This window comes from Macaca thibetana, chromosome 1, assembly GCF_024542745.1.
Source record: "Macaca thibetana thibetana isolate TM-01 chromosome 1, ASM2454274v1, whole genome shotgun sequence".
In the NCBI taxonomy this organism is placed as follows: Eukaryota; Metazoa; Chordata; class Mammalia; order Primates; family Cercopithecidae; genus Macaca; species Macaca thibetana.
In genome coordinates this window covers 19451133-19512080 of record NC_065578.1, presented here as the reverse complement: position 1 = coordinate 19512080, position 60948 = coordinate 19451133, and the positions used below count along the sequence as shown (strand labels likewise).

The window sequence follows — 60948 nt, the reverse complement described above, 5'->3', positions numbered from 1 at the left end:
CCTGGGCCGGGCACGGTGTCTCATGCCTGTAATCCCAGCACTTTGGGAGGTTGAGGCAGGGGGATCATGAGGTCAGGAGTTCGAGGTCAGCCTGGTCAACATGGTGAAACTTCTTCTCTACTAAAAATACAAAAATTAGCTGGGCTTGGTGGCACGTGCCTGTAATCTCAGCTACTCGGGAGGCTGAGGCCGGACAATCACTTGAACCTCCTGGGAGGTGGAGGTTGCGGTGAGCTGAGATTGAGATTGCGCCACTGACTCCAGCCTGGGCAATAGAGTGAGACTCCATCTCAAAAAAAAAAAAAAAAAAAAAAAAAAAGAAAAGAAAAAATGAAAGAAAAGAAAAGAAAGAACATTACCCTGACTTGTCACACCTGAGGCTTTTGAATCCTTATAGGGGCCCTACTTCTTCCCCAACCTCCGCAGAAGGAGCTCTCACCAGGAGCTGGGCCCACCCGCCTCTGCAGGCCTGATGTAGCAAAGACACTAATAGGCATGGAGGGAGCAGGCACCCCTGGACCAGCAGTCAGGACACCCAGGCTCCATTATTTCAAATCTTGACTAAGCACCTACTGCGTGCCAGGCACCGTCCTCCCAAGCCTGGATGTGTAACTCACAGGCCTTCTATTCCAATGGGGGAGTCTGCTGATGAACAAGGAAGCAAAGACATGATCAAGATCATTTCAGATGGTGACAGTGCGGTGAAGACAATAAGCACAGGAAGGGGACAGAAGGGGCCGGATGCGTCAGGACTGCTTCAAGTGGAAGCAGAGGCTGGAAACAAGGAGGGCCTCCCCGAGGAGTGACATTAGAGCTGAGATCCGTGCGTGGGAAAGAGGCAGCCATACAGAAGTTGAAGGCTGAGTAGTCCTGGTGGAGGAATGGCAAGTGCTAAGGCTCTGAGGCAGAAATAAGCTTGGAGTGTTGGGAGAAAAATGCTGGGTGAGGGCGGTGGGAGGAAGAACTTCAAGTGAGGCCTTATTCTTTTGCCGTTAACTCCCTTGAGGTTTGAGTACAACCCACTTCCTAACTTGGCCCCTAAGGTCTGGGCATCTGTGAGATTAAATAAACCTTTCTCTGGGAGGCTGAGGTGGGAGGATCACCTGAGCTTAGGAGGTCAAGGCCACAGCGAATTATGATCACACCATGATACTTGAGTCTGTGTGACAGAGTAAAACCCTGTCTCAAAACAAACAAACAAACAAACAAAAAACCTTTCTTTTTTTTTTTTTTTTTTTTTTTTTGAGACTGAGTCTGGCTCTGTCGCCCAGGCTGGAGTGCAGTGGCCGGATCTCAGCTCACTGCAAGCTCCGCCTCCTGGGTTTACGCCATTCTCCTGCCTCAGCCTCCGGAGTAGCTGGGACCACAGGCGCCCGCCACCTCACCCGGCTAGTTTTTTGTATTTTTTAGTAGAGACGGGGTTTCACCGTGTTAGCCAGGATGGTCTCGATCTCCTGACCTTGTGATCCGCCTGTCTCAGCCTCCCAAAGTGCTGGGATTACAGGCTTGAGCCACCGCGCCCGGCCACAAAAAACCTTTCTTGGATCAATTTCTACTTTTATTTTAACAGTTTTTGTAAAGGGAACAGGACATTCGTCAAGGAGTCAGCTAGCTTAAATTCTGGCCGCAGCTTTTTCAGTAGCGAGTTATATGACTTTGGACAAGTCCCTTTTCTTATCTGTAAACCAGGGGATTGGATCACAGGTTCTAAGGGCTCTTCTGGCTGAGACACGGGGCACCAGGAATTCATGTAAACTCTTCTTGATCCCATTTATTTTCAGCTTGATATGTTCTGCTCCTTCTTGCAGGAAGCGTGCATGCAATAGTCACATAGTAGACATTTTTGTGAACAGGAGGCAATCAAAACATACATTAACAGGGAATGGTCTAATACATTGTGCAGCTAGCTAGTCAAAGAAGAATGAGCTGGGCGCGGTGGCTCACGCCTGTACTCCCAGCACTTTGGGAGGCTGAGGTGGGTGGATCACCTGAGGTCAGGAATTTGAGACCACCCTGGCCAACATGGTGAAACCCCATCTCTACTAAAAATACAAAATAAATTAGGTGGGTGTGGTGGTGGGTGCCTGTAATCCCAGCTACTTGGGAGGCTGAGGCAGGAGAATCGCTTGAACCTGGGAGGCGGAGGTTGCAGTGAGCCGAGATCACACCATTGCACTCCAGCCTGGGCAACATATTCACGAATATGGGGAAAAGTGGAGGAGGATAAACTCCAGGCTGTAAGAGGAGTAACCTAGGAGTGTGTGTGCGCTACAGGTGTGGGGAATGAGGAATGGGGAGTGGAGAGGGGATAAGGGAAGGTTATTCATTTTTTATTTTTGAGATGGAGTCTCACTCTGTCGCTCAGGCTGGAGTGCAGGGGCATGATCTCAGCTCGCTACAACCTCTGCTTCCTGGGTTCAAGCGATTCTCCTGCCTCAGCCACCCGAGTAGCTGGGATTACAGGCACCCACCACCACATCTGGCTAATTTTTATATTTTTTAGTAGAGATGGGGTTTCACCATTTTGGCCAGGCTTGTCTTGAACTCCTGGCCTAAAGTGATCCACCCTCCTCGGCCTCCCAAAATGTTGACATTACAGGTGTGAGCCACTGTGCCTGGCCCATTTTGTCTTAATAGTTACTGTTTCACTGGTTTCAAATAAAAATGTATTGCTTTTTTTTTCTTTTTTCTTTTATCATCTTAGAAAGAGAACTTAATACATCTCTAAGGAGTCAAACTGCCGGGAAAACATCCTTGCAGACATCTACTGGCCACTGACAGCATGCACTGCTCCCTGGGCCACGCCTAACCCCATGGTTGTCATCCCCCACGTATGCTTCCCCAAGGAGATCAGGAGACATCCCAGGGCCCAGCCAGCCACCTGGGCCTGCGCGTATCAGTGGAATTTTGGCAGAGGGTTGATGTGATGCACGATCTCTAGGTCTTCCGTCCTTTGCAGATTGAGAGAAGTAGAGGAATGGGAGTGAGCAGGATCCAGTCTGATTTTACGAGGATGTCCCCCTCCCCTCGCTGCATCTCCACCCCCATCTCGAAGGCTGCAGAATGATCACATTCTGTATTCCTGTGGGATATGAGATCACGGGCGTGATTAGGGCATGAGACGCTCCAGCTGCAAGGGTCTTCTGGGACCTCCTAGCCATTCCTCTGACTGCAGATGGGGATGTACCCATCACCCCTGAGCCCATGATGGGGGTGGTGGGGGGTTGGGGAGTTTATTGTTGGAGCTCAGCAAGCCGTTTCCCCGTGATGTTCTCCCTCCAGGAAATCCCTGCAGATGCCCATTTTAAACCTCCCTCCCACAGTCTTGCTTGCTTCCTTGGCAGGGGTCTTCATTCTGCAGGCAAGAGCCTTTAAGGAAGGCCAGTAAGTAAGTTACTGCCTCGCTCCAGCTTTCTTGTCTTAGAGCCAGTAAGGAATCATCCTGCCCCTGCCTCTTCATAGCACTTGATGCTTTTCAAAGTCCTCTTGCATTTCCTCTCCTTTGAGTGGCCCCTCAGAAGAATCCTTGAGGCAGGAACAGCGGGGATTATTACCTCCATATTGCAGAGAAAATGGAGACTGAAGCAGTGAAGGGAGTTGCCCATGTCCCAGAATGAGTAGCAGGCAGTCCCAGGTTTGGGCTCCAAGATCAGCCTGTTCAGCTCATCCTGCATCCTCAGCAGTGCCCCTCCCCGTCGTAGGTCCCCTAAGAGATTGGTTAAGTAAGCCCAATTTATAGCCAATGAACTCACTTCCCAGTTGCAGCTGAGTAGATCAGGGTGGACCCCTGATCTGAGGACCACACAGAGGCTGGGCTGTGACCACCAATCAGCTTCATGCCTTTGTACTTGAACAGAGGTCACAGGCTTTGGTTGGACTGAACTGAAGAGGTGTGTGAAGTCAGCATCAGAGCCACGTGCTGATGGAAGGCACAAGGGGATGGGTGCTCTGAACAGGGAAGGAGGAAGGAAGCCAGTCCATAATGCAGAGACTGGGAAAGTGTGCGAGGGGCAGCCAGGTGACCCCAGACAGAGAAAGGGCCTGGGGCTTTCAGATCTCATGTGCTGGCTGGTTGTCTTATAATCAGGCAATGTGATGGGTCCCCTGAAGCCTTTCAGTGACTTTACTTTTTCAGAACAGGGACCGGATGAGAACAGCAATTGTGGGGCTAGGGTTCTCCCAGACACAGGGACAGAATGCCCAACTCACACTGGCCTAAGCAAAAAGTGCAACTTTTATTTTTTTTAAACAGAGTCTCGCTTTGTCGCCCAGGCTGGAGTGCAGTGGTGCGATCTCGGCTCACTGCAACCTCCTCCGCCTGCTGAGCTCAGGCAATTCTCCTGCCTCAGCCTCCCGCGTAGCTGGGACTACAGGTGCATGCCACACACCTGGCTAATTTTTTGTATTTTTAGTAGAGACGGGGTTTCACCATGTTAGCCAGATTGGTCTCAAACTCCTTAGCTTGTGATCCATCTGTCTTGGCCTCCCAAAGTGGTGGGATTACAGGCGTGAGCCACCGCGCCCAGCCAAAAAGTGCAACTTATTGGCTCAAGGAGCTGAAAACTCCAAGGGCAGATCTGGGCAGGCTCAGTGGGATCCAGGGGCTCAAGCAGTGCCATGGACATGGTCTCTGCTTTCCACTGTGCTGGCCTCCTTCTCAGATGCCCTCCCCTCATATCGGCAAGAAGGCTGCCAGCAGCACCAGCACACCTCCCACCTTCTCAGCAACTCCAGCAGAAAGTGAGCATCTCTCTTCCCAACAGTTTCAACAAAAATCCCAGAACGAAGTCCCACCAGCTCTGACGGTGTCATACGGCCTATCCTGAATCAACCTCCGTGGCTAAGGAGATGGGCTATCCTGACGGGCCAGGACTGAATCAGACATCGCATGGGTCACATGTCCTGCCCCGGAGCCCATGTGGAGTCCCCTCCATTGGACCTCCAGGGACTGGGAGTAGGGAATGGGTGATTTCACCAGAAACATTAGGGTAGTGGGTTACAAGGAGAGAGTGTTAGTCAAGGTAAGCAACGTGCTTGCAATAAACAACCACAACATGTTAGTGACCGAACACAATACGATTTATTTCTGCTTCCAATGGTGGCAGGGGCAGGGCTCTATTTCATGTGGTCACTCAGAGACCCAGGCTGATAGAGGGGCTCTGTCATCTTTAATATGTAGCTTCCAAGAAAACCCTAGGGGATAACATCCAGAGGCAGGCAGGGAAATAAAGATCATGCTTTTTTTGTTGTTGTTGTTTGTTTGAGCCAAGGTCTTGCGCTGTCACCCAGGCTGGAGTGGAGTGGTGCGAACATAGCTCACTGAAGCCTGGAACTCCCAGGCTCAAGCCTCCCTAGTAGCTAGGACTACAGATGCATGCCACCATGCCTGGCTAATTTTTAAAAAATTTTTTGTAGAGATTGGGTCTCACTATGTTGTCCAGGCTGGGTAGGTCACGCTTTTTAGGATCCAGGCCTGAGAGTGGCATGCATCAATTCTATTGGTCAGAACTCAGTCACATGATCACATCTAAGTAGGAGGGACCAGAGAGGGAGTTTGGTTGTGTGCCTAGGAGGGAGAGGAGGCAGTCTCCAGTGTAAAGGAGGATTGCATGGACGCTGCCCAGGCAAACACAAGAGTCTTCCTGACCTTTCTAGTACAGTCCAGCTCCTTTGGATTTTTTGGTCAAGGGTTCCTGGCACGTAGGACTATTGGTCCCATCTTCCCAACTGAGGTCTCCTCTTTGGCAGCTTGGACTTCAGCTTCCCCTCCGATCCTTGCCCACGCAACCTCCTTCCGACTGTTAAGGGCTGATGCACATCAGTCACTCTGGATCAGCTGATAAAACCCATATGTGCTCTGAGGACAGGCAGGAGTGGAGCAAAGGGTGAGAGGGAACAGTTTTGGCCTGGAGACCTGCCAGATCTGCACGCCAGCCACCCGATGCTTTTCTGCTGTCCTTCCCCTCAGCCAAAAGCATCCTCTTCTTCACCTGAAATTCAGGGCAAACGGACCAGGAAGGGAAGCAAATACATTTGTCACAAAGAAGAGGCATCCCAGCCATTGGAAGACCTTGGCAGGGAAGGTTGTGTGCCCACATTGCTGTTGGCAGCAGTGAATCCTTCATGCAATCATTCATTTATTCACCTCTGAGTGTGTACTGTGTGCCTGGCATTGTGCTGGGTGCCAAGGCAAAAAGGATATACAAGAAGTATAATATATCGTATCTCTGACCTGGTGTACCAGGCTTATGTAGGTTGAACAATGAGAGAGAAATTGTTAATATGGCAATCTATTGGTTTAGAGATGAAAGGAACTTTAGGTGAATAACCATCCTGGGCATAAACAAACAACATATTTAGTGTCTCAGTGACCAGCCACCTGATCTCCTTCCTCATCCTAGAGCTGTCTGTTAGGAGAATTCCAGGTAAAATGATAACAATAAACAGAAGAGCAATAGCCATCACTTACTGTGTGCATCTGGCACTGTGCTAAATAAATTATCCAAATGTAATACCTTACATCATTTCCCCCAACAACCGTATACAATGAAGACTTGATTAAAAAATTGGCTGGCTTGGTGGTACACGCCTGTGGTCCCAGCTACTTGGGAGGCTGAGTGGGAGAACTGCTTTGGTCTGGGAGGTCAAGGCTGCAAAGGAACCATGATCATGCCACTGCACTCCAGCCTGAGACCTTCTCAGAAAAAAAAAGTATTTAATCGTGCTAAAAATTTTAAAAATTAACATTAAAAAAAAAAAAAAAAAGACTGGGCGCAGTGGCTCACGCCTGTAATCCTAATACTTTGGGAGGCCGAGGTGGGTGGATTGCTGAGTTCAGGAGCTCGAGACCAGTCTGGGCAGCAGGGTGAAACCCTGTCTCAAAAAATAAATAAAATAAATAAAAATAAACACCACACACACACACACAAACCATAAAAAATTAGCCACACACACACACACACACACACACACACACACACACACAAAACAAAACAAAACATTAGCCAGACATGGTGGATGGTGGCAACATGCACTCCAGCTACTCAGGAGGCTGAGGTGGGAGGATGGCTTGAGCCCAGGAAGCAGAGGTTGCAGTAAACTGAGATTGCACCACTGTACTCCAGCCTGGGCAACAGAGAGATCCTCTTTCAAAAATAAATAAATAATGGCTAAGCGCGGTGGCTCACGCCTGTAATCCCAGCACTTTGGGAGGCTGAGGCAGGCGGATCACAAGGTCAGGAGATTGAGATCATCCTGGCTAACACAGTGAAATTCCGTCTCTACTAAAAATACAAAAAAAAAAAAAAAAATTAGCCGCGCGTGGTGGCAGTTGCCTGTAGTGCCAGCTAGTCTGGAGGCTGAGGCAGGAGAATGGTGTGAACCCGGGAGGTGGAGCTTGCAGTGAGTCGAGATCGCGCCACTGCACTCCAGGTTGGGTGACATAGTGAGACTCCGTCTCAGAAAAATAAATAAATAAATAAATAAAATAAAAAAATAAATAACTCACCTGTCCCTATTTTCTTTCTTTTTCTTTCTTTCTTTCTTTTTTTTTCTTTCTTTCTTTCTTTCTTTCTTTCTTTCTTTCTTTCTTTCTTTCTTTCTTTCTTTCTTTCTTTCTTTCTTTCTTTCTGTCTTTCTTTCTTTTTTTTTTTTTGAGACAGAGTTTCGTTCTTGTCACCCAGGCTGGAGTGCAATGGCACCATCTTGACTCACCGCAACCTCCGCCTCTTGGGTTGAAGGGATTCTCCTGCCTCAGCTTCCTGAGTAGCTGGGATTACAGGAGCCCTGCACCATTCCCAGCTACTTTTTGTGTTTTTAGTAGAGACGGGGTTTCACTGTGTTGGCCGGGCTGGTCTCAAACTCCTGACCTCAGGTGATCTGCCCACGTTGGCTTCCCAAAGTGCTGGGATTACAGGCGTGAGTCACCGTGCCTGGCCCTCTATTTTCAAAGTTGGAAAACCAAGGCTCCAAAAGCCTTCAGGAACCTGCCCAAAGTTATACAGCCATCGGGTGGCAGTGCTGGGGTTGGCATTCAGGTCTCTCTGATGCCAAATCCCAGGTTTGACTGCCTGTGTGTCACATTATAAACCACACCTGTCACGACGGTGCTCTCAACACCCTTTCTAAGTCTGCAACTCCCAGCCAGTGTGTCTGGAGGGTGGTTGCCCACTGCCAAGAGCTGCTGTTACAATTTTGAGTGTCAGCTGTGTTTTGTGGGCTGGATACGCCAAGAGAGTCAGGGGGCCCAGTCCTGAGGCTATAGAACCTGGAGCAGACCCAAGGGACAGAGGCTTCAGTTTCCTCCTCTGGCCTCATCTCTTCGGCTGCTGATCTTCTCCCCCATGAATAGCCGTCCATCTGAACAGGGCGTGTGAGGACAGTTCTCCTTCAGTATCTCCAGGCAGAAGCTTGGCAGAGGAAATGCTTCTCCACCCACTTGGTTTCCTGTCCTATGATGGCTCTTCCATCTGGCTCATTCATTCATGTATTCATTCAACAAATCATTACTGAGCACTGACTCTCTGCCTTGCCGTGGACAAGGTACTGAAGGAGGTGGGGAAATGAAGATGGATCAATATGAAAGATTAGACACTCATACACAAAGAGTAGTCCAAGCCGGGTGCAGTGGCTCACACCTGTATTCCCAGCACTTTGGGAGGTCAAGGCGGGCGGATCACCTGAGGTCGGGAGATTGAGACCAGCTTGCCCAACATGGAGAAACCCCATCTCTACTAAAAATGCAAAATTAGCTGGGCGTGGTGCCATATGCCTGTAATCCCAGCTACTTAGGAGGTGGAGGCAGGAGATTCACTTGAACCCGGGAGGCGGAGGTTGTGGTGAGCCAAGATTGTGCCAGTGCACTCCAGCCTGGCAATAAGAGCAAAACTCCATCAAAAAAATAAATAAATAAAATAAATAAAAAAGAGTAGTCCAAGGTAAACATGAAGAGGACCATGAGAAAGCACAGCCCAAGACCTACCTGTATGAGGTTGAGAGGAGAGATCACAACCAGATTCGGCAGGAGTAGAGAAGGGGTACGTGTTAAGGCAAGTTTCAAAGAGGTGAAATTTGTGCTGTGCCTTGAAGAAAGGGTAGGATTTGAAAATGTGTAGCCAAAGGGAAGGGCATTCCAGGGAGGGAGAACAGCGTGAGCAAAGGCCTGAGGTGGGAACGTGTGGTGATGTCTAGGAAGCAGCGAGCTGTTCTGCATGGCAGGGTTGTAGGGTAGGAGTAGAGCAGTGGCAGCCAGGATGGCACTGGTGGCTTGGCCAACTGACTATTTTGTGAGTTATGTGCTGTCACATGTCACATCGCTCACAGTCCACCCCTGCTGGAGTAGGATCAGAAGAGACGGAGATAGGTCCCGGAGGTCCCAGGAAGAGTCTTGACCCCAAGTTGCTGGCTTCCCTGGGGGACACATTTCTGCATTGTCCTTGGCTGCCTGTCATTGTTGAAAAGCCCTGTGTTGCCACCACATTTGAGAATCTCTGACCTGCTCCAGTAATACTTCTCACACCTAGTCAGCCCAACAGGCCATAGAGCCTCAGGGCTGGAAGGGAAGGTTTAGAGAGCCTCTCGCTCAGTGATTTCAATTGTTTCAAATATCTGTAAATGCCATTATTCAAATGGAATCACAGAACCTCCAAACAGGTAATACCTACTGCTCTAGTTAAAGTGAGGCAGGGGTCTCCCTACTGCATCTCCCCATCACTCCCCACAGCAGCTCCTGGGGCACCCCTGAAAAGTCTAGGACAGGAGGAATGTGGTTTGAAAACCACTGATCCACTCCACTCCCATTTTCATTTCACAGGTGGGGAATCTGACATTGGGAGAGACACAGGGGTTGACCCACCTGACCACTGATTCAGGGTTCATTTTGCTATCTTGTGCCTAAGATCAGGGAGAATGTCGAGTAAATGCAAAGACAAAGGCATGTGTGGGTGCCCAGGAGATGCCCCCTCTCCCCTGGATAGCAATGCCACCAGGGGCCTTGTGGCTGGAGCAGTCCCATACACCCAACTCTGCAGCCCAGCAGCGGGAGCTATACAGGTTCACCAGTGGCTCACCTGTCCCTCAGTCCATCATACACACTGATAACGGAGATGTGGTCAGCAAAACTTACAGCCACTTTCACCAGGGAGACAGGCGTTGGAGTGGTTGTTCTTCACGTGTACTGGGCATTTTCTTATTTACAGAAGGGTTTCACAGACATGATTCTATTTAATACTTACACCAGCAGGTGAGGTCGTAAGAGGAGATACTATCCCTATTTCACCTTTGTTTAATAGGAGGCTCAGAGAGGACTCCTCTCACCCAAGCCTTCTAATTCCAGGTCTAAAGAACATAGCATGAGTGAGGGAAGGCGAGAGGCTGTGTGTGTGTGTGTGTGTGTGTGTGTGTGTGTCCGTGTGTTGAGAGGCTGCTGGTGAACCATGGAAGAGCAGGGGCTGAGGCTGGGAGCTGGGAGCAGGCTTGTAAATCATTATTATTATTATTATTATTATTTTAGAGACAGGGTCTCACTCCATCGCCCAGGCTGGAGTGCAGTGGCGTGATGATAGCTCACTGCAGCCTCAAACTCCCGGGCTCAAGCAATCCTCCTGCCTCAACCTCCCAGAGTGCTGGAATTACAAGCATGAGACACTGTGCCTGACCTGTGAATTATTATACAGTAACAGCTCCTTTAATTATATGTATCTCATTGCAAATGTAAGAACAAGAGGGCTTCCTGGACCTCCCAGTGCCTAGCAGTTCGAAACTATCTGCTGCATGAATTTGATTGAAGAGGGCAGGCCGTGATCTTGTTCCTAGACAGGTCTGAGGTTGTCAGCCACATCAGAGGCTGCCCTGCAGTCCATCGTCCTTTCCTAGGTCTCACATCTTCCCACTTCCTTTTTTTCTACAAATGGGGAGAAACACCAACAAAAGTCCTGGCAATGTGTAAGAGGGAGGCAGAGAACATGCAGGGAGACCTTGCCCAGTGGGTTCTTGTTACTCCTGACACACGGAGTCAACCCCAGCTTTTCCCTCCAAAGCCCCTGACACTGTCTAGGTTCTGCAGGGCGAGATGGCAGTGCTGTCATATTTCCTGGCAGTTGCAGGAAACAGAACCATTCTGATTACCGGCAATGGCAGAGGCCACTCTTTTGGGTTCTGGATAACTCTGGGATCAGTGCCCAGCTCAGCACAGGAATAAAGAAGATACCCAGCTGAAGTCTCACGCTGCCACAGGGTCTGGACAGGTTTCTCCAGAGCCTCTGAAAGAAAATTGGGCTGCCCACCCCATTCTCTTACAACCTGCTCTGCACTCATCCCTGAAGGCGCACACACAGTCTATACTATATGCTCCGACATACACATGAACCTTCTCAGAGATATGAATACCCGCTTATGAGAAAAGCCCTCAACCAGTGCTCCCTCCCTGACAAATGTTCCAGACACCCGCATCTGAGTGCCCAGCATACAGACATTCTGGGAGGCTGAGACAGACAGCCGACGTCCCTCCAGGGAGCCTGGCGCATGTGATTTTCAGACAAGGCAGAAGTTACTGCCTCCTCCTCCAATATTAAGGAACAGCTTCTTGGCAGCAGTCCCCAGCCCCCGTCCTAATCCTGAGGTTGGCTCGAGCTGCTCAGAAGAGCTACTTTCAGGGTTCTGATGGTAACCAGGGGGAGCTATACAGGCTCACCTGTGGCTTACCTGACCCTCAATCCATTTTTTCACCCTCAGCAGGCCTGGCATTAAACACAACACAGGAGTAGTGACAGGGCTGAAAAAGCAGGTCCACTTTATTTACAATGATCAGTGACACATAGATCTTTGGGCTTTTTGTGGTCTCGCGAAGACACCTGGGCGGGGCGGGGGGCCCACTCCCTTGGTTGGGTTAACACACCCTCGTTCCTCATCCTGCTGGGAGAATCCGCTGCTGTCAGGACCCACCTGCTGTGACTAGTCTCGACTTGGGAGTATCTCTGCTGTGTCTACTTTCTAGGTAGTCAGTGTCCCCAAGCACCTGCCAAAGGTTCTCCTTACCTCCTTTGGAAGCCCCATCTTGGTCCTGGTTGCGGGGCACCTAGGAGGGGACCACATACATCCGTCTGCAGAGATGGGACGGGCAAGGAATCCCGCGGGGGTGCCTGGGCAGAGGTGTGGGCAGTGGCCTGGTGCAGGGCTGTTACCTGGCCTAACCTGTTGTTTGAACGTCGGTGGGACTGTCTCAGTGTTCTCCAGAGGCAGAGCAGTGAAGTCCCAGGAGTCCTCCAGGGCGTAGAGAGGCGGGGCTTGGGCCTGCGAATTCCTCCGTGTGTATGGCAGTGGACTCTGCCCACCACTGGTCCAGCCCCAATTCTCCCAGACTGCTAGATTCTTCCCCTACACGAATGCCTCTCCAGGGTCATTTATTTTTTTTTCCATAGGGAAGAAAGCTAGAGGGACCAAGGGCAGGGTCACTGCCTCCACCCTGCCCAGGGTCCAAACCCACCCTCCTGATTTCTGGAAACTTCCTCCCTTGAGAGGATGTTTTGGGAGGGAATGAGGAGGTCTGTGGGCAAAGAGACTGGGTGTAAAGCATAGGGGGCGGGTCCACAATGGCAGGCCCGGGCAACTCCGGGTGTGGGGAGAGATGAACACCCCCCAATAACGAAGGGCGTATCAGGCATCACCCTGAGCCAAAATGAGGCGGCGGGGAGGACAACACGGAGACCACGGGGAGACACGGGCCGGGGGCCGGGGCAGCCGAAGCGGGCAGGGCCGGGGTTGGAGGCTGTGAGTCTGGCGGGCCGGGCCTGGGGCCGCGAGTCCTGTCCTTTGGCTCTCAGCGCGCCTGGCCCGCCCGCTCCCTGGGGCCGGCCTTCCAGCGGCGGGGCTGAGCCGGCGGTGGGGGCGCCGGGACACCCCGCAGACTGCACGTCCTCAGCTCCCGGGCCAGGCTGAGCACCTCCGGCCGCTCGTGCTGGGGGGCTCCTCCCTCTCGCTCCTCCGCGTCGTCCTCCTCCTCCTCTTCGTCCTCCTCCTGGATGCTGCTGAGGCGCGGCGCCCCGCGGCTGCGCTCGCTCGGCGGCGGCCGGTAGGCGCACTTGGCATTGAGCAGGCGGCGCAGCGGGGCGCGGGGCACCGAGGCGGCGGCGCCCCCCGCGCGGAGATGCTGCTGGCGCACGTGGCGCGCATCGCTCTGGCGCTGCAGGCGCTTGAAGTCGCTGAAGGCCGCCAGCGCGGTCTGGCGGAGCAGGCGGGCCAGGGCGCGCGCCTTGTGCGCCCGCGCCAGCAGCACAGCGTGGCAGCGCAGCACCACGGCCTTGTGGCGCGCCTGGTGGCGGTAGACCCAGGCGAAGACGCGCGGGTGGCGCCCGTCCGCCGTGCAGTAGGTGATGCGCGGCAGCAGATAGGCGTGCGCCGGCCTGCGGCCCCCCGAACCCCCGGCGGTGCCGCGCTCGCACGGCTGCATGCGGATGCCGTGCGGCCCCAGCGTCAGCTTCATCTTGGTGCCCCCGCCCGGCCCGCAGCGAGCCCAGATCTTGCCCACGGCGTCGTCGGTGCAGCCGTCGCCCTTGGCGTGCAGGGTGACGGCGTTGCCCAGGTACCACACGGTGTAGGTCGGGTCCTCCTTGTTGAGCTCCACTTTCTGGCGCCGGCTGCGGAACACGCGGCCCAGGCGCTCCAGCGGCCAGTCGGGCAGCAGGTCCGGGCAGGAGCGCAGGAAGCTGGAGAGCAGCGACGTGTAGGCGAGCCCCGGACTCAGGCTCTTCGCCTTGCACTTGGCCTCGTCCTCCACCAGCACGAATTTGTTACGTCTCCAGGGCAGCATCGCGGCGGCGGCCAAACGGGCTGGGGGCGCGGGGAGCTCACCGGCGTCCTGTCAGGAGGCCGGGGGAGGGAAGGCGCGCAGAAGTCCACCGCTCTGGAGTCGCGAGAAGCCGGGCAGCGCCGGAGACAGTCGGTGCCCGGAGATGCCCAGTGCCAGGCAGGGCAAGCTTCGCAGATGTCCGGTGCCCAGCCGGGCCGGCAGCCGAGGTGCCGGACGGCGGCCGAGTGGCTGGGAACAGCTTTTCCCGGGAGTGGCTCCAGCCGTCCGGGAAGCGAGGAGGGGCCGGGGTTGGGGGTGGGCTGGGCTGGACGCCCCCCAGGCCCAAACAGTGGGATTTCCGCCGTCCCTGCTGCCGCAATTTGGGTCGCCGGAGCCTCTGGCGGCTGCTCGGTGGGGCAGACCGAGAGCGCGGCTGCGGTGGGAACTCCTTCAGGCGTCGCGGCTCCACCTCCCCCGGCTGCCTACATCACCGGGCGGGACCGCTAGCTCTCTTGTCCCCTCCCCTTGCCCTCTTCTCCCCTCCCCCGCGCAGGCTCGCGCTGCCTGGGACCCTGCACAGGCGCGGTGGAACGGGTTTAATCATTATTAGTGGAGGGGTGGGGGTAGAGAGGGCTGTTAAGTACTAGGAATCCCCTGAAATATACAGGAGGGCTTTGTCTATGCTAATTTATTTGGCCTCGCTACTGGCCTCCAAGCTCCCTCTGGCGCATTCGGGAACCCCCGCACCCCAAGATTCCTGCTGTCCCTCACCCACAGCATGTCATTACCCCCATCCCTGGGAGTGGGAGTTAGGGTGGGTTCCTGAAGGGGCCGGCCTGGCGCACTTTGCCTGGTCTGCACAACACAAAGCCAGCCGAGGTGGCTGAGCAGTGCAGTGGAAAAGTACTGTCGCTTGGTGAAGCTTTCTCCCAGGTTCCTCCAAGGTCGTGGGCTAGACCGCTGGGCCTGAGCTGAGAGACCTGGCCACTGCTCCAGTGGCTGGCAGTGCCCCTCGCCTGGCCTGAAGCAGGGAGGGCACTCTTTGAGGGTGGGGGAAACTTTCAGAACAGGGTCTGTGGTAATTGCAGTTGAAAAGCTCCTTCTGGCTAACGGGCAGCCTCTGGGCTCTGTGAAGATGAAATCAGCTCCTGTTTGTGAACTCCTGTGAGTTCCCAGGGGTTTAGCATTCATGATCTCATTTAATTCGTGGAACAAGCCCAGGCTCAGTTAAATGACTGGCCCAAGGTCTCCAGGCTGGTAGGAGGTAAAACTAGGGCTTCACTCAGGCCTGGGTGACCCAGGGGCTGCCCCTAACCGTCCATCCTCCCCCGGGACCTCCTAATGAGAAGTGATGAGCACCTACTAGGGAGGAAGTTCTGGTATTCTGAGAGACAGTTGTTCATGGGTGTGGGGACACAGCTCCCTCTTTCAAGATTGGTTAAGCCACAAGCTCCCTAGAACTCCGAGACTGCGCTCATATGGGCCCAGGAGTCTTGTTGGCTCGGGCTCTCACAGAGCCAACACTCAAGCTCTTTCCTTGGCTTCTGAACAGGTCATCTGGGGTGGTGTCCAGTCAGGAGTGAACCCAGGTCTGGGCTGGAGCTGAATTGAGAGCTTGGGCTGGGCCAAGCCAAACCACATGACCTCCAAGAGTGGGAGCAGTGGGAAGATTTGGGAAGATGGTGTGCGCTATCTCGGCTAGCAACATCATGCCAGTAGGTAGGAGTGGTGAGTGGCTGGGGTCAGAATCCCCGGGGGAATATAAGTAAAATAACAAACCATCACAAGAAAATAATATGCAAATAAAGAATAGGAAATTACTCCGAATTGCAGTATCTTTGGAGGGTGACTCCCAGATGATCTGGTCGACGGTAGCCTCCGTTGGTTTTTCATATGGAAATATCTTTATCACCTTTTGCTGATTATAAAAGGAATATGTGCATGTGGTAAAAATTCACAGAAGGACATTAAAGTAAGTCTCCTACTATTCCCCACCCCGCAGATGTGGCCTCATTTTCCAGGGGGAGAGAACAGGTTCTGAGAAGCCAGTGATCATTGCAGTGCTTTTCATGGCGCCACATTTGTCTCCTGGGCCAATGGAGACATTAACTCAACCAAATTCCTTTATAGGAAGGTTTTCATGTGGTTTTGACCTGAAAGTCAGTTCACTGTAAAATTCTGCCATGTCCTGCCTTGAGTCTCCTAGGGCCGTTCTCTGGACCTTGCCACTGGGGGTTCCCTCTCCCCACTGGCAGTGGGCTGGTGGGAGTGCTCAGAAGCAGTCTCAGCTTGCAAGCCTGAGAAAACTGCAAGCTTTTTTTTTTTTTTTTTTTTTTTTTTTTTTTTTGAGGCAGGGTCTTGCTGTCTCCCAGGCTGGAGTGCAGAGATCACCGCTCACTGCAGCTCGACCTCCCGGACCCAAGCTGTCTTCCCATGTCAGCCTCTTGAGTAGCTGGGACCGCAGGCATGCACCACCATGGCTGGCTAGTTTTTAAAATTTTTCTGTAGAGGCCAGGCATGATGGTTTACACCTTTAATCCCAGCACTCTGGGAGGCCAAGGCGGACGGATCACCGGAGGTCGGGAGTTCGAGACCAGACTGATCAACATGGAGAAACCCCATCTCTACTAAAAATACAAAATTAGCTGCGCATGGTGGCACATACCTGTAATCCCAGCTACTTGGGAGGCTGAGGCAGGACAATTTCTTGAACCCGGGAGGCAGAGGTTGCGGTGAGCTGAGATCGAGGCATTGCACTCCAGCCTAGACAGCAAGAACGAAGCAATGTCTCAAAAAAAAAAAAAAAAAAATTCTGTAGAAACAGGTTCTATGTTGCCCAGGCTGATCTCAAACTCCTGGACTCAAGCAAACCTCCCGCCTCACCCTTTTGTATGGCTAGGATTATAGGTATGGCTACCAGGCCTGGCTGAACTCCAGCTGTTGATGGAAGGAAGGTGCAACCAGCCCCTTAGGCTTGCTAGAATTAACATATAAAGACACAGGAAATGTAATTAACAGGAAATGTAATTAAATGTGTTTCAGAGACAACCATTTTTTTTTTTTTTTTGAGACAGCGTCTTACTTTGTCACCCAGGCTGGACTGCAGTGGTGCTATCTCGGCTCACTGGAACCTCTGTTTCCCGGGCTCAAGCCATTCTCATGGCTCAGCCACCCAAGTAGCTTGGATTATAGGCATGTGCCACCACACCCAGCTAACTTTTGTATTTTTAGTAGAGACTGGGTTTCACCATGTTGGCCAGGCTGGTCTTGAACTCCTGGCCTCAAGTGATCCACCTGTCTCAGCCTCCCAAAGTGCTGGGATGACAGGTGTGGGCCACCACACCTGGCCAAAAACAGCACTGTAAAGTCTAAGTATGTCCAAGTATTGCATGTATCTGGCAACCCTAAGCCTCCTGCCTACCAGCGGGCAAGAGATCAAGTGGCCACAGGTACATGTGTGCTGCACGCTGAGGGTCTCTACTCGCTCCCGAGCCTGCCCCACTTTCCTTAATTCTGGTGGTGTGACTTCTATTCCCATTGTTCCTTGGAAAAATTCTCAGGGGATGGAGAGGGTGTCACCTGGGACTGTGAGACCACAGGAAACCCAGTAGTCTGTTTTTATGTTACAATCCCTTGACCTCAAAGCAAGCTTGGTCTTGGGCATTCTGTTCTTCCTCTAGCCTTTTTCCTGTAAGAGCAGCGGTCCCCAGCATTTTTGGTACCAGGGACCGGTTTCATGCAAGACAATTTTTCCATGGAGGGGAGGGCGATGGTTTCAGGATGAAACTGTTCTACCTCAGATCATCAGGCATTAGTTCAATCCTTTTTTCTTTTGTTTGTTTTTGAGATGGAGTCTTGCTCTGTCACCCAGACTGGAGTGCAGTGGCACGATCTTGGCTCACTGCAAACTCTGCCTCCTGGGTTCAAGTGATTCTCGTATCTCAGCCTCCCGTGTAGCTGGGATTACAGGCACAAATCATCACACCCGGCTAATTTTGTATTTTTAGTAGAAACAGGGTTTCACCATGTTAGCCAGGCTGGTCTCAAACTCCTGACCTCAGGTAATCCACCCGCCTCGGCCTCCCAAAGTGCTGGGATTACAGGTGTGAGCCACCACACTCGATCATCAGGCCTTAGATTCTCATAAGGAACATGCAACCTAGGTCTCTTGCATGTGCAGTTCACAGTAGGGTTCACGCTCCTATGAGAATCTGATGCTGTTGCTGATCTGACTGGAGGTGGAGCTCAGGCAGTAATGTTCATTTGCCTGTCACTCGCCTCCTGCTGTGCATCCCAGTTCCTAACTGGTTATGAACTGGTACCAGTCGGCAGCCCAGGGGTTGGAGACCCCTGGTATAGAGGGCTCAGCTGCCCTCTGGGCTTCCACCATCCTTTCTATTTAGACGTCGCGAAACGCTGGCCTGGTCCCAGGCGTGGAGGCCAAACTCATCATGAATGGGACCAGGGCTGCCTTCTTTGTTAAGCTTTCTCTTCACTCCTTTCCTTGGTAAGAGCGCCCAGCCTGGCACCAGGTTGTCACTACTTCAGACTGGCATGCAGTTGGATCTTTTCTCTTTTTTCAAACATCGATACCATATTTATGCTAATATTAATTTAAAAAGCCAAATACCTGGCTTATAGTAGGCTTATAATTTAAAACAAATCAATCCCTTACCCCATTCTTTTTTAGTCCCAATTCCCACTTCCAAAGACAACCACTCTTCTACACGTTTTATTTTTTTGAGACAGAGTCTGGCTCTGTCACCCAGGCTGAAGTGCAGTGGTGTGATCTCAGCTCACTGCAACCTCTGCCTCCCGGGTTCAAGCAATTCTCCTGCTTCAGCCTCCCAAGTAGCTGGGACTACAGGCGCTTGCCACCATGCCCAGCTAATTTTTGTATTTTTAGTAGAAATGGGGTTTCACTATGTTGGCTAGGCTGGTCTCAAACTCCTGACCTCAAGTGATCTGCCCGCCTCGGCCTCCCAAACTGCTGGGATTACAGGCGTGAGCCACTGCACCCGGCTCTTCTATACATTTTAGATGGCATTTCTGTCATATGCCTCCATCTCTCTGACCCTTCTAATTCAGACATTTCAGTTTTTAAATTCTTATATATTGTCTCCCTGTTACAGAAGATGAGGAATATTGTCCTTTTATCCACCCCCATCACACATAGTTTTCCTCCTCCCTCCCTCCCAGTTGAGTTAGAACATTTTGTTGTTTCTGTTGCACCAGTATTCAGGGTTTAATTGTTATAACTATGTAAATATTGTTCAGAGCTGAGCCTTAAAGTGTGCCATGATTCCACTTACTTCCCTTGTTGGACAACTTTTTTGTTTTTTTCAGAAGTTAGGAATTGCCTCATTTTTTAAGAAAAAATCTTTCTTGCTGGGCACGGTGGCTCATGCCTGTAATCTCAGCACTCTGAGAGGCTGAGATGGGTGGATCATGAGGTCAGGAGATCAAGACCATCCTGGCTAACACGGTGAAACCCCACCTCTACTAAAAATACAAGAAAAAGTTAGCCGGGCATGGTGGTGGGTGCCTGTAGTCACAGCTACTCTGGAGGCTGAGGCAGGAGAATGGCATGAACCCGGGAGGTGCAGCTTGCAGTGAGCCGAGATTGCACCACTGCACTCCAGCCTGGGTGACAGAGTGAGACTCTATCTCAAAAACAAAAGACAAAAAACAAAAAACAAACAAACAAAAACTTCCTTGTGTACCTATCGCTAATTTATCCTCTACTTCTCCAATGGAACAGTAAAACTCCTCTTGACTTGGTTGAACATACCAGGTGATTTTTCCAGTTCTTTGTGTTTCTTAGGGACATCCCTCTTAGAGGCATCCTCTTTGGGCTCCCACCTGGAATGCAGAGACCTGTGGAGCTACTGTCCCGGGACCTTACACTACTACTATCCTGGGAGTTTCCTTTGCTTCTTTCCTATGTTGGATCCTGCTTTCTGGATCCCTTGGTTTTTGTTGTTATTTTCTTGTTTTGACAGAGCATATATTCTACTAACTTTGATTGATGGTGTGCCTTGGTGTCTGTGTTAGTTCATTCACTCATTGCTATTAAAAAATACCCGAGACTAGGTAACTTATAAAAGGTTTAATTGACTTGGTTCTGCAGGCTGTACAGGATGCACAGTGGCTTCTACTTCTGGGGAGGCCTCAGGAAACTTACAATCACGGCAGAAGGCGAAAGGAGAGCCGGGTGTCACGTGGAGCAGGAGGAAGAGAGAGGGAGGTGCTATACACTTTTAAGCAATCAGATCTCACAAGAATTCACTATTGTAACACAGTACTAAAGGGAAAGCTGCCCCCATGATCCAATCACCTCCCACCAAGCCCCACCTCCAACACTAGGGATTACAGTTCTACATGAGATTCGGGCAGGGACATAGATCCAAACCATATCAGTGTCGAATTCGACAGTAGAGATAAATTTCCCTGAGAATTTTGAAGACATGATCCATAGTTGCTGTTGAAAAGTCAAATGACGGCCGGGCGCGGTGGCTCAAGCCTGTAATCCCAGCACTTTGGGAGGCCGAGGCGGGCGGATCACAAGGTCAGGAGATCGAGACCACAGTGAAACCCCGTCTCTACTAAAAATACAAAAAAATTAGCCGGGCGCGGTGGCGGGCGCCTGTAGTCCCAGCTACTCAGGAGGCTGAGGCAGGAGAATGGCGGGAACCCGGGAGGCGGAGCTTGCAGTGAGCCGAGATCGCGCCACTGCACTCCAGCCTGGGCAACAGCGTGAGACTCCGTCTCAAAAAAAAAAAAAAAAAAAAGAAAAGTCAAATGACAATCTGATACCCTATCCTGTGCGTATGGCTTGATTTTTCCCTCTGGAAGTTTTCAGGATCTTCCAGAGGCCTAAAGTTTCACAATGATGTGTGTTTTCTCTGGGCACTTGGTGGGCCTTTTATTCTGGAAATCAATCTCTTTTAATTTGGAAATCAATTTTGGGGAAATTTCTGTGGGTGCTAGTTTCCTCTTTCCATTTTCTCTTTTTTGTTTTTTTGTTTTCTTTCCAGATCTGTTTTAGTTCAATCTCTAATTTTCCAAAGTGTTCTTTGCAATGTTCCATTTTAAAAAATGTTTTTTCTATTTCCTGGGACATTACTTCAACTTTATCATCCAACTTTTCTATCAGATTTTTAAAAATCCCTCTCCTCGGCCGGGCGCGGTGGCTCAAGCCTGTAATCCCAGCACTTTGGGAGGCCGAGACGGGCGGATCACGAGGCCAGGAGATCGAGAGACGATCCCGGCTAACACGGTGAAACCCCGTCTCTACTAAAAAAATACAAAAAAAACTAGCCCGGCGAGGTGGCGGGCGCCTGTAGTCCCAGCTACTCGGGAGGCTGAGGCAGGAGAACGGCGTAAACCGGGAGGCGGAGCTTGCAGTGAGCCGAGATCCGGCCACTGCACTCCAGCCTGGGTGACAGAGCAAGACTCCGTCTCAAAAAAAAAAAAAAAAAAAAAAAAAAATCCCTCTCCTCACAAATCTTTGCTTCTAAGAGCAATTTCTTGGTTTTTTTTTTTTTTTTTTTTTTCTATAGCATCTTATTCTTGCTTCATGGACATAATATTATCTCTGGTGTCTCTAAGAATGTTAATTGTAGTTGCTTTTTGAAATTTTTTATCTTTCAATTGTGGTAACATATACATAACATAAAACTGACCATCTTAACCATTTTTAAGTGTACAGTACAGTATTGTTAAGCCTATTCATATTATTGTACAACCAACCTCTAAAACTTTTTCATTTTGCAAAACTGAAACTTTATACCCATTGAACAACAACTCCTCATTTCCAGCTCTCCATAGCCCCTGGCAACCACCATTCTACTTTCCATTTCTTTGGATTTGGCTACTCTAGATACTTCATGTAAAGGGATCATGGAGTTTTGGTCTTTTTGTGACTGGCTTATTTCACTTAGCATGTCTTCATATGTATCAGAATTTCCTTTCTTTTTATGGCAGAATAATATTACATTGTCTATGTACATCACATTTTGTATATCCATTTATCTGTTGATGGACACTTGGGTTGCTTCAATCTTTTGGCTATTGTGAATAATGCTGCTATGAACACGTGTATGTAAATATCTTTTTGAGTGTGGGCGTGATGGCTCACGCCTGTAATCCCAGCACTTTGGGAGGCCGAGGCAGATCACCTGAGGTCTGGAGTTCGAGACCAGCCTGGCCAACATGGTGAAACCCCGTCTCTACTAAATATACAAAAAATTAGCTGGGCGTGGTGGCGAATGCCTGTAATCCCAGCTACTCTGGAGGCTGAGGCAGGAGAATCACTTGAACCCGGTGGGGTGGAGGTTTCAGTGAGCTGAAATTGTGCCATTGCACTCTAGCCTGGGCAACAAGAGCAAAACTCTGTCTCAAAAAAAAAAAAAAAAAAATCTTTTGGAGACCCTGCCTTTTTTTTTTTTTTTTTTTTTTTTTGAGACAGAGTCTGGCTCTGCCGCCCAGGCTGGAGTGCAGTGGCCGGATCTCAGCTCACTGCAAGCTCCGCCTCCCGGGTTCACGCCATTCTCCTGCCTCAGCCTCCCGAGTAGTTGGGACTACAGGCGCCCGCCACCGCGCCCGGCTAGTTTTTTGTATTTTTTAGCAGAGACGGGGTTTCACCGTGTTAGCCAGGATGGTCTCGATCTCCTGACCTCGTGATCCGCCCGTCTCGGCCTCCCAAAGTGCTGGGATTACAGGCTTGAGCCACCGCGCCCGGCCGAGACCCTGCTTTCAATTGTTTTGGATATCTATCCAGAAGTAGAACTGCCAGATCATATAATTCTATTTTTAATGTTTTGAGGAACCACTACTGTTTTCCATAGCAGGTACACCATTTTACATTTCCACCAACAGTGTATAAGGGATCAAATTTCTCCATATCTCTATATGCTTTAAGAAGTTGTCTGATGGGTGTGAGGTGATATCTCATTGTGGTTTTTGATTTTGTACTTCCCTAATGACTAGTGATGTTGAGCATCTTTCACATTCTTGTTAGCTATTGTGTGTCTATCTTATTTGGAGAAATGTCTATTCAAGTCATTTGCCCACTTTGAAATTGGGTTGTTTGTGTTGAGTTCTTTATATATTCTGGATATTAATCCCTTATGAGAGGTATAATTTATAAATATTTTCCTTTTTTTCTTTTTGAGATGGGGTTTTGCTCTATTGCCCAGGCTGGAGTGCAGTGGTGTGATCTTGGCTCACTGCAATCTCCGCCTCCCAGGTTCAAGCGATTCTTCTGCCTCAGCCTCCTGAGTAGCTGTGATTACAGCTGCCTGCCACCATGCCTGGATAATTTTGTATTCTTAGTAGAGACGGGGTTTTGCCATGTTGGCCAGGCTGGTCTCGAACTCCTGACCTCAGGTGATCTGCCTGCCTTGGCCTCCCAAAGTGCTGGGATTCCAGGTGTGAGCCACCGTGCCCGGCCTCTTTCAGCAATGTTTTGTTTTCCGGTGTACAAGTCTTTCACCTCATCGGTGAAATTTATTCCTAAGTATTTTATTCCTTTGGATGTTATTGTAAATGGAATTGTTTTCTTAATTTCCTTTTCAGATTGTTCATTGTTAATGCATGGAAGTCCAACTGATGCTGGATGCTGAATTAATGTATTACTACTGTAAGTCTTTTTGGTGGAATATTTAGGGTTTTCTAGGGATAGTTGTTTTGGTTTTTGAGACAGGGTCTCGCTTTGTTGCTTAGGCTGGAGTGCAGTGGCAGGATCATAGCTCATTGCAGCCTTGATCTCTCAGGTTCAAGTGATCCTCCTGTCTCAGCCTCCTGGGTAGCTGGGACTACAGGTGCCTGCCATCTGCCCAGCAAATTTGGTTGAATTTTTGGGAGAGATGAGCTCTCAAGCTCTTGCTGTGTTGCCCTCCCACTCCCAAGCTCAAGTGATCCTCCTGTCTTGGCCTCCCAAAGTGCTGGAATTACAGACATGAGCCACTGCACCCAGCCTACAGTTGTTTTTAAAAGTCTTCTTCAGTTTCCTGCATTGATTTGCTACCTGAGTTCCTTTCTCCTGTTTTTAAAAAAGTTAGGCCAGGTGTGGTGGCTCATGCTCTGTAATCCCAGCACTTTGGGAGGCCAAGGCGGGTGGATCACCTGGGTCAGGAATTTGAGACCAGCTGGGCCAACATGGCAAAACCCCCGTCTCTACTAAAAAATACAAAAATTAGCCTGGCATGGTGGCATGTGCCTATAATCCCAGTTACTTGGGAGGCTGAGGCAGGAGAATCACTTGAACCAGGGAGGTGGAGGTTGCAGTGAGCCGAGATTGTGCCACTGCACTCCTGCCTAGGCAATAGAGTGAGACTGTCTCAAAAAAAAAAAAAAAATTAGTTTAAAAATGTAAATGTCTGAATCTTATGTTTACAGCTTTCCTCTAATGTTTGGTATTAGTGTTATCCAGTCCTAAGCTGACAGGCACAAAAGCTGATTGGAAGCTCCTTATGTATGAGGGCCAGGGAGCGGAGGGAAGGACAGGGCTTAACATACGTGAGTGTCATTTTCTGTTGACAACTCAGCCATTTGTAAGGACACCGAGAGTTGCGGTCACTGTTCCCAGAGAACACTCCTCGAGTCTCCTGCCCTCATGGAGTGGGTGTGTCAGTCTGGCTGTCCCCATACTGGGAGTGTACTGAAGATGGGCCCAGGGGGTCTCATTGATCAGTCAATGCTGTGTTCAGGATCACGGCTCCCTCAACCTTGGCTGTGCCTGGGGACTTCAGTCTAGCACTCACTGATTCAGTCCCTCAGAGGGTAAAGCTCTGGTGCAGCTTCTGATGTGAAGGGCAAAGTGGCCATCTCCATGCTGCTCCAGATCCTGGAGGGTAGCTGGGGCTCTCACTGCGGGCTTTCGACGGGTCCTCCCTTCTCACCACCCGCGCCCTCATCACCAGAAATGTCTGCTGCTTGGAATTCCTGGGTGTCCAGGCTCCTCCGCACGATGCGGCTGGGCTGGTTCTCGTTGGGTTGCAGTCTTCTCCCCTCTGCTGAGCTTCTGCCCCTTGTCTTTCATCCTCCAAAGTGTCGCCACCACCTCTCTGCTGCTGCCACCTCTCATTTGTTTTTTGTCACTAAGGTCACTGTCATTCCTTCCTGTTTTAGTGAGGCTTGGGGAAGAGATGGGGAATTCATCTCAATTTTCCACGTCTAATGTGAAGGTTCTCCTTGGTAGTTTTCTGGTGGTTCATATTGTGCTCAGGATTCATGTATCCTACTTGTAAATACTTGATTGCATTATCACTTGCTTCTGGAAACGTAAAAGTACCTCCATGTTGTAGTGTTAGGATAGATGCAGGTTTTCCCTCAGGTCCTCATGGTTCCTGGCTCATGATGCTATAACCCTTGTTACAGTCTTTTGTCATAATGTTGGGTGCTTTAGGCCTCAGGGGCAGGGCTCAGGAAACAGAACCTCAAAGACCTTCTTCCACCCTCCTTTCACCTGCTCCAAGGCAGGACGCTGCTTTTCCCACCCACTTTTCTAAAGACTCTCATTCCAGAGAGGGTCCCACCCCACACCCTGGAGGCCAATCACATTTTGACAACGTTGTCATAAAAACCCAAGAGGCAGATCACTTGAGGTCAGGAGTTCAAGACCAGCCTGACCAACATGGTAAAACTCCATCTCTACTAAAAATACAAAAATTAACCAGGCATGGTGGCGGGCTCCTGTAACCTGGGAGGTTGAAGAAGGAGAATCGCTTGAACCCAGGAGGCAGAGGTTGCAGTGAGCTGACTAGCCCCTCTCTTTAAAGGACAAGGGCTTGGCCGGGTGTGGTGGCTCGCGCCTGTAATCCCAGCACTTTGGGAGGCTGAACCTCCCGCTTGAGGTTGGGAATTTGAGACTAGTCTGACCAACATGGTAAAACCCTGTCTCTACTGAAAATACAAAAATTAGCTGGGCATGGTGGCGCACGCCTGTAGTTCCAGCTAGTTGGGAGGCTGAGGCAGGAGAATTGCTTGAACCCAGGAGGCAGAGGTTGCAGTGGGCTGAGATTGCACCACTGCACTTCAGCCTGGGTGACAGAGAAAGTCTCTATCTCAAAAAACAACAAAAATAAAAAAACCCCAAGAGGCCCAGGTTCAGGAGCTTCCGGATGGCTGAACACATGGAGGTTCCTGGAGGGTGGTGCGTCCAGGAAAGGCATGGAAGCTTCGTGCCCCTTCCCTATGCATCCATGCCCCTCACCCTATGCGTCTCTTCATCTGTCTCCTTTGTAACATCTTTTATAGGAAGTCAGTACATGTTAAGTGCTTCCCTGAATTCTGTGAGCTGTGCCAGCAAATTAATTGAACCTAAAGTGGGGGTTGTGGGAATCCTGGTCAGAAGTTCTGGAGACCCAGAATTGCAGCTGGGATCTGCAGTGGGGAGGGGGAGGCCTGTCTTGTGGACTGAGCCCTCAACCTGTGGGATCTGATTCTATCTACCTGTGGAATCCGGTAGTGTCAGAATTTAATTGAACACTCAGTTTGTGTCCACTGCTTGGTGTATGGTGGAAAATCTGCCCACGTTTGGTCAGAGAAGTCTTCTGTGTTGATGACTGCTGTTGTAGTGGGGTGACAGCAGAGGAAAAACACGCAAAGACGCTTTGTGTTCTTCCCAAACAATGCCTATCAGTTGATAAATTTGTTCATATTTGTGTATTCACTCAGTTTTTTTTTCTGACAAATGAAAGGGGAAATTGAACTAATTGCCATAGTCCCTTGTGATTTGTAAATTCGACCTACCATCTTAAGAATCTCTTTTTTTTTTTTTTTTTGGAAACAGGGTCTCACTCTGTCATCCAGGCTGGAGTGCAATGGCTCGATCATGGCTCAACTCAGCCTTGAGGTCCCTGGGCTCATGATTTCCTTCCACTTCAGTCTCCTGAGTTCCTGGGATTATAGGTGTATACCATCACACCTGGCTAATTTTTTGTGTGTATTTTTTGGAGACAGGGTCTTGCCATGTTGTCCAGGCTGGTCTCAAACTCCTGGGCTCAAGCAGTCCTCCCAACTCAGCCTCCCAAAGTGCTGGGATTACAGGCATGAGCCACCAAACTTGACCAGGAATCATTTTAAGTGGGTGCTGAGTTCAACACTAGACACTGGGCTGGGGGGCACATAAGAGATATGGAAGACATTGCTGTTGTGGTCAGACTACAAGATGGCGCCCAGTGATCCTCACTTCCTGGTGTTCGTGCCTCTGTGTATTCTCCTCCCACAATGAATGGGGCTAAGTAATGCATAAGACACTGTGGAAGTGTCACTGTGTGATTTCTGAAGGATGCTGTAGCTTCTGCTTTGTTTGCTCTTGGATTACTTGCTATGGCAGAAACCAGTGGCCATGTCATGAGGATACTCAAGCCATCCTATGGAGACGTCCACATGGCAAGGAATTGAGGCCTCCTGCCAACAGCCAGCACCGAGTCAGCATCCCTGTGAGTGAGCATCTTGGAAGCAGACCCTCTAGCCCCAGTTCAACCTTCAGATGACCACAGCCCCAGCTCATGTGTAGACTGCAGCCTCCTGAGAGACACTGAGCCAGGGCCTGCAGCTAAGTTGCTTCTGACTTCCTAACCTATAGGAACTGTGAGATGATACATGAGTGTCATTAAGTTGCTAAGCTTTGGGGACAGTTTATCTCTCAGCAGAAGATAAATACCATCCTAATCTGTCACACTGGCCCCCAAAACTCTGCAAGGTTGCCGTCTCCCTAGTTTCCTTGTGAGCTCCTTTCCAACAACCTCTCTCTGCCCAAGCCACACTATACTGGCTTCCTTCCAGTTTCTCTAACCCCTGAGTACCTTGTTGTCTTGGGTACTTTCCAGATGCTGTTTCCCCTTGTCCCCATCCTTCCTTCTCCCCGTCTCTTCTTCTAGTCTATTCATCTTTCAAGCCAATGATTAAGTGTCACTGCTCTAGGGAAAGTTTGCTGACCCCTCCTGACTTCCATGGGTCCTGCGCCTCAACATAAACCCTGCAAAGCATCTATCAGAATTATAATCGGTTAACTATTTGTGTAATCATTTATTTGCTGCCTCTTTCTCTCTCTGCTCCCAAGACTCTAACACGTAGAGGGCAGGGAATGCATCTATCTTAAACACTGCCAACTCCACAGTGGCCCGGACGGCATCTGGAACACAGTAGATACTCAAAAGATGTTTGTGGAATAGCTGAATGTGACCTGCTTCTGCCAGCTGCCCTCTGTTGTCATCATCTCCACTGCAAGAAAACAGCTTAGAGCAAGCTTGTCCAAGCCACGGCCCGAGGCCGCATGTGGCCCAGGATGACTATGAATGCGGCCTAGCACAAATTCATACTTTCTTAAAACATGAATTTTTTTGGCCATTTTAAAATTTTTTTAGCTCTTCAGCTATCATTAGTGTTGGTATATTTTACTGGTGGCCCAAGACAGTTCTTCTTCCAGAATGGCCCAGGGAAGCCAAAAGATTGGACACCCCTGGCTTAGAGCAAACCCCTCATTGACGGCAGGTTAGTGTTATTCTTAAAGGACAGCACATACACTTTTATTACTTTTTAGAAATGTTCACTTCCAACAGTGACTCACTTTGTGACCTTGGGTTGCTTGATGGAGATTGGTACAGTGCCTCATTCGAAGGCTGGGAACTGTTTCATTTAGAGAGGTGCTGGCAGGGTTTTCAATGCTCTTGAAGTACAATTTTCTTAATATCTAGGTGGTTGTAAATGATTATATAAGTGATAAGTAGAAATGAACTGTGATTGACCATGTGAATATATCTCCATTGTAGGCAGGTGTGTGTGTGTGCATCTTTTGGTGCTAAATGTGCATGCATATTCTTCAGAAGAGTCTGTTTGCTCTAGAATGCTCATGGATATCCTAAATTCTGCTGCAGACCTGTTTAAAGATGTAATTGACTTTGAAGCTATATTCATTTCTAATATAACAAAACCAATATTTACTTAAAGCTTAGTAAATACTTAGGCATTATGCAAAACCAGTTTCCTTTATCATAGCCAATCTTCACAGTTACTTTTGCAGGATAGGAACTATTATAACCTCATATGACAGATGAGGGAACTGAGGCTCAGAGGTTCAATAACTTGCCCAAGGTCACACAGCTAATAAGTGGCAGAGCAATAACTAAAATCCGTATGGCATGCTCAAAATCTTTGGCAAAATTGTACATGTGTATTTGTGACTAAGAGAATAAGGAGAAAGAGGAATGTGACAAAAGTCCCCATTCTGAAGGATTTTAATCATAAAGGAGCCCTCAGAATAGCATTAGTCTATAATCAGATGCTCAGGTACTGAATGGGATGGATGCAAGAAGTGAGCAAAGCTGATGGATCCAAATGTTACCTGCAGTGCACCTGTACCCATGAGATAAGCTCTTGGCGCATCCATCAAATTACAGTCCAGTTCAAAGCAGAATCATGTTTGCATAACAAACAACAGAACAGTCCAAAAAAAGGCCAGTATTTGGATACAGCTGGATCTCAGCAATGCAGATGAGGAGACACCTGCAGCTCACCAGGCTCTGAGCCAGAACAGATGGATCGAAGACAGGGCCAGAGAAGGGGATTTTGAGGTTGGCTACATCTTTCTTTCTTTCTTTTTTTTTTTTTTTTTTTTTTGAGACAGGATCTTGCTCTCTTGCCCAGGTTGGAGTGCAGTGGCATGATCTCTGCTCACTGCAGCCTCGACCTCCTGGGCTTAAGTGATCCTCCCACCTCAGGTGTATGCCACTACACTTTGTCTATCTTTTGTACACATGGGGCCCTACTATGTTGCCCAGACTGGTTTTGAAATCCTGGACTCAAGTAATCCTCCTGCCTCAGCCTTCCAAAGTACTAGGATTATAGGCATGAGCCACCATGCCCTGACAAGGTTGGCTACATCTTGTACTGAAACTGGTATTAACACAAATCCTTCCACTTGAGCCCCAAATCTAACCACATACAGATGCTATTCATTCACCCCAGCAGTCATTCAACAAGTAATTTCTGAACACTTACTTGCCAGGCGTTGTGCAAGGCAGGTGGGTCGGCAGGAGAACAAGGGAAATGTTCCTGCCCTCCTGGAGCTTACAGTCTTGTTTGGGAGTGGAATCCATATCAGTGGAACATATACATTAAACAAATTATTATTTTTTATTTTTGTATTTTTGGAGACAGAGTCTCACTCTGTTGCCCAGGCTGGAGTGCAGTGGTATGATCGTGGCTCACTGCAACCTCTGCCTCCCAGTTCAAGCAATTATTGTGCCTCAGCCTCCCGAGTAGCTGGGATTACAGTTGCGTGCCACCACGCCTGGCTAATTTTTGCATTTTTACTAGAGATGGGGTTTCACCATGTTGGCCAGGCTGGTCCCGAACTCCTGACCTCAGGTGATCCGCCTGCCTCAGCCTCCCAAAGTGCTGGGATTACAGGCATGAGCCACCGCACCTGGCCCCATTGTCACACTCTTGACCCTGCCATTATCAACAACTGCAGCCCCTTCGCAACATCAGTTTACAGCATCCCCCAGTACAAGAATGTAATACCCCATATCTCCAGTTCTTTGACCCCCTTACCTGGGCCTCCAATTCACTGACCTTTCTACCTTTTCCTTCTCCTAGTTCATTTCCCTCCTTACTCAGCTTAAGTCTCAATGCTTCCTTGTGTATCCCTGTATTTGTTCTCTGTTGCTGCTGTAAGAAATTACTGCAAACCTAATGGCTTAAGACAACACAAATGTGTTATCTTACCGTTCTGGAGGTCAGAAGTCCAAAGTGGGTTTCCCTGGGCTAACATTAAGCTGTCGGCAGGGCTGGGTTCCCACTGGAAGCTCTAGGAAGAATAAATCTCCTTGCCTCTTCCACTTCCTAGAGGCCATCTGTGTTCCTGGACTCATTGCTGCTTCTTCCATCTTCAAAGTCCATAGCATTGGCTGTATCTTTCTCACCATGCCATCTTTCTGCTTCTCTCTTTTCTACCTTTTTTTCCTCTTCTGAGGACTCCTGTGATGATACCGGGCCCAATCTCCCCATCTCATGGTCAACTGATTAGCTACTTTAAAAAGAATATTTTAAGATCGGGGTCTCGTGATGTTGCCCAGGCTGGTCTCAAGCAATCCTCCTGCCTCAGCCTCCCAAGTAGCTGGTACTACAGGTATGCACTACTGCACCTGGCTTGATCAGCTACTTTAATCCATCTGCAACCTTAATTCTCATTTCCTTTTGCTATGTCGCCTGACATATTCAAATTCCAGGAATTAGAAGGTGGACATCTTTGAGGGGCCATTATTTTTCCCTTCTGTTTATTGTACTGGCCTCAGCGAAAGCCCAAATCTCGTTGAAAACAAGTGTCCACCTACTCCAAGCCTGCACCCAAGCAGCTAAGCACCCAACATGCTAAGCACCCAAGCAGCTAAGCACGGTGGAGAAAGAATCTTCCTCAATTGTCTCCAGTGAACTCCCAGGACTGCCAGGCAATTCTACTATATTTCCCTCATCCGTTTACACTCCCTCGCTTCTAGACGCTAATTTCACACCTCCTCCTCTCTCCAAGCCCCCACATTTCCTTCCCTGTTCTTATTCTCAGCTGAATCTTGATTCCTACTTCCTAGAGAAAATTGGAGCAATTGGAAGAGAACTTCCACAGACTCATCAGCACCCACCTGCATCTGTGCTCAGGCACAGCCTTCCCTCCGTCCTGTGGATAAACAGCTGAATGCCAGCCTGAAGGCAGCCCCTCCCCTGATGCCTGGGCCTATCCCTGCTCACTGCCTCCAGGGAGGCCAGTCCAGCGAGCCCTTGTGTTTTCCTGTGTTGTCAATTACCCCCTCGCCTCTCTTTTGGACTATTTTCCATCAGCATACAAATGTTCTATCATTTCTTCCATCATACAAAACAGACCTAAAAAAAAGAAAGTAAATAAGCCTCTCTGTTGTTCTTACATCTCCTCTCCAGCCACTGCCCTATTTCTCGGTCTTTCTTTACAGCACAACTTGAAAAAAATGCTGCCTGTTGGTCCAGTTCCTTCTCTCTTGGATCCACTCCTATCTGGCCTTGGCTTCCACAGTGCTTCTGAAGATCACGGACAATCGCCACACTGCTAAATCCAGCGGTCGATTCCCCTACTGAGCTCTCAGCAGCATTTGATACAGCTGATCACTGCTTCCTCCTGAATGTTTTATTTACCTCCTGTCTTGGTTTCCTTCTTATTTAGTGGCAGCTCCATCTCAAGCTCCTTTGCTGATTTCTTATCTCCTTGACCTTGAGATGCTGGAGTGCCTCATGCTCTCCTGGTGAGTGCATCAGGCTGTTGGCATAAAACACCATTTTATAAGCTAATGACCTCCAAGTTATATCTGTAGTCGGGACTCTCTCAGTTCCAGACTCTTTTCTGCCCTCCACTTGGAGGTAAATACACTCAAAGTGAAAGTGACATAAACCAGCCACGCGCAGTGGCTCATGCCTACAATCCCAGCACTTTGGGGGGCCGAAGCAGGAGGATTACTTGAACCCAGGAGTTTGAGGCTACAATGAGCTATGATCGTGCCACTGCACTCCAGCCTGGGCGACAGAGCAAGACCCTATCTCAATCAATAAATAAAATGACATAAACCAATGATGGTAATGTCAGCCATGGTTGCTCAGGTCAAGAACTTTGGCATCAATCTCAGCTTTTCTCTTTCCTTCATACCCTTTTTTTTTTTTTTTTTGAGATGGAGTCTGGCTCTGTCGCCGGGGCTGGAGTGCAGTGGCCGGATCTCAGCTCGCTGCAAGCTCCGCCCCCCGGGTTTACGCCATTCTCCTGCCTCAGCCTCCCGAGTAGCTGGGACTACAGGCGACCGCCGCCTCGCCCGGCTAGTTTTTTTTTTTTTTTTTTTTTTTTTTTTTTTTTTTTTTTTTGTATTTTTTAGTAGAGACGGGGTTTCACCGTGTTCGCCAGGATGGTCTCGATCTCCTGACCTCGTGATCCGCCCGTCTCGGCCTCCCAAAGTGCTGGGATTACAGGCTTGAGCCACCGCGCCCGGCCCCTTCATACCCTTTAACCAGTCCAGACGATTCATGTCAGCTCTATCTCCAACTACACCCAGGATCTGACTCGTTCTCACCATGTCTACTGCTCCTACCCCGGTCCAAGCTACCATCATCTATTACCTGGATCAGCGCAGTACCCTCCTCCCTACCCTGCTGGGTCTGTACTGCAGACCCTAGCTGACAGATAAAATGAGTACTCAGATACAGGCATGCGGCGTAAGAGCAGCTCAGGGACTGCCTGGCTCTCATGGCCAGAAAGCAGCCTCAAGAGGATGAAGCTGCTTGCTTTTATTCAGTGCGGGCACAATGCCGAAAACCTGGCGCGAACACAACCTGTAGGTAATTAAGATTTATTGTTCCCCTTTCAGGGAACCTCACGGCGTACTGATCATCAAAGGTCAGTTCCTGGTCAACATAAGTAAACAAGCCTGTTTAAGATAAATTCTCCCACACTCCCGTGTACCTACTCCTTGCCCTCTGCTTCAGGGTTATAGAACAGCTGCCTTCAGCTATGCTTCCCCAGGGCTCTGCAGAACCTTCTGATCTTTCAGAAGGTTTGCGTCCTTTCCCTGTAGTTTTCCCCACCACTCTGACCGATCCCCCACACTGCCCTCCATGTCTCTTCCCAGGATCTTGTACAATCTGTTCTCAGCAGAGGGGCCCTTTTAGGATTGTAAGACTCTATCTTGTATCCAAAGAGTGCTAATCAAACACTTTAAGCTAGATCCTTAGAGAGTGAGTCTCATTGGCCGGGCGCCGTGGCTCACACCTGTAATCCCAGCACTTCAGGAGGCCGAGGTGGGTGGATCACGAGGTCAGGAGATTGTAGACCAGTCTGGCTAACATGGTGAAACCCCGTCTCTACTAAAAATACAAAAAAATTAGCCGGGCGTGGTGGCGGGTGCCTGTAGTCCCAGCTACTTGGAGGCTGAGGCAGGAGAATGGCGTGAACCCGGGAGGCAGAGCTTGCAGTGAGCCGAGATTGCACCACTGCACTCCAGCCTGGGTGACAGAGCGAGACTCTGTCTCACCAAAAAAAAAAAAAAAAAAAAAAAAAAAAAAGTGAGTCTTATCATGTCCCTCCCCTACCCCAAATCCTTCATGGCTCCCCATGGCCAACTAGGCCTTGTCTCAGCCATCCCTGTGGCCTCTCTGACCTCATCCCCTAGTCCACCCCTCAGAGTGTTGCCCCACTTTGACTTCCTTGCTGTTAACCCCAACAGGCCAGGCGCTCTCACCTGGGAGTCTTCATATGGGCTGTTGCCTTGGCCAGGGATATTCTTCAGGCACCCAGAGGGCTCCCTCACCACTCCCTTCACATCTGGGCCCAAATGCCACCTTCTCTGAGCAGCATGCCGGTCACACCATTTCCAGCTCCCACCTCCCCACTCCTGCCCCAGCACACTCTGCTCGCATCTCTGCTGTAGTCTTTACTAGCACTTCTCACCATCTGTGTTAGTTTCCTATTGTTCCTGTAACAAATGCCACAGACGGTGGCTTAAAACAACACAGTTTATTATCTCACAGTTCTGGAATCAGACATCTAAAACAGGGCTACAAGGCTGTGTTCCTTTTTTTTTTTTTTTTTTTTTTTTTTTTTGAGACGGAGTCTCACGCTGTTGCCCAGGCTGGAGTGCAGTGGCGCGATCTCGGCTCACTGCAAGCTCCGCCTCCCGGGTTCCCGCCATTCTCCTGCCTCAGCCTCCTGAGCAGCTGGGACTACAGGCGCCCGCCACCGCGCCCGGCTAATTTTTTGTATTTTTAGTAGAGACGGGGTTTCACTGTGGTCTCGATCTCCTGACCTTGTGATCCGCCCGCCTCGGCCTCCCAAAGTGCTGGGATTACAGGCTTGAGCCACCGCGCCCGGCCCGGCTGTGTTCCTTTTATTTTATTTATTCATTTATTTATTTGAGATGGAGTCTCTGTCGCCCAGGCTGGAGTGCAGTGGCATGATCTCGGCCCACTGCAGCCTCTGCCTCCTGGGTTCAAGCAATTCTCCTGCCTCAGCCTCCAGAGTAGCTGGGATTACAGGCATGCACCATCATACCTGGCTAATTTTTGTATTTTTAGTAGAGATGGTGGTTTCATCATGTTGGCCAGGCTGGTCTCGAACTCCTGACTGCAGGTGGTCCACCCGCCTTGGCCTCCCAAAGTGCTGGGATTACAGGCGTGAGCCATGGCCTTCTAATTTATTCTTATTTTTTAGTGACAGGGTCTTGCTCTGTCACCCAGATTGGAATGCAGTGGCGTGATCTTAGCTCACTGCAGCCTCGGACCCCTGGGCTCAAGTGGTCCTCCTGCCTCAGCCTCCTGAGTAGCTGGAACTACAGGCATGTATCACCATGCTTGGCTAAGTTTTGTTTGTCTGTTTTTGTTTAAGAGATGGTATCTCACTACGTTGCCTGGGCTGGTCTCGAACTCCTGGCCTCAAACAACCCTCCTGCCTCGGCTTGCCAAAGTGTTGGGATTACAGGTGTGAGCCACTGTGCTCAGCCGGCTATGTTCCTTCTGGAGGCTCTAAGGGAGAATCTGTTTCTCCCCTAGCTGCCTTTTCCAGCTTCTAGAGGCCACCTGCATTCCTGGGCTCATGGTTTCTTCCTCTGTCTTCAGAACCAGCAGCTTAGCATCTTTTCTCTCTGATTTCCAGCCTCTCTTTTTAGAGATAGGGTCTCAAGCCACGGTGGCTCACACTGTAATCCCAGCGTTTTGGGAGGCTGAGGCAGGAGGATCACTGGAGCCCAGGAGTTGGAGGCTGCAGTGAGCTGTGATTGTGCCACTGCACTCCAGCCTGTGTGACAAAGTGAGACCCTGTCTTGAATAAATAGATGGATGGAGAGATAGAGGGATAGCAATGAAGTCTTGCTTTGTTACCCAGACTGAACTTGAACTCCTGGCCTCGAACGATCCAACTCCTGCCTCAACCTCCTGAGTAACTGGGATTACAGACATGCGCCACCACACCCAGCTTCTGCCTCCTCCTTATAAGGACTCTTGCAATTACCTTGGGCCCACTCGGAGAATCCAGGACAATCTGATGTCAAGATCCTTAACTTAATCATATCTGCACAATCCCTTTTGCTACATAAGGTAATGTATTGACATAATTAACAGGGATTGAGAAGTGAACATCTTTGGGGGTTCCACTACTCGGCCTGTAACACCTGCTGATAAACTACAGTATACTTGTTTATCATCTACCATCTTAAAAAAAAAAAAAAAAAGGGCTCTCACTGTGTTGCCCAGGCTTGTCTCAAAATCTTGGGCGCAACCAATCCTCCCACCTCAGCCTCCTAAAGTGCTGGAATTACAGGTATGAGCCACCGCTCCTGGCCCCATCTCTGTTCTCGAGGGCAGGTTGTAGACTCCTCAGGGATGATTTGTATCTGTATTCACCGTGCTTAGGACAATGCATAGCTAATAGCAAGTGCTCAATAAATATCTATTTTTGAATGAACATCTGGCTTTTTAGCTGTGGCTGTGTCTGCCCGCCCTTGGTATATGTGCCAACCAGCAACACTGCTGGTCTTTGAAAGCACTTGCTCCCTATGTGATGGGCAGTATCAACAATGCCTGGGGTGGTTTGGAGGAGGGTGCTAGGCAGCCCCTCAACCCGGGCAGGCTGAAATGGGAGCTCCACTCCTCTTCCATCAGACATTTTTCATAGGCTGCTTCAGTGCAATTCCATTGAATTCCTCCGTGTTTACTGAGCCCTGACGTGACAGGCGTGGTCCCACCCTGCCACTCCAGGAGATGTCTAGAAAGAGCGTCATCGCCCTCAGATTTGAACCAGAGATTTATCTTTAGTCTGGAAAATGGTATTTGTTACCATAGCAACCAGACTTCTAAAAAAATGGATGTCAAGTAACATGCGGATCCCAGTGCTCATGGCAACCGCCATTCTGCATATTTTGGGGAGAAAATGTGCCTCGCCTTTCTCCTGCCTGTGAGTTGGGCAGTGGGGAGGTGAGGTTAACAGCAGGTTTCCTTCTAGAATTGATGAGACACTGAGGTTTTTGGTTAGTGGAGTTAGAGGCTGGACACCTCTCCGACTCCCACTGTGAAAGCAGCTCTCTTCTAGTCACATGATCAGTGCCTTTCCCCAATTATTTGGAAGGAGGTCTCTCTTCTGCTCTTGCCTTCTTTGTTGCTGCTCAAATCCCTGGAGACATTCTTGGATTCTACAAGGAACACACATGATAACAGATACACACACACACACACACACACCCTGTGCACTGAGAATCTGACAGGTGCGGGCATCACCATTCATCCATTCCCCTATATATTTGCTCGTTGATTCATTCGTGCCTTCTCTTAGTAAATATTCATTAAGTGCCTACTACGTATCTAGCTCTGTGCTGGAGACTTGGAAGCAAACAGGGCATGATTAAGGATGTGATTCTCACTCTCCAGCCCCATATTACAGAATAGATAATAACACATTCATTACTCAACAGCTTCACTGAAAGAGGCGTGCACGGGAAGGAAGGGAGTGATTAACTGTAGCAGAGATGTGGGTGGTGGGTGGAAATCAAAGAATTTAGCCTTGTTTTAGGTTCTCTTACAGAAAAGATTGGTCAAACTGTATTCCTTCCAGGAAGATTTAAGAAAAGTCCTCTAACAAGTTTCTCGGAGGCATCTTTGATTACCCCATCGCTTCAATTGAAGATGCAGATTCTCTCCATTATAATGTTTCTGAAATCAGAATGTTTCTCGTGACTGATGTGTATATTTAATGAAGTGTTTCTTTTCCTATCCCCAATTAAATTGGTGGTGTGTCTTACAGTCAATGGTGTCCTAGAATCAAGGATATTTGAGATTTCCCGTTTTTACTCCCAATATTCATTAGTAACTAAGCCTGAGTCCTCAGAGAATCTTCTTGGCCTTGGACTTCTGCTCACATTTCCTCCCTGAAGAAGTGTAGCTTTCCCCATTAGAGACAGTGTATGGTTTCAGCTAGAAGGCTTTTGAGAGACTTCTGTGCATTTGTTGGCAGTTGAGTTAGTATTGAGGAGCATGCATTCTGCAGCCAGATTGCCTTGGTGAATTTCCAGGAGCCATCCCTTTCTAATTTGTGGCCCTCTCTGAGCCTCAGCATCCTCATCTATAAGATCGTAAGATTACTTACCTTTAGTGTTAATTATCCTTCAATTAATCAATTCAACACATATGTACTGAGTGTCTACTGTGTTCAAGAACTATGGAAAAGGTGGAAATGTGAAAGTGGACAAACTGCACAAAATTGCTGCCCTTGTGAGCTTACATTCTATTGGAGGAGACCAATGGTAAACGTGCAAATTACTCAAATGTAATACATTAGCTGGTAATAAGTGCTCTGGAGAAAAATGAAAGCAGGGAAGGGGGTAGGGACAGCCAGTGCAAGGGAGTTACGAATAGCAGTTAGGATTAGGTTTGGTTGGGAGTAACAAAAAAACCAAACAATAGTGGCTCAAAAAAGACAAAGGTTCACTTTGCTATAATAAATGTGAGAAGTCCAGGGTGGCTTTACAGCCACTGGGGACCCAAGTGTCTTTTATCTTCTTGCTTTGTCATCCTCAATACCTAGCTACTACCTCGTGGTCAAAGATGGATGCTGGAGCTCCAACTATCTTGACTACATTCCAGTCAACAGAGAGAAAGAAAGAATGTGCCTCTTTCCCTTTAAAAACATTCCCTAGAAGGCCGGGTGTGGTGGCTCACGCCTGTAATCCCAGTACTTTGGGAGGCTGAGGCAAGTGGATCACCTGAGTCAGGAGTTTGAGACCAGCCTGACCAACATGGAGAAACCCCATCTCTACTAAAAATACAAAACTAGCTGGGCGCGGTTGCGCATGGCTGCAATCCCAGCTACTTGGGAGGCTGAGGCAGGAGAATCATTTGAACCTGGGAGGTGGAGGTTGCAGTAAGCTGAGATTGTGCCATTGCACTGCAGCCTGGGTAACAAGAGCAAAACTCTGTCTCAGAAAACAAAACAAAACAAAAAACATTCCCTAGAAGTTTGATGTGACACTTTCCTTTCTTTTCCCTTGGCCAGAACTTAGTCACGCGGTTATACCTCTGCAAGGAGGGCTGAGAAATGCAGTTTTTAAGTGCCCGGTCAAAGAGTAGAGATTTTTTTTTTTTTTTTTAAACCAGGTAACAATGGATAGAACAAATATGGGGCAAAATTAGCTGTCTCTGCACAGGTTATCACAAAGATTTGATCAGATGATGCATGCAAAGGATTTAGCACAGAATAAGCATTCGATAAATATTAGTTGTCTTTTGACACAATGTTTTCTCAATGTACATGTTCTTGGTAAACAGTGAGCAGATGAGGAAAATGGAGGCTCAAGGGTCTTAGGGACCAACCTGTGGCCACTTGAAAGGTGGCAGATCCTGTCCTATGGGCATCGAGATCCCAGAAACCATCCCCCAGCGGGCACTGTGGCTGGTGGAGCATTGAGGCTGTGCTCCTCAAGTGCTGCCTGCTGATTTCTGGGCCTGGGACAACCTCTCCAGCAGGTGGGCTTGTTATCTCTCTTCCAGGATCACCCATGGTTTGTTGGCTTTTCAGAGAGCAGTTTCTCTTACTCTGACATGCCTCTGCCCGAAACAATCCTTGCTGCTTACAGAATAGAATCCAAACTTTACCATTCCTGGCACTGAATAGGCATTTAATGCAAATATATTAAAATCATGAACTCAAGGGCCTCTAGGAGCTGGCTCTAATTTCTCCTTTCTAATTTATCTCTTTCCCCATTGCCTCTTCCTGCCCCTGAGTGGAATCTATTCTGTAATTCAATAGCTGCATTTTTTTTTCTTTTCTTTTCTTTTTTTATTCGAGGCAGAGTCTCACTTTGTCGCCCAGGCTGGAGTGCAGTGGCGGGATTTTGGCTCACTGCAATCTCCGCCTCCCGGGTTCAAGTGATTCTCTTGTCTCAGCTTCCTAAGTAGCTGGGATTACAGGCACGTACCACCACGCCTGGCTAATTTTTGTATTTTTAGTAGAGACGTGGTTTCTCCATGTTGGTAAGGCTGGTCTTGAACTCCTGACGTCAGATGATCAGCCCACCTCAGCCTCCCAAAGTACTGGGATTACAGGCGTGAGCCACTGCGCCCGGCCGCTTTTTTTTCTTTTTTTCTTCTTATTTTTATTACTGGAACAAATATAGTTGCATTTTAAAAGAAACCTCAGATTATCAAACTGTGTGATTTAAAAATAATTGTTTCAATAGGAAGATAAAAATAAAGGCTAGAGTATTTCAGACTTGAAATACTAACAGTTGTCTTGGTCTGCCCATCAGACCCTCCTGTCTTCTGGTCTCAGCCTCCAGCCCCTAGACCACAGGGGTGAGTTCTGTCCAACACTGGGCAAATATATTATCACCACAGTGATTGGTCCAGGCATGCACATTGGCCCAAGATAGCCAATGGGAAGTCTTTCTCTTAGTCCTCTGCCTCCCCCTAGTTCTGCTTGCAAGATAAAGAGCTTAGCCTGGTGCTGTATATGACTATGAACTAATTGTAAGGAGAAAGACTAATGGTGGTAGGAGAGACTGAAGCAAACTGGCAGAGAAAAGCAGAGGAGAGAATGAGGAGGGAGACAGGAGGAGGCAGCGGGAGAGAAGAGTAAATAAATATGGGTGCATTTGAACCCTGGGTCCATGTGTACTCAGGGCCAGCTTCATCAATGTGCCTTTTCTTTTCTTCTTCTTCTTCTTTTTTTTTTTTTGAGACGGAGTCTCGCTCTGTGGCCCAGGCTGGAGTGCAGTGGCCGGATCTCAGCTCATTGCAAGCTCCGCCTCCCAGGTTCATGCCATTCTCCTACCTCAGCCTCCCGAGTAGCTGGGACTACAGGTGCCACCACTTCGCCCGGCTAGTTTTTTGTATTTTTTAGTAGAGATGGGGTTTCACCGTGTTAGCCAGGATGGTCTCAATCGCCTGACCTCGTGATCCGCCCGTCTCGGCCTCCCAAAGTGCTGGGATTACAGGCTTGAGCCACTGCGCCCGGCCCCACTGTGCCTTTTCTAGTTCAGCTATTGAGCCTGTAATTTTTCCTTTTTGGCTTAAGCTACTTTGAGTTGGATCAGAAGTGGGAACAGAGCAAGTCAAATGAGGCACTTGAGGAGCAAAATTGAAGGAGGCATCTTTACAAGCCTGACAGTGAGCACCTTCATGCATTTCTCACCCTGAGCTCCTCACTGGCCTCCTCGTAGTCTTGACTTTGAGTTGAGTTTTAGTAACTTGTAACCAGACAAATTCTTGGCTAATGTAAGCTCTACTTGTTATTTTCAATAAATCACGAATTCTTGGCTAATATAAGCTCTACTTGTTATTTTCAAATTGCAAGTTAAAAACATAATATTAGTTGATCCAGTTGGTCAAATACACCCCGATTTTTTTAGGCTGCATTATTTTAAATTGGGTACAAAGATATTATTAACATATCACCTAGACACCATTTCACCCACTGCTTTTTGTAGGCTGCCAGTCTCTTGTCTGCCTCTTCAGCAGTGGTGAGGTGGATACCCTTTCCTCGGGAAAGAGAAATCCATGCTTTGTTGCCCTTGCCAATAACAAAAATGCTGGAAAGCCAGGTGGCAAAGCTGTTGCTGTTGGCATCTTTCAGATGAACCACATCAAAAGATGCAGGGTGCCTCTCTCTGTTGGTGATCACACCAATTCTTCCCGGGTTCTCACCTCTAGTCACCATCCACAGGTTACCAGTGTCGAACTTGATGACATCAGTACTCTTGCCAGTCTCCAAATCAACTTGAATGGTGTCATTCACCTTGATGAGGGGACCAGGGTAGTGGATGGTGCCAGCATCATCAGTCACCAGATGAGGGATTCCTTTTGTACCCACAAGATTTTTTCTCACTTTACACAATTTGCACTTGGCCTCCCCTCAGCTGTAATATGGTGAATGGCAAAGTGATCCTGATGTTACAGATCAGATGGAAATTCTCTTTGGTCTTGTCGATGATGACATCTGTAAATCCAGCACGGTAGGTTCTATCAGTTTGGACCTTGTCGTCAATCTTAATGAGCTGCAGCATCCAAATCTTTAGTTTGTCTCCAGTCAGGGCATACTTAATTCTGTTTCTTAGGAAAAATGATGAGGGGGAGACACACTCTCAGCTTGTGGGGACTGGTGGATGGATGAGGAGCAAACACACCAGTCAGTGTCCCCAGCATCCATTGCTTTGAGCTGCTACCACTTCAGATGCTTCTTGGGACCATAAGCCATGGCTACCTTAGGCATGGAAAGAAGTTCACCTTCCTCCCCTAAAGATTCAATGAACAGGCTGGGCGTGGTACCTCACGCCTGTGATCCCAGCACTTTGGGAGGCTGAGGTGGGTGGATCACCTGAGGTCAGGAATTTGAGACTAGCCTGGCCAACATGGTGAAACCCCGTCTCTACTAAAAATACAAAAAATTAGCTGGGCGTGATGGCGAGTGCCTGTAATCGCAGCTACTCGGGAGGCTAAGGCTGGAGAATTGCTTGACCCTGGAAGGCAGAGGTTGCAGTGAGCTGAGATCGCACCACTCCACTCCAGCCTGGGCAACAAGAGTGAAATTCCATCTAAAAAAAAAAATTAAATGAACATATCCTGAAGAACACAGGCCCACAGACAACTGGGTCAAAGTCAGTGGGTTTCTACAGAGGCTAAGAAAGTAGATGTGGCCCATTTCACAATTGCCAGCAACTGACGTGGCTCCAGCACCAGCGATTCATTAGGGAACGTGGTGTGTGTTGGTTATAACTCAGTTGGATGTCCGTTGTCACTTTCTCAGAACTCCTGTCTTTCTGACTTGTCTTATGGTTGGTGGAATAGATACAGAATTCATTTCCCCTTCTTTGGGCAGCAGTACCTGGATAGTGCTTGTCACATAGAAGGCACTCAATACATAATGTGTTGAATTGAACTGATCTGGTCACGCCTCACCCTAGACACATCTAACAATGGGGCATCACTCGCTGTTGGCCAGTTGATGCTTTTCCTCCTCTGGCTTTGATGCTTAGCTCATGGGTGGACATGTGACCTGAAGCGGCCTATGAGACTTAAGTGCCAGGACTTGTGTTGAAACTATTGGGAAAGAACAGTCCTCTTCTTCTGGGGCTGCAAAGCTGTGAGACTCTGGGTCCAGTGGCCTTTTTATTTTTATTTTTTTATTTTTTTATTTCTTTATTTTTTTTGAGACGGAGTCTTGCTCTGTCGCCCAGGCTGGAGTGCAGTGGCGCAATCTCCACTCACTGCAAGCTCCGCTTCCCGGGTTCACACCATTCTCCTGCCTCAGCCTCCCGTGTAGCTGGGACTACAGGCGCCTGCCACCGTGCCTGGCTAATTTTTTTAAATGTATTTTTAGTAGAGACGAGGTTTCACCGTGTTAGCCAGGATGGTCTCGATCTCCTGACCTCGTGATCCGCCCGTCTCGGCCTCCCAAAGTGCTGGGATTACAGGCGTGAGCCACTGCGCCTGGCCAGTGGCCTTTTTAATGATCTGGGAGTGACAGCCTAAGAATGGAGCTGGTGGAGCAGAGACAGAAAGATAAGTCCTGATTTTCTGAATCCCTGGATGTAACCAACTCTGTACTTTTCAGTTATTTGAGCCAACAAATTCTGTTCTGTTTGTTTATTTTGCTGAAGTGAGCCAGAATTGGGCTTTTGCACTTGTCACTAAAGAGCCCACATTAATACAGTCCATTTTTAAAATCTACATATCTGTTAGGATGCTCGTGGTGGTGGTACTTGCCAATGGCCAATTCACTGGGATTACACAATAAGGTTTATGATCTCACTTATAGGAAATCAGGCATAGAACACCTTCAGGCACAGTTTGATCAAAGCTCCAGCTCCACTTCTCTGTGATTCTCTTAGTTATGCCCCTCTCCATGTATTGGTCTTGGTGGCAGCAACATGACTTAAGCAGTTGCAACACATTCAGATTCATAAACCTGAGGCAGAAATGGGGCTGTCTCTTCCAGCTTGTGCTGCTTAAGAGAAGCCCCTCAACAGACTTCCCTTCACATCTCATTGGACATAACTGAATCACATGCTCATTCCTAAGCCAGTCCCAGACAAGGAGGATGGGACCACCGTGTTCGGCTGGGACTGAGGCCAAGATCCACCTCCTTATAGCTTAGGTCCCATAGAGGGACATATATTTATGCATTCCTCTCCCACATCTTCATTCTGCTTGCTCTTCAGGTTCTATCCCCTACCACCCAGACAACTTCCTCCCATTTTGAGGAAAAGCTCTTCATATGACCTTGTGCCCTTTCCAGCCACCATAATATTTCTCTACTTCCTTCCATCAGAGTTAGGTGGACCCATGGTTGGCAGAACTCACAGGAAGTTTCTGAGGTGTGCAGAAAGACTCTATGTTCAGGAGAGGCAAAGGCTCCGGGTGGCAGAACCAAGACCAAGGAGGTGAAGTGTTACAGATTCAAGATGGCTGACAATAAACTCCTTGAGAGGTAGCGAGCTCTCCACCAAGGGAAGTGTTCAAGCAAAGTCTGGATGGCCCTCTCTGAATCATTATAGAAGGACTTCATCTATTGGGAGTGAGTTTGGACTGGATTTGTTCATTCATTCATGTATTCGGCAAATATTTATTGAGCACCAGGTACTATCCTGAACACTGAGAATATGCCTGCATTTTACAAGCCAAGAACATAAATAATAATGAAAAGGAGAATTCCTGACCTGCCTACAGCAATTTCCCACGCATTAGCTTATCTGGGCCTAGGGCAGTCCTGTGCAGAAGGCAGAGCTATTACTCCCTTTTTCTAGCTGTGGTGGAAACTAAGACTCTTAATGTTGAGATGGCCTGCCCAGTACAGAGAGAGGAGGATGCGTTCCTTTCTCTAGTTTTCAGGTCGTTTAAATAGAATCCCAGCTGAGGCCGGACATGGTGGCTCATGCCTGTAATCCCAGTGCTTTGAGAGGTGAGGCAGGCAGATTACCTGAGGTCAAGGAGTTTGCCTACATGGTGAAACCCCGTCTCTACTGAAAATACAAAAATTAGCCGGGCGTAGTGGTGGGCGCCTGTAGTCCCAGCTACTCAGGAGGCTGAGGCAGGAGAATCGCTTGAAGCCAGGAGGCGGAGGTTGCAGTGAGCTCAGATCGTGCCACTGCACTCCAGCCTGGACAACAGAGTGAGACTCTGTCTCAAAAAAAAAAAAAAAGGATCCCAGCTGAAAGACACCCCAGGAATCATCTATTTCCATCTCCCCATTTTGCAGATGAGAAAGAGACTCAGGGACCTCAGGGCACTTGCCAGAGATAACATGGCAGGTAAATGGCAGCGCGGATCCCAGACTCTGGTGCCTGACTCCCAAGCCTGTCCTAGTTCACCCTTTCCCAATCCACAGGGTACTGTCAGCTTTCAGGTGACCAGCGGGCTCCTTGATAAAGACGGTGTTCCTGTGGTTCTCAGGTGAGGCTGGAGGTGAAGGTAGCTACAGGTGACGGGCCCAGGGCCTGCTGGCAAATAGCAAGCCTGAGGCTGAACTGGGCGCCTGGATACGACCTGGCCACAGTTAGCCTGTTTCCCTTCAATCTCCAGACCTCCTCCACCCTTCCGCCTTCACTTCCCATTCGTAGGTTCCAGATCCTCCTTCAGGGCGCTTTGCTTCGCCTTCTCCATCCTGTGCTCCTGGTGCCTCCTTGTGGCTAAAAATGTCAACTGCATCAATGACTGACTATAAATTCCCGGAAAATCCCAGAGATCTTAGGATGCTGAGACTGAAGGACCCTCAGAGATGATTTTGGAAATAATTTGCATTTTTTCCCAGTGGCGATACTGATCTGAGCCCAGGTTAGAACCCAGGAACCCTGGTTTCCAGACAAGTTCTCCAAATGGGTGGTCACTGCCTAAGTATTTGAATAGGAGTGACGTGTAATTTAAGGAAGGAAATGACCTGATCAATAAATCAATCAATCTGTGGACTCAACTTCATCAATCAAGTTGATTTTAGGGACAATAACATGAATGAAATAAAAGCGAATTTAGTTTTGTCCTTAAGCATATAGCTCTGGAGAAAGAAGGAGTTGGTTAAACCCTGCAACTTCACCTCACAAAGCCTCAGTTTCCTCATCTGTAAAATGGGAGCAAAAATAATACCTGATATCTTTGATGAAATGATGTGAGAATGGCATAAAATGGTTCATGGAAAATAGTGCCTGCACACCGGATGGAAACATTCACTCCAAGATGAATCTTAGACCTAAATGTAAAACCTAAAACTATACAACTTTTGGAAGAAAACATAGGAAAAAAAAAAATCTTTGTGACCTTAGGTTAGGCAAAGATTTCTTAGATGCAACACCAAAAGAATGATCCATAAAAGAAAAAAATGGATAAATTGGACTATATGAAAATGAAGAACTTCTGCTCTTCAAATAGACAATTTAAGAGAATGAGAAGTTGACACTCATTTATCAAATTAGTCTTTTTTTTTTTTTTTTTTTTTTCCAGGAGACCAGAGTTTTAATCATTACACAAATCAGTCTCTCTGAGCATTCGGAAAGCAGAGTTTTAAAGGATAACTTGGTGGGTGGGGGGAAGCCAGTGAGCCAGGAGTGCTGATTGGTCAGAGATGAAATCATAGGGAGTCGGGGCTGTCTTCTTGTGCACAGTCAGTTCCTGGGCGGCCGCCACAAGATCAGATAGATTAGATGAGCCAGTTTATTGATCTGGGTGGGGCCAGCTGATCCATCAAGTGCAGGGTCTGCAAATATCTCAAGCACTGATCTTAGGAGCAGTTTAGCGAGGGTCAGAATCTTGCAGCATCCAGCTGTGTGACTCCTAAACCGTAATTTCTAATCTTGTGGCTAATGTTAGTCCTACAAAGGCAATCTAGTTCCCCGGCAAGAAGGAAGTCTGCTTTGGGAAAGGGCTGTTACCGTCTGTTTCAACTATAAACTAAGTTTCTCCCAAAGTTACTTCAGCCTACACCCAGGAATGAACAAGGGCAGCCTGGAGGTTGGAGGCAAGATGGAGGCAGTTAAGTTACATTGCTTTCACTGTCTCAGTCATAATTTTGCAAAGGCAGTTTCAGTCCCTCCCTTTGGGTTTCATAACACCTTAATCTTAAGGTGTAGGCTATGAAGATGGGAAAAGGCCGTCAATCTCTCTGGCTACTTCCTGCTGACAGGGTACGGACGGACATAGTGGGAATGGGAGTGAACCCCAAGGTGAGAAGAATGGAACTGCTTTGCAACTGAGCGACTCCTGCAGGCCTGAATGGGCTTTCAAGGCTTGCGTGGCAAAAACATTAGTATCTCATCTATAGTTTTACTACAGTGTAACGAGTCCTAGGATTAGGAGTACAATTCCCAGTTTTAAAAGCAAAGCTTTGAAAGCATTAGTTTGGGGACTTCTAACCCACAAAGAATGTAGAATTTAGTCTAAACTGCAGAAAAAAACTCAAGAACAGCTAACAACAGTGTACCATAGTTTTTCTTTTGAAGCATAATTTATCTCTCTCCAGTCCCCATTTTTATTAAAAACAAATCATGATGGAACTGATTTGTTTACAAAGTATTAGTTTTACTGTACTTCGCCTGATTATTTGCATAAAGTGCAGAAAGAATAATTATTTTTCACTTAGGCTTTTTAAATTGGCTTTGATAGAACTCTGTTCCCCAAGAAGGGCAGATCACCTGAGGTCGGGAGTTCGAGACCAGCCTGACCAACATGGAGAAACCCCATCTCTACTAAAAATACAAAATTAGCCAGGTGTGGTGGCACATGCCTGTAATCCCAACAACTTGGGAAGCTGAGGCAGGAGAATTGCTTGAATCCAGGAGGCAGAGGTTGTGGTGAGCCAAGATTACGCCATTGCACTCTAGCCTGGGCCATAAGAGTAGAACTCTGTCTCAGAAAACAAAACAAAACAAAACAAAACAAAACCAACCAACCAAACAAAAACCAAACCTCTGTTCCATGAAAAATCTCAGATAAGTCTTTTTAAAAGCCAAGCCCAGCCGTGGGTTTTTACACTCAAATACTTATGAGTTGGGCAAATTCCTCTCCTCTTGAGGTCCCAAGATAACTTGAGGTCTCCGGGCCTGTTAGAAAGTGAAAATCTTTACTTACCACAGGTCAGGAACCTTGTACAGGGATTCTGTGTGGACAAGATATGAGGCCAGATTCCCCAATAGGCTTTAATTGGCTTTATAAGTCAACTTTGATTCTTTAAAGGAAGCATGTCATTCCAGTCAAAGCCTTGGTGAAATAACCAATTTCTCCAATTGTGTCCTGTTACAAAAGAAAACAGATTCTTTTTTTTTTTCTTTTTTTTTTTCAGATGGAGTCTTGCTCTGTCACCTAGGCTGGAGTGCAGTGGTGCAATCTCGTCTCACTGCAAGCTCTGCCTCCCGGGTTCATGCCATTCTCCTGCCTCAGCCTCTCAAGTAGTTGGGACTACAAGCGCCCGCCACCATGCCTGGGTAATTTTTTTGTATTTTTAGTAGAGATGGGATTTCACCATGTTAGCCAGGATGGTCTCAATCTCCTGACTTCGTGATCTGCCTGCCGTGGCCTCCCAAAGTGCTGGGATTACAGGTGTGAGCCACCACACCCAGCCAGAAAATAGATTCTTATTGCACTTATGCAATTAACTATACTGCCATAAATTGAGAATATTCAAATAATTTCCAAATTCTGGAGAAATCAGGTAGAGAGGAACAAACATGCTACAAATTTTGTTCACAGGAGTATATTTTACTCACTTCTTAAAAGTTGCAAATAGCTCTAAAGAAATAAATTCTCTTGACTCCGAAAACAAAAGGTTTGACAATGTTTAACACATTAGTTCTCCATGAGCATCTTAGAAGTTTGGTTTTTTCCTCTATTCCAGTAGCACAATTTTTAAAGTTATCTGAGACCTGCACTTAGAGTCCTATATCTGATTAAAAACTGCCTTTTGAAAATGACCAAAGTGAGACAAAATGTAGATGACAAAAGTCTATAGTCATTATTAAAGCTACAATTGGGTAGGAATTTTGGTTACTTCTGTGGCATGCAGCAATTTTACATAACAATTATAATTATTAATAATGTACACTAAATTATATCAACATTACAGAAGTTTCCCATAATTTTGGAGCACATATTAATAACATGTTTACAGAAATACAGTCCAAAGTAAACCAAACACCATTCACTCTTCTATTTGAAAGATTTTCCTCTATTCTAATGTCACAATCTCCAGCGTTATTAATCAGAATCCTGCATTTAAGAGCACCTGTTAAATTTTATAGCCGATTATAAAACCATCTTTTAAAGAGGACCAAAACAAGACAACAACTGTCTGTGGATGTACCATTTTAGGGCAGCCACAGTTAAAGACGTAATTGACAAGGAAATTTGTTACCTCTGTGGCACATAGTCTGTTAAAATAATAATTATAATTATTACTGATAACATATACTAAGTCATATTAGAATTTTAGGAGTTTTACATAATTTTGGAACATATAGCAATAAAACATTTACACAAATACAGATCAAAGAAAGCCAAGGCCGGGCGCGGTGGCTCAAGCCTGTAATCCCAGCACTTTGGGAGGCCGAGACGGGCGGATCATGAGGTCAGGAGATCGAGACCATCCTGGCTAATACGGTGAAACCCCGTCTCTACTAAAAAATACAAAAAACTAGCCGGGCGAAGTGGCGGGTGCCTGTAGTCCCAGCTACTTGGGAGGCTGAGGCAGGAGAATGGCGTGAACCCGGGAGGCGGAGCTTGCAGTGAGCTGAGATCCCGCCACTGCACTCCAGCCTGGGCGACAGAGCGAGACTCCGTCTCAAAAAAAAAAAAAAAAAAAAAAAAAAAAAGAAAGCCAAACACCGTTTCATATTTGACAATGCTTCCTGTATGAGTTTTGTACCAAATAAGCAAATGTCATTTTTGGGCCTATATCTAAAATATTAGGTAAGAAAGAGACATAATTTATAACTTGATTTTGGATAGTCAGATATCAAAGGTTTAAAACACTGGATATCACAAAATAGAATCCCAGGTCACCATAAGTCAATCATTTGGCCAAAATGATAACTCCAAAAAAAATTAAAAAAAAAAACAAACACAACCTTTACTCTGATAGAGCAGACTTAGCTTTCCAAACAAGACCCAAATGAAGACAGCATGAAGCCAACTGAATCTCTTTTCTCTCTCCTCCCTTCTTTGTCCTGCCATTTACCCAAAGGAGAAAACAAAACTCTTTCATTATCTTTTAACATTACATAAAAATCGTCTTAAAAAGAGAAAACCAAATTTCACGTCTGCATTAGTGTACCTTTAATGTTAAAGCTAGCTTTTAAAATAAAACTTTATCTCTCTATCCGGTTTTCATTAGTTTGACCATAAGGTAAGATTTTCATGAACAATTTAGAACCCTTCACAATTTTCCATCAAACAGTAGATCAGTTCCTAAGAAAACCCTGTTATTCCGACAGATGGGCCCAGAATCTGGCTCCACGTTAGTATGATTTTAATGTTTTTACCTAAGGAAAAAAGCTAAATAATTTCTTTTAAATTTTTGCCAATGTGTTTGTACCCAAAGAATTTTTTTTTCTTTTTTTTTGAGATGGAGTCTCTATCGCCCAGGCTGGAGTCCAGTGGCACAATCTTGGCTCACTGCAACCTCCACCTTCCGGGTTCAAGCAATTCTCCTGCCTCAGCCTCCCAAGTAGCTGGGATTGCAGATGCGCGCCACCACGCCCAGCTGATTTATATATTTTTAGTAGAGATGGGGTTTCACCATGTTGGCCAGGCTGGTCTTGAACTCCTGACCTCAAGTGATCCACTTTCCTTGGCCTCCCAAAGTGCTGGGATTACAGGCATGAGCCACCACACCTGGCCCAAGAATTTTTTTTGTTTTTTTTTTTGAGGTGGCGTCTCGCACTTGTCTCCCAGGCAGGAGTGCAATGACACAATGTCAGCTCATTGCAACATCTGCCTCCTTGGTTCAAGCAATTCGCCTGCCTCAGCCTCCCGAGTAGCTGGGATTATAGGCTCATGTCAACATGCCCGGCTATTTTTTGTATTTTTAGTAGAGACTGGGTTTCACCATGTTGGCCAGGCTGGTCTCAAACTCCTGACCTCAGGTGTTCTGCCTGCCTTGGCCTCCCAAAGTGCTGGGATTACAAGTGTGAACCACCGTGTCCGGCCTGTATACCCACAGAATTTTTACAAGATCAACCCTTTACGAACCCTTTTCACTTTGCTTAAACCTTCAGTTTTGTTCTGTTAGTCTTTTAGGTTAAGACAATCTTTTTTTTTTTTTTTTTTTTTTAAACTCTCTGAACTAGACAAAATTACATTCCCTTTAACAAAAGCCATATTCCCATGTCACCTTCTTCTTCTTCTTCTTTTGAGACGGAGTCTTGCTGTGTCACCCAGGCTGGAGTGCAGTGGCACACTCTTGGCTCACTGCTTCCCAGGTTCAAGCGATTCTCCTGCCTCAGCCTCCCCAGTAGCTGGGACTTCAGGTGCGTGCCACTACACCTGGCTAATTTTTGTATTTCTAGTAGAGACGGGGTTTCACCATGCAGGCTGGTCTCGAATTCTTGGCCTCAAGTGATCCACTGGCCTTAGCCTCCCAAAGTGCTGGGATTACAGGCATGAGCCACCACACCCATCCTGCCTTCTTATAATCTTTTACCAAAAACACATTCCCTACACACCTTGTGTGTAAAACTGTTTCTCCAGTGGTCTCAACTACATGTTACAATGTTAACTCTTAGCAACTTTTATTTCTAGTGAAAAAACAGATAAGTAAGCGATTTTAATTATGTACTTGGGTGGAACCTAGGACACCAGACAGAAATGAGGATAAGGTCTGACTCCTTTTAGGATAACTAGCGGGCATGGCTAATCTAATGCTCCGAAGTGGGTAAATCGAACAATTTTCAAAAGTCAAAGAAACAGTTTGGCCTTAAAGCCTTTAGCAAATCTGATATCTGACCTTAATTTAGACCAAATGTCTACATTTTCAAGACGTTTTATTTTACCAATCGTCTTTAAAACTGTCTTTATTTCCAAAAGATTACTAAAGTCACATCAACAAAAAGGCATTAAAGTTTCTATTTCTCTGACAAAAATTTTATTTAAGTGCTTATTTTTTTAAGCCAATTAATCAGAGCTCTTTTATCTATAAACATATAAACACATATAAATACACAGACAGACAGAAGATATAACACTTGTAAGATTCTTCATTTGCCAATTTCTTTTTTTTTTTTTTTTTTTTTGAGACGGAGTCTCGCTCTGTCACCCAGACTGGACTGCAGTGGCCGGATCTCAGCTCACTGCAAGCTCCGCCTCCCGGGTTCACGCTATTCTCCTGCCTCAGCCTCCCGAGTAGCTGGGACTACAGGCGCCCGCCACCTCACCCGGCTAGTTTTTTTGTATTTTTTTTTTTTAGTAGAGACGGGGTTTCACCGTGTTAGCCAGGATGGTCTCGATCTCCTGACCTCGTGATCCGCCCGTCTCGGCCTCTCAAAGTGCTGGGATTACAGGCTTGAGCCACCACGCCCGGCCCATTTGCCAGTTTCTTAATTGGTTAATGGCTTCAGGGTAGAGCCCTTGGAGGAAGAGGGCCGGGAAAGCTTGCGTTTCTAGGGCCAAATAAGCAACTGAAGGCAAAGACAGAGCCCCAAAATTAAGGGTGCCATTCTATACTGGATCCTGGATCCCCCAAAGGAGGGAAATACTACGGGAGAAGACAGTGCAGTGTCTCTACCCTGCCTTTCTTTTTTTTCCTTTTTCTTTTTGTTTTTTTTGAGAGAGAGTCTTGCTCTGTTGCCCAGGCTGGAGTGCAGTGGCATGATCTTGGCTCACTGCAACCTCCACCACCCGGCTTCAAGCGATTCTCCTGCCTCAGTCTCCTGAGTAGCTGGGATTACATGAGCCACCACGCCCAGCCATTATCCACTTTTAATTCTTGGGGTTTCATGAGGCAAACAGAGGTTTTTCCCAAAACAGGGTCTGTGGCACCTTCTCTGTTTTTCCAAATGAGTCCCAAGTTACCAGGAGTTTGAGACCAGCTTGGTCAACATGGCAAAACCCCGTCTCTACTAAAAATACAAAATTAGCCAGGTGAGGTGGCAGCACGCACCTGTAATCCCACCTACTGAGGAGGCTGAGGCAGGAGAATCACTTGAACCCAGGAGGTGGAGGTTGCAGTGAACCGAGATTGTGCCGTTGCACTCCAGCTTCGGCACTCCAGCCTTGAGACCCTATCTCAAAAAAAAAAAAATAATAAAATAAAATAAAATAAAATAAAAGGAAAAAAGTAATTAACTATTGAGGGAGAATAAAAGGAAAAAATCAGTTGAGAAGACAGCTAAGACTAGTCCCTGGTGAAAATTCTTTTGAAGCTACAGGCACAGAGAGAGCAGCCTGGGGAAAAATCAAGCTGCAGCTTCACAGATAAGGGAGCAAGGCCCAGCACAGAAGCCCTTGTTCTTTGTGTAATAAGAGGGCTCCCAGGAAAAAGTTTCCTCCCCTTTTCAGGCGTGTACACAGTGGGCTCCATGGGAACTTGCATGGGACTTGGGGGCTTACATAAAACATACCTGCAGTTACCCAGACAAGAGAAGCTACATTCTGTGCTTGCCTAAAGACATACCTACAGCTGCACATATAAAGGGAGTTACACAGATAGGGGAAGTTACACAAACAGCTGCAGAGATGAGGGGAATTTCTCATAAAAGCTTTTGTATTCAACTGTAAAATGGCAACCCATTTGGGTCCCCTCTGTGCTGCAAATAACCTTCTAGTGTCGCTTATTAAACTTTCACTCCAATCTCACCCTTGGTGTCCATACTCCTTAATTTTCTTGGCTGTGGGACAAAGAGCTCCGATAACACCTCAGGCAAGAAGACTGCTTCATTAACTCTAGACTGTTTCACTATTATTATTATTTTTAGAGACAGGGTCTCATTCTGTCACTCAGGCTGAAGTACAGTAGCATGACCATAGCTCACTGCAATCTTGAATTCCTGGGCTCCTGGGCTCAAGTGATCCTCCTGCCTCAGCCTCCCAAGTAACTAGAACTACAGCGGTGTGCCACTAGGCCCAGCTAATTTTTTTTTTTTGTAGAGATGGGGGTCTTGCAATGTTGCCCAGTCTGGCCTCAAGTGATCCTTCCACCTCAGCCTCCCAAAGTGTGGGGATTATAGCTGTAAGCCACCATGCCTAGCCTGGAATGGACTATTATTGACACATGCAACAACATGAATGAATCTCATGATAATTATTCTGAAAGAAATTATTCTATGATAAGCTAGAGAAGAGAGAGTCCAAACTGTACCATTCCATTTATATCAACTTTTAATTTCTTTTTTTTCTTGAGACAGAGTCTCGCTCCATCACCCAGGCTGGAGGGCAGTGGCGCGATCTCAGCTCACTGCAAGCTTCACCTCCCAGGCTCAAGTGATTCTCCTGCCTCAGCCTCCAGAGTAGCTGGGATTACAGTTGTGCACCACTACACCCAGCTAATTTTTGTATTTTTGGTAGAGACAGGGTTTTGCCATGTTGGCCAGGCTGGTCTTGAAATCCTGACCTTAGGCAATCCACCTGCCTCAGCCTTCCAGAGTGCTGGGATAACAGGTGTGAGTCATCGCGCCTGGCCAATATCAGCTTTTAGAAAGCAGATCAGTGGTAGCCTGGGGATGGGATAGAAGAGGGATTACAAAGTGTTACTGGTAAACTTTTGGGGTGATGGATCTGTTCACTGTCTTGATTGAGGTGATGGTGAAATGGATCCAATAGTCCCAGAGATAGTTTTTTTGGATAAACATATAAATGGACCCTTCTGGCCATGGGGCCCGGTGCAGTGGCTCACGCCTACTGTAGTTCCAGCACTTTGGGAGGCCGAGGCGGGCAGATCACAAGGTCAGGAGTTCAAGACCAGACTGGCCAACATAGTGAAACCTCGTCTCTACTAAAAATACAAAAATTACCTGGGCATCGTGGCGGGCACCTGTAATCCCAGCTACTCAGGAGGCTGAGGCAGGAGAATCACTTAAACCTGGGAGGCAGAGGTTTCAGTGAACCAAGATCGTGCCACTGCACTCCAGCCTGGGCAACAGAGTGAGACTCCATCTCAAAAAAAAAAAAAAAAAAAAGGAAAGAAAGGAAAAGAAATGGACATTTCTGTTCTTAAACTTTATATTTGTTTTATCTGAATTCCTTCTTCAGGAAACTCAGGTCTCTCAAAGATAAATAAATAAATAAATAAATAAATAGTATCAAAGAACTGAAACTCACCAGATCACCCCATCCTGACAATGAAATGCTGGACCCCTCATTCATCCTAATTGCTTCCTTGTCCCTTCTGAGTTCCTGTTTTCTTATACATTGTTACATTTCTTCCCTGCTATATAAAGCCCTAGTTTTAATCCATCAGGGAGATGGATTTGAGACCCAGCTCCCATCTCCTCAGCTGCAGCACTGGCCTAAAGCTTTCTTCCTTGGCAATACTCATTTTCTTAGTAATTGGCCTTCTGTGTGGTGAGCAGCAGGACCCAGACTGAACCCCTAGGGTTTTGATAACAATAGTTTCACAGGTGTATACATATGTCAAAGCTTATCAAATTGTACCTTTAATATGTGCAGTTTATTATAGGTCAGTAAGGCTGTTTCAAAAAAGAAAAGTTGGCCAGGCATGGTGGCTCACGCCTGTAATCCCAGCACTTTGGGAGGCCAAGGTGGGCAAATCACTTGAGGCCAGGAGTTCAAGACTAGGCTGGCCAACATGGTGAAACCCCATCTCTACTAAAAATGCAAAAAATTACCCAGGCATGGGGACAGGCGCCTGTAATCATAGCTGTTCAGGAGGCTGAGGCAGGAGAATCGCTTGAACCCAGAAGGTGGAGGTTGCAGTGAGCTGAAATTGCACCACTGCACTCCAGCCTGGGTGACAGAGCAAGACTCTGTCTCAAAAAAAAAAAAAAAAAAAAAAAAAGGAAAAAAAAAAAAAGAAAAGTACAGTGCCTGACTCATAACACTCTGATTTGAGGAACTTCCAAAGGAAGAAGTGACTGGTGAGGCCAGGGCCCATCATTCCATCCTCATGGACCATTTTTCTTTCCACAAGGTCTCCTGTCATTGTCTGCGGCTGGAACCTTTGGCCAATCCGTGGTGGGTAAGTCCTACTGGTCCAAAGGAGACAGGAAATGAACCCCCTGAGTGTGACCCCCACTGGATGTGACCTCTTTTTGGGAAATTCTCAAAGCCTACCTCCTATGAGCTTCTGACAGCAGCATCCTCGTGGATAGACAGTGGATCAACTCTATGACCTGCAGATAAATTGATGCATTCCTCTTCACATCTTCATAAGACTTCTCACAGACTTCTTAGAATTGAATCTTTTTTTTTTTTTTTTTTTTTTTTTTTGAGACGGAGTCTCACTCTGTCGCCAGGCTAGAGTATAGTGGCGTGAGCTCAGCTCACTGCAACCTCTGCCACCTGGGTTCAAGTGATTCTCCTGCCTCAGTCTCCCAAATAGCTGGGACTACAGGCGCGTGCCACCATGCCCAGCTAATTTTTGTATTTTTAGTAGAGATGGGGTTTCACCATGTTGGCCAGAATGGTCTCCATTTCTTAACCTCATGATCTGCCCACCTCAGCCTCCCAAAGTGCTGGGATTACAGGTGTGAGCCACTGTGCCCGGCCGAATTGAATCTTTTGAGTGCTTGTACCATCTTCATTAGCTTGTACCCCAATGTATTTCCTTTTTGCCTTGGTTATTGGGAAGCTCATAGTCAAGGCTGGTGTCCAACTGTGTGATTAACTCATCTTGGGTGCCTATCACCAGTTTCCTGCTCCTTTTATTTTAGCCGAGTTCCTTCTTTTCCTCCTTCCTTCCTTTCTTCCTTCTCCTTCCTTCCTTCCTTCCTTCCTTCCTTCCTTCCTTCCTTCCTTCCTTCCTTCCTTCCTTCCTTCCCTCCTTCCCCCTCTCCTCCCTCCCTCCCTCCTTCCTCTTCTCTTTCCTTCTTTCTTTCTTCTTCTTTTTTTTTTTTTTTAAGACAGAGTCTCACTCTGTTGCCCAGGCTGGAGTGCAGCAGTGCCGCCATAGCTTACTATAACCTTAAAAGGGCTCATGTGACCCTCCTGCTTCGGCTTCCCAAAGTGCTGGGATTACAGGTGTGAGCCATTATGCCTGGTCTCTCTCTCTGTCTCTGCCACTGCCTGGTCTCTCTCTCTCTCTGTCTTTCTTCAGAGTTTTGCTCTTGTTGCCCAATGGCGCAATCTTAGCTCACTGCAACCTCCGCCTCCCTGCAACCTCTGCCTCCTGGGTTCACACGATTCTCCTGCCTTCCAAGTAGCCGGGATTACAGGCTTGTGCCACCATGCCTGGCTAATTTGGTATTTTTTTAGTAGAGATGGGTTTTCACCATGTTAGTCAGGCTGGTCTTAAACTCCTGACCCCAAGTGATCCACCAGCCTAGGTCTCCCAAAATGCTGGGATTACAGGCGGGAACCACTGCACCCAGCCCTATATGTATGTATATGTATTTTTTGAGACAGAGTCTTGCTCTGTCGCCCAGGCTAGAGTGCAGTGGTGCGATCTCAGCTCACTGCAACCTCTGCCTCCCAGGTTTAAGCAATTCTTCCACCTCAACCTCCTGAGTAGCTGGGATTACAGGCATGTGCTACCATGCCTGGCTAATTTTTTTTTTTGTATTTTTAGTAGAGACGGGGTTTCGCCATGTTGGCCAGGCTGGTCTTGAACTCCTGGCCTCAAGTGATCCGCCTGCCTTGGCCTCCCAAAGTGCTGGGATTATAGGCGTGAGCCACTGCGCCTGGCCCTATTTATTTTTAATACATCTATTTTATGATGTGTTCCACTTAATGAAGTTATCTCAGATTTTTTTCACAAATAGGTGGGGATTATATCATAAAATAGTCTCCCCTGTACCTTCCTTGAGGCCAGGGAGCATGTCCTGCACATTACCCCTGGGTCCCGCCGTGCATCCGGGGGAGTACCTTGCATAGGATAAATGCTCACTAAAAACGTGCTCACTGTATTGGATAATTCTTATGTCAGGGACTCTCCCAAGAGAATGTTCTGGAAGGAAACTGAGTGACCACCTGATGCTATTATTAACATCTTTTTCATTTCCTGTTTCCTGTGGCATCTGGGGCAATGTCAGTGCAGGTGCTAAGACGCCACTCTCATACCTATTTGGTCCCTGGACCTTGGCGAATGCCTAAGAGGCATTTACCCAGTGACTCACAGGGAATTTTTGCTCCTCCGAAGGGAAATCTGAATTAAATCTAAAGTGAAATGCCTCCAGTGGCATTGTCCTTAGTAACTGTTTCTCCCAGGAAGCTCTGCCTCCTGTCTTAGGAATTTACCTCCCTTTCTTGAAGTCAGAGGCTCATCTTTAACTTGTGATTCAGTGAGGACAGCCTTCCAGGCTGGGAATGGTTCTCTAGGGACATCTGGCTGCAGCTGAAATTGCCCATCTCTCATCGCTCCTAACAAGGTCCACATGATGTAAATTTCAGATTGTCCCAATAGGACTGTGCTCAGCATAGCTAATGAAGGATTTCAGCCTTTGGCAAAAAAATGGAAGGGTTATTTAAAACCACACTGTGTCATTTAAGAGTGATGGCTTTAATGAGCTCCCAAGGAACTCATAAAAGGGCCCAGAGAATAAAACAAGGAGGCCCAAAATAGTCAGAACCTGTAAGCAAAGACCCCTAACTTATCGCAGTGGAGCACTCGGCCCGTTTTCTTTTAAGGACCCCTTTTTATTCTCTTCCTTGCTGTAACCTAAGGATGCAAGAATTTTGATTATATATATATTTTAAAAAACAGGTTAGATTGTGCCCTTGCTGATCCTCAAAAAGCTTTACTGGATACCGTCCCCAAAATGATGAAGTTTAAAGTTTCGGTTTGGCATTTAGGGACCTACAGGATCTGGCCTCAACCCTCCTTTTCAATTACTTGCTCCTTGCTCTCTGTCGCATATCCTGGGCTCCAGCTATACTGGGCCAACTCTTGCTAGCTTTGTACCTTTGCTGTCTTTTTCCCCCTCTTCATGAAAGGCTTTCCTACTTCCATCCCAGCCACTCCACCCTCCATTCTGTTAACAGAACTCCAATTCCTTCCCTGGTGGAAATAAACAGCGCCTCCCTACTGCAGGCAGCTGGTGGCACTTTGGTTGTCCTAATTTCATTGGACCTCAGACAATCTGTAACCTCCTCACAAGGCCCTAACCAACCAGAGGGAAGAGGCTTGCCATATAAGGTATATCTCCTAATGCCCAACCTAGAATCTTGGATGCAGGAGGCTCTCTGTAATTGTTGGTTGTGAAGTAAATAGCATATATATATATATTTTTTTCTGAGACGGAGTCTCACTCTGTCGCCCAGGTTGGAGTGCAATGGAGCGATCTTGGCTCACCACAAACTGCGCCTCCCGGGTTCAAGTGATTCTCCTGCCTCAGCCTCCTGAGTAACTGGGATTATAGGCATGTGCCACCACGCCCAGCTAATTTTGTACTTTTAGTAGAGACAGGGTTTCTCTATGTTGGTCAGACTGGTCTCGAACTCCCGACTTACCAACTTCAGGCAATCTGCCCACCTTGGCCTCCCAAAGTGCTGGGATTATAGGCGTGAGCCACAGCGCTTGGCCATGCCCAGCTAATTTTTTGTATTTTTAGTAGAGATGGGGTTCCACCATGTTGGACAGGCTGGTCTCGAACTCCTGACCTCAGGTGATCCACCCGCCTTGGCCTCCCAAAGTGCTGGGATTACAGGCGTGAGCACCTCACCTGGTTGCTTTTTTTTTTTTTTTAATTCTAGTTTTATTAATTCAAAATATGCTGTACATTCACACTCAAAAGATACAACAGAGTGAAAAGTCACCTTCTGTGTTCTCTAGCCACCCCATTCCCTTCTATGGAAAGAACCAATTATCATCAGCTTTTTGTGAATCCTTCTGGAGACATGCAATATATATAGTATACTCTTCTCTCTCCTTTTAAAAATAAATGGGGTTCCTCCTTAGTTTTGCAGTTTGCTTTTTCACCTGACTATGCACACATATACATATTTAAAAAAATTATTCAGCCAATTTACTATTGATAACATTTAGGTTACTTTCATTATTTTGTTATTAAAAACAATGTTGGGCCTGGCGGGACACATTTTACGTACATTGAATCAAGCCACTAGGTAAGATGTGTTTAAAAACTGCAGATGATGTGTCTAAAAACTGTAGATTGCTCCACAAAAGTAAAATATCTTTATTAAATCAGCCTGTTATATATAACAGTTTTTTTTAACTCCATTCCTTAAATACAATTGGGGTCATATAAGAATTACTTTTTATAAGCATAGGGTTAGAACTGTTAGATTGTTAACACCCTGAGATATCTTTGATGATTTTCAACCCAAGGGATGATCATGAATTTGGTAAACACACACACACACAAACTTAAAATGAGGTCTAACCTTAAATTTTTAATAGAACTTGTCAAAAAGTTTGTTAGCAAAAGTGTGGGTGAAAAGAGATTCCCAGCTAGGCACAGTGGCTTACGCCTGTAATCCCAATACTTTGGGAGGCCAAGGCAGGCAGATCACTTGAGATCAGGAGTTCAAGACCAGTCTGGCCAATATAGTGAAATCTTCTCTCTACTAAAAATATAGAAATTAGCTGGGCATGGTCGTGCATGCCTGTAGTCCCAGCTATTTGGGAGGCTGAAGCACGAGAATCACTTAACTCAGGAGGCGGAGGTTGCAGTGAGCTGAGATCATGCCACTGCACTCCAGCCTGGGCTACAGAGCAAGACTCTGTCTCCAGAAAAAAAGAAAAGAAAAGAAATTCCCACATATTGCTCATAAATGTAAAATTGGACATTATGGAGAAAAATTAGACAATGTTGATCAAGATTAACAGTGCCCACACCCATTGACCTAGCAATTCTACCTCTAGAAATTCTCCCTACATAAATACTTATACATGTAAACATGAAAATACAAGAATTTAGGCTTGGCGTGATGACTCACGCCTGTAATCCCAGCACTTTGGGAGAGCAAGTCAGGAGGATCGCTTGAACCCAGGAGTTCCAGACCAGCATGAACAACATAGTGAGACCTTGACTTTACAAAAAAATTTTTAAAAAATTAGGTGGGTG

At 47.5% G+C, this 60948-nt stretch overlaps 1 protein-coding gene and 1 pseudogene across 1 annotated transcript; both read right to left on the bottom strand.

Moving 5' to 3' along the window:
- Positions 1-11759: 11759 nt before the first annotated feature.
- On the bottom strand, positions 11760-14333 carry FAM43B (family with sequence similarity 43 member B). Its single transcript, XM_050792330.1, has one exon. The coding sequence runs from the start codon at positions 13802-13804 to the stop codon at positions 12815-12817; it is 990 nt and encodes a 329-aa protein (XP_050648287.1). The 5' UTR covers positions 13805-14333; the 3' UTR covers positions 11760-12814.
- On the bottom strand, positions 13842-42032 carry LOC126932719 (40S ribosomal protein S4-like; annotated as a pseudogene).
- Between the last annotated feature and the right edge of the window lie 18916 nt (positions 42033-60948).

What these genes read in the sequence shown, in the direction of transcription:
- FAM43B (XM_050792330.1), bottom strand. Translation starts at nt 13,804, where the DNA reads ATGCTGCCCTGGAGACGTAACAAATTCGTGCTGGTGGAGGACGAGGCC.